The 72,089-nt window shown below is 34.4% G+C and overlaps 2 protein-coding genes and 1 non-coding gene across 5 annotated transcripts; 1 reads left to right on the top strand and 2 right to left on the bottom strand.

Moving 5' to 3' along the window:
- The first annotated feature begins 27,497 nt into the window (after nt 1–27,497).
- LOC114167065 (auxin transporter-like protein 4) lies at nt 27,498–32,998 on the top strand. Of its 3 annotated transcripts, none has more exons than XM_028051989.1 (9): nt 27,498–27,728; nt 28,336–28,548; nt 28,652–28,837; nt 28,937–29,049; nt 29,158–29,341; nt 29,460–29,557; nt 30,518–30,725; nt 31,585–31,842; nt 32,478–32,791. In XM_028051989.1, exons 2-9 carry the CDS (start codon nt 28,369–28,371, stop codon nt 32,706–32,708), a joined length of 1,458 nt encoding a protein of 485 aa, XP_027907790.1. In that variant the 5' UTR covers nt 27,498–27,728; nt 28,336–28,368; the 3' UTR covers nt 32,709–32,791. The 3 variants fall into 3 exon arrangements, with proteins under 3 accessions (XP_027907790.1, XP_027907789.1, XP_027907791.1); XM_028051988.1 differs by having other exon boundaries at nt 27,539–28,000; nt 32,478–32,998; XM_028051990.1 differs by lacking the exon at nt 27,498–27,728 and adding an exon at nt 28,220–28,238.
- A 13,890-nt stretch (nt 32,999–46,888) lies between these two features.
- On the bottom strand, nt 46,889–52,085 carry LOC114165364 (protein NRT1/ PTR FAMILY 5.7-like). Its single transcript, XM_028050009.1, has 3 exons — nt 51,980–52,085; nt 48,912–49,132; nt 46,889–48,376 (listed from the first exon to the last, which is right to left on the bottom strand). The coding sequence occupies exons 1-3, from the start codon at nt 52,083–52,085 to the stop codon at nt 46,889–46,891; spliced, it is 1,815 nt and encodes a 604-aa protein (XP_027905810.1).
- A 6,117-nt stretch (nt 52,086–58,202) lies between these two features.
- On the bottom strand, nt 58,203–58,309 carry LOC114167983. The gene has a single exon (XR_003600582.1). It is a non-coding gene; the product is annotated as a small nucleolar RNA R71 (small nucleolar RNA).
- Between the last annotated feature and the right edge of the window lie 13,780 nt (nt 58,310–72,089).

Raw genomic sequence — 72,089 nt, 5'->3', positions numbered from 1 at the left:
GGTTCACCAAACCCATACCAAACTAGTTATCAAATCAATGCATAATAAATCAACCAATTCATGTTTCGTTATTATTAATATAATTTTATGATTATATCATCACTCAACAGGATCAAGCATATTGTTTAAAAATAATAATAAATTAAATAACACACAATAGGCACACCTAGGACTTGAACCCAAGTCCTCTCACACAATAATACCTTTCCACGGGCTAATACCTTTCCACGTCACATCAATCAATATTAAATGCCATAAAGGCTCCCACTACCCATATTTATTAATTAATTAATTAATTTTCACGGGTCTTACAATCCCCCCACCTTAAAAGTTTTCCTCCTCGAAAATAGAACTTACTAGGGAATAGGTATGGGTATGACTTCTTCATGATATCCTCCATTTCCCATGTCATTTCCTGAGTGGCCTCGTCCCAGAGGACCTTTACAATCCGGATCTCCTTCCCTATAAGTTGCTTGACTTGAGAATCCGGGATTCTCACTGGTCCAACTCCGATCATCAAGTCTTCACGCACCTAGACATCATCCTCCTCCAACACATGAGTAGGATCCGCAATGTACTTCCTCATCTGTGATACATGGAAGACATTGTGTAGGTTTGCCAGGTGAGGTGGCAAAGCAATCTCATACGCCGCTGGTCCAATCCTCCTAGTGATCTGGTACGACCCAATGAATCTAGGAGTCAGCTTCCTTGACTTGAGAGCTCTCTCAATACCTGTCGTCGGGGTAACTCTGAGGAATACATGATCACCAACTTCAAACTCAAGTGGCCTTCTCCTCTTATCTGCATTAGACTTTTGCCGACTCTAAGTTGCACGCATCCGATCCTATATCACCTTCACTTTCTCAGTGGTCTACTGCAAGAACTCTGGCCCAAGCACCATTGATTCTCCATCCTGCTGCCAACACAATGGTGTCCAGCATCTCCTACCATACAACGCCTCGTATGGTGCCATCCCGATGCTAGAATGGTAACTATTATTATACGTGAACTCCACCAATGGCAACATATCACTTCACGTACCCAGGTGGTCTAACACACAAATCCTCAGCAAATCTTCCAACGATTGTATTGTCCTCTTAGTTTGCCCACCTGTCTGAGGGTGATAGGCTAAGCTCATTCTCAACTCAGTGCCCAGGGCTTTCTGTAGTGATTGTCAGAACCTCGATGTGAATCTCGAATCTCTATCTCATATAATACTCGCAGGCACCCCATGTAGTATGACCACTTCTCTGACATACAACTCTGCCAATTTGTCCATAGACATCTTCTGATTAATTGGCACGAAGTGAGCACACTTCGTCAATTTGTCTACTATTACCCAGATCGAGTCATGCCCCCTCACTGACCTCGGTAGATGTGTAACAAAGTCCATGGAAATGTTGTCCCATTTCCACTAAGGAATGTCAAAAGGCTTCAACGTGCCACCCAACCTCTGGTGTTCAATCTTCGCCTTCTGACATATTAGGCATGATGCCACAAAATCTGCTACATCAGTCTTCATACTTGTCCACCAGAAGGTTGCTTTCAAATCTTTATACATCTTAGTCATACCTGGATGTATGCTAAGACAACTCTTATGTGTTTCCTCTAGGGGTGGCAAACGGGCCAGCCCGGCCCGTTTTGGCCCGGCCCGTATGTGGCCCGTCAAAAAACGGGCCGGGACGGGCCAGCCCGTCAAATAGAAACGGGCCAATAATCACAACCCGTCCCGTATAGGACGGGCTAACAGGCCGGGCCGGGCTGGCCCGTCTAGTTTTTTTTTTTTTTAATTTTTTTAATTAGTTTTCAAATTTTTTAATTTGTTTTATTTTTTAAATTTGTTTATATATACATATAAATTATTATTAAAGTCATATTTAATCAAATAAAATATTATTTTAAATTTTAATTGATTAGTTAATGTTTTTAATTAGATAAGTGAAAATAATTATTAAATTTACATATTAAATTATTCAATTATAACTAATAATTCAAACTTAATTTGTAGGTGTTGATGATTTAAATTACAATACTATTATATATTTCTACATTTAAAATATATAATCTAAAAAGTTAATCTTTTTAATTATTTTTATTTTATTTTATTTTTTTAAAACGGGCCAACGGGCCAGGACGGGCCAGCCCGTACTTTGGCCCGTCAAGTTGACGGGCTGGACGGGACGGGCCAGAACGGGCTGACGGGTTGAAATCTTCAACCCAGCCCGTTCCTTTTAGCACGGGCTGACGGGCTGGCCCGTTGGGCCCAGCCCGTTTTGCCACCCCTAGTTTCCTCCAAGAGCATCTTTCTCAATACCGAACTCCTAGGTACACAAACCCTCTCTCTCAAACACAGGATGTCGTCTTTACCCATCCTAAAATCTTTTCTCTTCTCAATGCCCAACTCACCAATGATCCACTGCAACTCCTGATCATTACCCTGTTCCACCCAAACCTCGTCTATGAACTCATTGGTGATTCTGAACATATTGCACCGTATATGATTTGTGTCTGCGTGTAAACCCAAGTTCATTTCCCGTATCTTTTCAATAAGCTCTAGTTCTTTTATCATCATAGCAGAAACATGCACTCTCTTTCAACTCAAAGCGTTTACAACGACATTAGCTTTACCAAGATGGTACAAAAGCTCAAAGTCGTAGTCCTTTAAATACTCCATCCACCTGTGCTGCCTCATGTTCAATTCCTTCTTATCAAACAAGAATTTTAAGCTCTTGTGATCACTGAACACATGAAACTACGACCCATATAGGTAATGCCTCCAACTCTTGAGGGCAAATACCACTACAGTTAACTCCAAGTCATGCGTCGGATAATTTCTCTCATACACTTTCAACTGTCTCGACGCATAGGCCACAGGTCGTTTATCTTGCATCAGCACACAACCCATAACTTGGTATGAAGCGTCATAACACACTTCAAATGTCTTAGTTGTGTCTGGAATACGCAGTACTGGTGCGGTTGTCAACCTCCTTTTCATGTCTTCAAAACAAGTCTCACACTCATCTGTCCACGAGAAAGGCTGGTCCTTTCTAGTGAGTTGTGTCAATGGACTCACCATCTTAGAGAACCCGTCGACGAATCGCCTGTAATATTCTGCTAAACCCAAAAAACTCTTCACCTCTGTAACTGTTTGTGGTCTCTCCCACTTCACCATTGTTTCAATCTTAGTCAGATCCACTACTATTCCTTGAGATGAGATTACATGGCCCAAGAATTGTACGTCATCCATCCAAAACTCACATTTTGACAGCTTCCCAAAAAACTGATGCTCTCTGAGAATTCTCAACACCACTCTCAAATGCTCCGCGTATTCTTCTTGGCTCTCAGAATATATCAGTATGTCGTCAATGAATACCACGACAAATCCAGATACGACCGGAAAATTTTGTTCATGTAGTCCATGAATATGGCAGGAGCATTTGTCACCCCAAAGGGCATCACAACATACTCATAGTGCCCAAAGCGTGACCGGAAAGTTTAACTAGGATCTAAGTGATATCCAGACCTCAAGTCAATTTTAGAAAATACAGTTGCTCCCCTTAGTTGATCCAACAAGTCATCGATTCTTGGCAGTGGGTACTTGTTCTTAATCGTCAACTTGTTCAACTGCCGATAATCAATACACAGTCTAGAGTTGTCGTCTTTCTTCTTCACTAAGAGATAAGCGTTCCCCAAGGTGAGGCACTCGGTCGAATGAACTTCTTCTCAAGTAGGTCCTCAATCTGCTTCTTTAGATCGGCTAACTCTGCTAGCGCCATCCTGTATGGTGCCATCAAAACTAGGCCAGCTCCAGGGATGATATTAATAGTGAAATCAACATCCCTACTTGGCAGCAATTCAGGAATCTCGTCTGGGAAGACATCCGCATACTCATCCACCACGGGTATGCTTCTAATCTGCTCGACTGTATTCTTCTTCTTCCTTTGAGCCACTATCATGAAGCAAGTAGCTCCATCTTCTACTTCCTTCATCGCTTGATTAGATTATATAAGCTCCAATCCTTCTCTATCTGAGAACACTACTTTGCGCCGTCCGCAATCGATGACAATATCGTTTATTGATAGTTAGTCCATTCCCATAATCACGTTCAAGCCCTCCATTGGCAAGCATATGAGATTCACCTTGAACATGTGGCCTGCCACAGAAACAGAGCTGGTGGATACTTCGCCAGATGTCGGCATATCGACTATTAACTCGCACCCTAGCTCTCGCATCACAAGTCTGAGCGTCCTCACACATTCATTGGATACGAATGAATGGGTAGCTCTTGAGTCATACAACACAACCACACTGTTACCAGAAAGCAAACAAGTATTCTACACCAAGTTACCCGACTGGGTTGCCTCGGTGGTCGTCAAGGCAAACACACGCCCTAGTTCTTTGGGCCGCTCTCCAACTGGTTTCTTAGTTGGCGCACCTCCAGCTGGTTTCTTGTTAGGGCAATGTCGTTCATAATGTCCAGTTTGATTACACACGTAACACTTGTCAGTGTTACTACTGCCACTCGAGTTGCCAGAGGGTTTTGGACAGTCCCTCCTAAGATGTTTCCCACGATAGTTAAAACACTGTAGTTTCTTGGACGAAGTCAGTAGTCTGTTATATGGTTTCTTCTGTAGTATGGAGTCTGAAGTAGTCTTTTTTGGTCGTGCCACCCTGTTGGGTCCTATTTCCAGCTACTCGACCACCTTGGCCTACTCTACTAAGATTGGAAGCTCCCTAATCTAGAGTGGTACTATAAATCGGCACAGCTCATGTTTCAGTTCGCCCTCGTATTTTTTGCACCTCCACTCCTCGGTGACAGCGGGTGAATAGACCCTTGTCAGGTATTCAAACCTGTTTGTGTATGCCTACACAGTTAGGTTCCCCAACTAGAACATGAGGAATTCGGCCTCCCTCTCATGCTTGGCACTATACGAGAAATATTTCTCCAGGAATCGTGTCCTGAAGGTAGCCTAGGTTATCGCCTCTACCCGGGTCTGCATCAGCTGCTACATTCCTACCCATCAGTACTCCGCATCCGCCACCAACAAGAAGGTGACGAAGGTCAGTCTCTGTGCATCAGTGCACTCTATCGCTCGATATATTTTCTCGCACTCCCTCAACCATGCATCTGCCTCGTCAGGAGTGGCCTTACTAGAGAATTTTGTTGGCTTGTGCCTCATGAAGTCCTCCATGGTCATAGGGCAAATGCGTGCCACCATGACTCTAGGTTGTGTTGCGATAGGCTGCATCGCATCGACCATTCTATGTATAGCATGAGCAATATCATCAGCTCCAGCAGTATTCCTCCTCCTTTGTTAGCCATTGCCTGAGCACGCCAGTTCTTCAGTTGTTCACACCAAACAACTTAAGTCATGACTATACAAGCCAAAAATTAACATAAAACGCATCAAACAGTCATGCAAACGTAACACGATAAGCTCAATCCCCAAAGATCGCAAAAATCATTTCGAAAACTTTTGCTCTGATACCAAATTTAACATCCCGACTGGATATTACAGATTTAAATAACAAAAATAAAATCTCATTAATTATAAATCGATTTCCCAAAAACGCGGGAAATTTAAAATTTATTACATCATTAAAAGCAACCTCAAATGTATAAGTATAACTCCATTACAAGGTCAACGTTTAGTAACGAAACGGTTTACAATTTATTCCATGATATAATAAAAATCTGATAAAAACTCTTCCCAAGTCTATCCATGCTCTGTTGGTAAGCCTCACCGGATCCACCTGCAACATCCTCTGCTCACATATACCGCGTATACGATCATCGCCACACAGAAGCAGATAGGGTGAGCTAACAAATTAAACATATATACAAAATATTTACATATATAACACAATCACACCAAAGGAAATTCCATCCTTTGATTTAATAACACATGGCCACAACCATGTTAACCGTGTTCTACTTCTTTTAGTGAGTACCTCCAAATGTCTTGCTATCATACCTATCGGCCACAACCAATAGAGCACGTTTGAGAAACCATGCTACGGATCACATACCGTAACGTCAGGTGGAGTTCCGAAATACGAACATAGTTCATAATGTCCCAAGATTACAAAACTTGTCAGCTAATTACTGAGGAGGGCAATCTATCTAGACCCATCCATACTGGCCACAACCAGCACACTCACACCGGCAACACTCGCCAACTTGAGCTCAACTCTAGGGTTCCTCGTTTTCATCCGCCATATCGAGCTCATCTCGAGGTATACGTTCCAAGCCACAACTCAAAGAACACCAACAAATTGACCTTTGAAGCATCACTAAAGCCTTGTAGATCACGCACACAACGCCAGCAACCCAATATTGTTGCAACAAGAATCGCTTGGCGCAGGTCACGTGGCGACAAGAGCTTCCAGTTTCAGACCGCCTAGCGGGGGATGCGTACTGCTAGACGCCACACGCCTAAAGACTCACCGGCCTGCAGACTCCGCCTGGCGGAACCATCCTCACCACCATGCGTCATTTCTACCCAGAGCCCACTATTTGTCCGTTGTCGCCTGGCGTGTCAATCACCACCGCAAGGTGCCGCACCAGTACTTGCGTAGTCCTAGTTTTTGGTCAGTTTCAGGCACACTTCGCACAAATTTAGATCCTCAATCCAGGCATTAACACTTACGATGTTTTTCACCAATTTAGTTGAATCGCTTTTCTAGTGACTAACTTAATATCAAGTTTCCTATTTCCATTTAAGTTCAACCACCCAAGTCTACAAAATTGGCTTTCTTAAAGTTAACCTTATTCACCGCTACCATACTACAATGCACTGATATTGCTTATTCCTTAACCTTGGTTCTAGTCATTACAGCCATTCTCAACTCATCCCAAGTCCACGCCTCCTAGATAGATCACAATTCTCTTTCATTCCAAATATTATCTTTGGTTTTAATTTCCATTCCCTACTATCTAGATGTTTACCAACACTTCACTCATAAATCAAACCCAATCCCAAATAGGTCAAGTTTCTAGACCCCCTTTTTGCTTGACTTGTCCAAATCCACAATTTATATACGCAAGTCTTAGAATAGCTAATACCATTGCATTCTAAGTTAAATCGTCCTCTTTAATTTAGCGAACAAGTCAAAAATAAGCACAATTGATTAGTTGCCTAGCAGTAGTTCATCGTCTGCTAGGCGGTTTCTGGGAATTTTCCAGAAACCCAAAATTTGCGATTTAATTCAGAGGAAAGCATGTAAATTTACAATATACATCATGCTATTAAAAAAATGCTTAAAGTTTTGCGTTCATATCCTCTAACCTGTTTTCCTTACCTTATTTGGAATTGTTGTGAGTTCCCCCTTGATCACCAATGATCTTCCTTTGACTCTTTCAATGCAGCTTCTTTCCTCACTTTATCCTCACAAAACTCTAAATCTTCATACTCTATTTTCTAAGCACAATGACAACCTAGCAAAACCCTTATTCTAACCTAAAATTGGCCTTTTAATGGTGCCTTAATGCTAGGTAATGACCAAAAACCGAAAATTGATTTTAATGGGCTGATAATTGACATTCAGTGCCTTAATGTTTCATGATGATTGATATAATTTTATGATTGTACCATCACTCAACATGATCAAGCATATTGTTTAAAAATAATAATAAATTAAATAACACACAATAGGCATACCTAGGACTACAACCCAAGTCCTTCACACAATAAAGTACTCTCAACCATTTGAGCTAGTACCTTTCCACGTCACATCAATCAATATTAAATGCCATAAAGGTTCCCACTACCCATATTTATTAATTATTTATTTATTTAATTAGTTAATTTTCTCGGGTCTTACATAATGACCTGGCTTGTGACAAATGTAACACTTCTTCTCATACGGCTTTGCTCCCGAAAGTTCCGGACAAACTTGCCAAAAATGATCTCCCCCACACTCGGAACACTTCATTGTCCCTCGTCCTTCACGTTGAGGTCTGGGGTAGGGTTTCTCTTGTCATTTCTCGTTGATGCTACTGTTGTTAGGATGTGCCCTCATGACCTGACTTGGGTCCCTCTCCATTCGTTCCACCATCTTTGCATGTTCCACCAATACAGGGAACTCTGGGATCCTTAGAAGTACGAGGAATCGACGGAGACCGCCCTTAAATTTTATGCAATGCCATTCTTCGGTGACAGCTTGCGAGTAGAACCTCGCCAAGTACTCGAACTTGTCAGTATATGCTTGTACCCTCATAGTCCCCTGTTGCAAAGTAAGGAATTTCGCCTCCCTTTCATATTTGGCATCCTTTGGTTTCATCACACACATTAAAGGAACTTCATCCTTTGGTCTCATCACACATGGCCACCACCATGTAATCCATGTTCTACATCTTTGGTTGATAATCTCAAGCTATCATTGTTGTCCAACCTAGAAGCCACATTTGTAGAACACATGCGATAACACTCGCCATTCTGAGAACCAACTCAAAGAATGCTCGTGTTACCCTTCATCCTGAGCCACAACTCCAGGAATACTCTAGCATATAACCTTTGTGATATCGCCCAAAACCTAGTAGATCCAACGCCCTTTCAAATCACAACCGAGAGTTTGCCCACTATATTATCGTTTGGCGTTGCTCCTGAGCCGCCAGGCGAAATGCAGCTCCAGACCGCCTATCGGAGACCGCAACCCGCCAGGCGCCACGTGAATTACATCTCTCTACCAGCACTCACCGCCTGTCAGAGCCTCCCATGCCTCCAGGCGTCACACGGTTCCAATGACCACTACCACTATTTTCTGCCCCTATTGCCTGGTGACTCGTTAAGCGTCACCAGGCTCCACACCAGTAGCGCAATGCTACTAGTTTTTGACACTTTTGCACAAGTCCTAATGAACCTCAATCACACCCAGTAATACAACACACAATACTTAACCCCTTTACGAACATTTAGTCCTAATACTTTGATTAAATTATCATGCAACACAATTAAGTATCTTCCTAATTAATGTTATACTCCTATTCACGCCTCATGCAATCCAGTGTATCCTCATTCACACAATAAATGGAACATGCCTCAAACCACTTAACACCACAATTGATGCATAAAACTGTTCGAACAAGCAAGTATCAACACCAGCGTTGGACAATAAACCAACATTTCTTTACATGCATGTTATATCAATTATGGTCTAATCACACATAACATTAATTGTCCTCATGTAAAATTTCCTTCCCACCTTTTATGTTCAATTACTTAAAACCCTACACGAAATTTCCAGATAATCACACCCAAACACAACACGAGCAAACCCACCTAGTTGCCAATGCCTGAAACGTCGCCTAGCGATAGTGCTGGAGCCACCAGGTGGTGCATATAAATTTTTGGGGAAAACCCATATTTTCTAGCACACGCGCACACCTTCTTCTCTGCAATCCGCGTCATTCCTTTAATTATACACCCAAGATGTCGTGGTCAGGTACTTAGGTTCACAATTATAGAATTAACCCATAATTTGATCCCATAAGTTGTAGTTCACTAAGCATTTATTATAAAAATCCTGAAACTCCCAATTTCACAACCCTAACATTCCTATTTAACCAATTTCATTTGATTCCCTCGTACTACCATGAATTTTCACAATTATTCACTCCAATTACTTAATTAATGGTTTTAACATCCTTCCCACGGATCAAGAATAGCCTAGAAACCCCAAAACATCACAAACGAGTGAAACATGTTTGTGTCGCCTGGCGGGTGTTCATCACCGCCAAGCAGTTCATGCCAAAACCCAAAAATTGGGTTAGTCAAAAAGCGTCACCTGGCGGACAAGCTCGTGCCGCCAGGTAGATCCATCTTTGGAACCAAAATAACACAAAACAACACAAGCCGCCTAACAGCTTTCAATGCCCGTCAGGCAGTTTCTAGAAAATTTCCAGAAACCCAGAATTTCAATGTGACACGCACTGATTCATACATATACAGGTTACTCACAAAGCAATTAAACTTAACACACAAAAGTAGCAAGTTCTAGCTCCCCTAACCTGTATTCCTTTCCTTAGTTTTGGAATGTTTTTCAAGCTCTTGTGCACCACAAAACAATCCAACCCTTGTCTCCTTCCGAGCTTGCTTCCAATCCTTACTATCCACTCCAAAATCCAGAATAGTCTCTCCTTACAACCCTTTCCTTTGGCAGCTCCAAAAACCCTCCCTTTCGCCCTCAATTGATCACTTAATTAGGTGTTAATGAAGGTTAATGTTCCTAAAACGAATTTTGGCATTTAAATTAGATTAATGGTCATTCAATGGTTGTCTTATGATGGTTTTCCAGCCCCCCCTTGGCTGCTAGGTTTTATGACTTTTCATATTCATGCCAAAACTAATTTTAGCAAAAATAAAGTTTAATGTGAAGCTTCCAAGGTTTGAACCCATAACAATGCCAATGTCCAATCGATGCACAAACATTTAACCAATTCATATTTTCTGATAACTCTTATAATTCTAAGGTTTTATTATCACTCAACATGATCATGCATAACAATTAAATAACACTTAAATGGCATACTTAGGACTCGAACCAAAGTCCTTTCACATAAGCAAGTACTCTCAACCACTTGAGCTAGTACTTTTCCACATCATAACAATCTCCATTAAAGGCCATGAAGGCTCTCTAACCCGTATTTATTAAATAATTATTTATTTAATTATTTAAATTTCACGGGTTTTACAGTGGCAACAAGGAATGCAGGTGCTTCTGGTGACGCAAGGAACTCACATTTTATAGTTCAATGGTGCGGATGGGTGAACTCGCGATTTGGCTTCACGTCTAACGTGGGTTTGGGTCGCGATGGAGAATGTTGTGGGTGGCTTCACATTTCTGGATTCACACACGTGGATGAAGGTTCATAATGAAGGTGCGATAATGGTGTTGCATTGCGAAGATATGCGGGTGTTGAACAAACTGGTACGTTGTGGTTGAACGACGACGTGCATATCCATTGTGTGTTTGGTTTGGGATTGGTGATTATGGCGTTGACACGAACTATTCTTCGTCATTGGTGAGATTGGTTGACAAAGTGGTTTGATGGTGGCCAGTTTTGCTGCCTAGGGTTTTGGCTAGTGAGAGGTTCAAGATTAGGCCACATGTCAATATGTAGTTGGACGGATTTGAAAGTGTTAGATTGTCATATGGCATGATCTAGTTAAGATGATTTAGTGAGTCGTAGGATGGGTGAAAATAGATATTTTAAGTGGTGCGTAATATGTTTTTGGGTGGCTCATCTAAAAAAGGAGAGTGTATAAGTAATGTAAAGGGTGCAAAAATGATTTTTCCATAACTTGTTGATTTTAACATTATTTTGAGGTGTTTTGTAACTCAAACCAATGTATTTTTACACCTTTAATGAACTTAACTTAACTTCATCTGTATGAACAAACTATAGTCTTGAGGTCTTTCCTCCTCTTTCATTCTCCTAATCGTAGTCATGGTTAAAGGTCTAATATGAGTATTTCCATCAAAGTTTCAAATATAAAGATTAAATACCTAAAAAATATATTCATGGATAAAAAAAAATCAGTAATAACATCTAATTTTGAATTTAGTGATCCCTAATTATTAATTTTAACTAAACTATTATAGAGAGTTTCTCTAATTAGTAAAGATCTTTAGATATAAACAAGTCCAATTATCAATATAAATATGGTTATTTTTGAAATGGTGATTTAAGCCAAGAAGGTGGAGGTTTGAATTGGCTATTTAAAACTTTTTTGAAAGCATAACTCTTTTCAATTGAACCAAATAGACTAGAAAGTTAGGGTGTAAAAGTTGCAGACCATCACACTTTCAATCGATCAAAAAATAAAACAGCAGACTAATTTGTTCTTGAGCTATGAAACAGTCGATTAAAATGACAAATGAGTCGGCTAAAATACTAGGAATTTATGCAAAATACAGAATTCGCAGATTTAACTCAAACATCAATCTTTTACATACAAGACTTGTTCCAATTAATATTTTTAACTATTATACAGTCTCAGATTACACAAGAAAGCATTAAAACACAACAAATAGTGGATTACTTGATTTTCTTAAGATTTTAAAGTGATTCAAAGTGAGTGAGATAAGGGAGAGAGAATTGCACAATTATTTTTATACTGGTTCACTCAATCATAAAACTACATCCAGTTTACCAAGACAACCTGAGCCTGATTTCCACTATATTCAAAAGTTTTACAAATCAAACACCAAGATTAGACTTTTGAACAAAGAACCACACAAGATTTTTGACTCACACAAAAATCTAGACAACTACCTTGCGAGAATCACACTTACAGACCTGAAATCACATCAGGCAAACAACTAGAGGCACAAGAACATCCAAACCCAATGGTGGCTCTCCCTAGCCAACCATACATGTGTTCTTCAAGCTACTCACAAGTCAAAATGCCTCTAAGATCAACCAAGATCTTCAAACTTCACGTTGCAGTTGTGTAGTGCAGATAGAGAGTTTTCTAAAGAAGAATAACAAGATTTCACGCTCAAAAACCTCAGAAACTTAACTCTGCTCTAAAAAACACAGCATATATAGTTTGGTTTAAGTGAAATCAGTCGATTGAATTTTTTGTGCAATCAGCTAATTTCACTTGACTTAAGTGAAATCAGTCGATTGAAAAATAATTCAACTAACTGAATGCACTCATACTAGAAACTATATACTGCAAGCCTTTTAACTTGTTAAAACTCATTTTAACAGATTAAAAGAGACACACCAAGACTAACAAGACATCTTACCTATGTCATATAGCCTACCAACATGATATAACACCAAAACACTACATTTAACATATTATTTCCAGATTTAACACACTAAAAACTTAATCTTCAAGTGGATCTTCATCAATCTTCATCAACCACATGTGATCTTCATCAAACTTAATCTTCCAGATTTAATTTATCTTAATTTATATAAATTATTTTATTATTTTAATTTTTAAAAGAAAGTGAATATACTTATGTACACATATCTATATGTATAACTATTAATAAGAAAGATTGCTTTTGCTAACTACTAGGTAACCGTTTTCTGGTACACAAATTTTAGTGTCCATTTTATCGTTATCAATATACATTACATTAGTAATCAAATTAGCCTTTAGATTTTATAACTACTTCTTATATATATATATATATATATATATATATATATATATATATATATATATATATATATATATATATATATTATAATTTTAATAAAATTTTTAATGTTAATAATAATTAGAACATTAGATTTTTATTTAATATCATAAAGTAAAAGTGGACACACGTGCTCGCAGAGCAATGCAGGGAACTAGAAAATAGTTTAAAGTAGTAGTGATTTCAAAAATACACTCGATTATTATATTCATAAAAAGTTTGGCTATAAATAGATTTTATGTTAATTGAGTTTCATTATATAAAAATCATTGTCTCTAGAAACCTTCTCTAAAGTTATTTTTGCCTTCTCTTTAATTTTTTAAACTCGTCTTTTATTTATATGATGATTAGAGGCCACTAATAGATTCATGACAGAGAGATCTACACTTCTGACTGATAAGAATCTAAAACATAGTAAGTTTATTTTTTACTATATTTTTGAGTTAGTTTAACATTTTGTGGCACGTGTGCTTCTAGGATTTATGCATGTGACTCAAAATAGCTCAAAGTGAACCTTTATTTACTCATGATCTATGATATGCTTAGCTTTGTGATCAAATGTCTATATAGGTAGTTAGATCATCCTCTAAGAACTTGAGCTTTAAGAGTAGCCTTGAGATAGGGGTTTTTCTACACTAGGTAACAGAAGCTAGAGATATTATCCTTTTGTTATGCTTGGCTTTGATATGAATGTTTATCTACGATAAATTTGTATGATGATTCAATTTGATGTATTTTGATTGAAGTTAAATTTTGAAGAACATTGGCTAGTGAACTTTGGACTACGATCTTAGGATAAAATATATTAGATTGATTGTTGATTTGTCTAATAATTGAGAATGGTCATATTGGTTTGAACAATTTCCTTCTAATGGTTATTTTGAATCGATGGGTATCAACTAGGATTTATAAAAGAGATAAAAGACCAATTAGTTGGTCTCTTTCTCCAAGCTAGGTGACGCCAAGTATGAATAAGACCACCATTGGGTGGGTTCAAAAGCTACATAGGTGATAGGTTATAAGAGCACATATGGTTAAGGTAGTGTGCTATTTGGGTGCTCTCAAAAAAATTTGGGTCAACTCAAGAGAAAGAGTCGCTAGAAGAACCCCAGAGGAGTCACTAACCTTAGGTGACTTAAGAGACATGTGACAAAAATTGCTGCATAACATTACTAATCTCAAAAGTGCCATTTTATAATGGTGGAGCACTATTATTTAGCTAAAGAAACCCTACAATTGTCTCCATAAAGTATAAGAAAAGCCTAATTTGGTCTAGCTTGGGGACCAAGGGAGACACATGTGTCAATGGTGTCTTAGATGGTGGCTGTAAGACCCGAGAAAAATTAGACTAAAGGAAAACACATGAAAAAAATTAATGGCTTGATTAATATATTGTTGATTTATTTAATTTAATTAGGTTATTAAATTATGAAATAATTATTATTTGAGTGATTTAAGTTGATTTTGTATTTATAATAATTATTTAAGTGATGTAAGTTATTGTTTTATTTATTTTTAAATTTTAATATTATACTTAATGTGGACATATGTGTTTATAAACCTCTGGTGCATGTTATATTATAAGAAGGTGTGTAGCCTGATGGTTGTTGGTAACCATTAACGTGTTCTGGGGTTTGGATTTGAATCTTGATTGTTGCATGTGTGTTTTCTTAATGTTTTTCTTTTCTCTTCCTTCTTTAATGGTGGGGCCCACGAAAGTTATTACATAAAGTTTCGTTTTTAATTTTTTTCGTTTTTTCTTTTAGAAACTTGAAAACCAGGAGATTTTTGTTTGTTTTTATTTTTAGTTTTTTAAAATCTTATTTGAAAAGATTTAATTTTAAAATATTAATAGAAAAGATTATTGATGTTAATTATAGATGAAAAAGATAAGATTTTGAGAAAAGGAGATAAAACACTTTAGGGTTTCTAAAAGGTGGGAGAGGAGGTGGATGAGAGGAGAAAACGAGAGTTTAATAGTAAAAAGAGAGGAACCGTGGAAGAGACTACGGGAGAAAGGATTTGAGGTTGCTAACAAGGTAAGGGAAGCTGAGTTTGTTTTTTTGTGTTGTTTGAAGCTTTACCTTATTTCTTCTCTTTGTTTTGTTGATTGGTGCATGAGGTTTTAATGAATATACTTTATATATCCTTCTTCTTTTCCATGGCCTGCATATGTGATTGTTTTCTCTTCATTCACGCTGCTGGAGCAAGTTTTTTGCATGAGATTAACTCTTCTACCTCTCCTTTTTTATTTACGTGAATGTGGTGCAAAGTTATTAGCTTTCCTCTTTCTTCTGTTTGATATCATCCATATTGATGTGGGTATAGTACATGATTTTATATTTCAATAAGGCCAAGGATTGATTGAACACTTTCTTATACGAGAGCTATTTATTTTGGTGCAGCCACCTTTCCTTTTCTTTATCTCATTTTGAGGCGCTACCCATTTTTCTACACTGCACACTTTTTGTAAAATGAAGGTTCCTACTTCGTTAATCATTGGATCGAGCTGAAATTTTAACAACTGATCCTTAACATATAGTTATTGACTTTGACCAGTCGGATCTTAAATCAGAGCTCTATAATGAGAGCAATTTGTATCGCAAGGTCCTTGTAGTTTGGTTGTTGACAACATTGACCTTTATTGTTTGTTTGGTGCATAACTTTCTCTATAGTTAATCAATTAAGTTGGTTATTGTTGCATTTGATTCTTGATTCAATCATCTTTAATTTGAATATAAATACATAATTTTTGGAGTTTTACACAAGCTGCAGTTTTATTTCTAAAATCCCAAATCGTTTGCATAATGTGTTGTTAAGTTGGATTGGATAAAAATTATAAGAATTAGTTATTTTCAAAAAATTAGTATGATTGTTTGGATTTGGGGTTTGTGTGTTCACACCAAGAATGGATTGTGATCATAAAGTTTTCGTGTTACTTGAATGCGACATTGAGTATTATTGAACAAGTTTTATTTATGAATTTATTTTATGAATATCATTGTTTATGGTTAGCTTACCCCTATTGGTTTGTTTGTGTGTTTATTGTATGTGCGATGATCGTATAACGTGTGTGTTATACGGGAGCAGATGATATTGCAGATAATCTTGGCATGGAGTAGATTGACGAGAGGCTGGGTGGACTCGGGAGTTTTTATAATATATTTAGTTGTGTTTTAAATCAGATACTAGAAATTATGTAATTTTCTTTTGGTCACAAATGTTATTGGAAGTTTTTGAGAAAGTGATGTAAGATCCGCGGAATTTAATTAATTAAATAAATAATTAATTAATAAATGCGGGTAGGTAGCTTATTTATGACATTAAATTCTAATGGGTATGACATGGAAAAGTACTAGCTCAAATGGTTGAGAGTACTTTAATTGTGTGAAAGGACTTGAGTTCGAGTCCTATGAGTATTATTGGTGTGTTGGTTGACTTATTTTATTTTAAAACTATACATGGTCGTGTTGGGTGAAAACATGATGGTAAATGTGTGTGAATTGACATGAAACATTAATTGGCTTGGTGGTTTAGCTTTGATTTGGCTTTACTAAGGTTAAGGTCATGGGTTCGAACCTTGGTGAGTCAGATTTAACTCTGTTTGCTTAAAAATTTGTTGTGGGTTGAATATGAAAGGGTGGAGGAAACCTAGCAGAAAGGGGCTGAAAAGGAAAACTTTGAGTTGTGGCTCAGGTTGGTGAGTGTTGCTGGTGCTGGTTGTGGCCAGTACGGATGGGTCCAGATGGATTGCCCTCCTTAGTGATATGCTGACGAGTTTGGTAGTCCTAGGACGTTACGGACTATGTTCGTAATTGGGAACTCAGTGATCTGTAGCATGGTTTCCGCACATGCTCTATCGGTTGTGGCCAATAGGTGTGGCAGCAAGGCGCCTTGAGAAAATCATTAGGAGATGTATAACATTGCTGGCATGGTTGTGGCCATGTGGAAGGAAGGTAACGAGGCTTCCTTAAGGTGTGTTAATGTTTCATGGTTGTGGCCATGTGATTAAAGAAGGAGGGGGTTCCTTACGCATGGTGGTGGCCATGCGGATCAAAATATGAGACTTGTTTTTAATGTATATAATGTATATATGTTTGGTGCAAAATTATTTCTTATTATTTTAGCTCACCCTATCTACTTGTGTTTGGAGATGATCGTGTACGCGGTACATGTGAGCCAGTTTTATGATTTACGAACCTTGAGAATATTTGGAATTAATAAGAATGTTTTAAATTTCCCGTGTTTTTGGGAAATGAGGTATTATTAAATGCATTGAAATTAATTACTTTATTTTATTTTATTATATTCGTAATATCCTGACGGGATATTACAAGTGACGGTGTGAACTATGTAATTTAAATTAAATTAAAAGTTTTTATTAGTACATTTTAAATGTTAATTCTTTTTCTGCTGAATGCAAAAATTTTCTAACATTCTGTGATGTCCCAAAAATTGGGGTGTTACAATGGCAAGAGCATTTGTCTCACAAAAGAGAAGAAATAAAATCTTTGAGACCACTCTTCCTATGTGGCCCACAAACTTCGAGAAAGATTTGGCATACTCAAGATCTCTTTCTCTCCACAATTGGTGCACAAAGCTGAAGCTTGGGAGCATCCTTGGGCACTAAGCTAGGGTAAAAACTCTAAACTCATGTGTCTCCTTAGGCCCTGTCTTCTATTGGCCCAAAACCCTACATTACAAGCCCAAGGTCCAAAGAAAACCCTAGACTACTTCACTCACTATATAAGGCCCAAAAGAAAACTTTATACTACCTGACCCATAATACAAGATCCAAAAGAAACCTATTGTACTACGAGCAAAGATAGGCCCAAAAGATGGGGGCTTAGGCCAACCATCCACAGATGAAACCTATCCTTATGTGTGCACTTAGCCATGGCTAAGCGATTTGCCATCATACCGTCCCTCTTGAAAAGGATTTGTCCTTAAATCTTCATGTTCCTTTATGAAAAAAATCCTTCTTTCTCTTAGATATTTTGGCCTTCTCCCTCCTAGATTAAATACCTTCTACAAAAAACACAAGAGAAGGTAAGTATTTTGAAAATACTCATCCAAAACATGTAGCTCTCAAGGGTCATACACCTTTTAAGAGCATTTTTTTAATTAACTTTTAGCCTTGTGTTGAATCCATTTACTTTTGAAGTAACTTCCCTTTTCAACATAGGGTTTTATTTGGTCTTGGTTTTCTTCTCTTTATAGGAGGAATGAAAGATGACCTTCTTAGGCTCTCTACATAAGCCTTTGACCCTTAGTATGAGAACTCTTTCTTTAAGGCACTCATTTGACTTGTGGTTTTTACTTTGACACTTTCAACATTTGATTTCACTTATGTACGTAGAAGTGTCTTTAGTTTTATTTTTATCTTTTTCTTCCACACTTTTATTTTGCTATTCTTGTACCTCTCCCACTTGAGAAGTTGTAATATCAGATATTGATATTATCAACCAACTATATTTGTCAAATAATTTTAAGACTGATTATATCTCTCCAAATATTTTTAATATTCATAATCACTATAAAGATAAATAATATTTATCTTTATCTTTATTTTAAAAGATATTTGAGAAATTTTAACAACAGAAAAGCTTGATCCAAGTCCTATATAAAGGGACCGAGGGGAAGTAGAAAAAGGAGAAGCTCAAAACTTCAAAGTTTAGGAACCCTTAGGGGAGCCTAATTTCTTTCTCTCTTTCCATCCCCTCTTCTTTTATTGTATTTTGATTTATTGGAGTATTAAGCTTTAAGGGTTGGTTCCACTGTAATCTCATTATGGATTCTAAGGTTAGAATGAATAAATTTGTTTCTTCTTTTGATTTTTGTTGTGATTTATTTTCATTTATGTCTTTTGACCTTTTAATCAAGTAAAAGTAATGATTTTTACATTGTAACAAGTTAACACAGTCTTAAATATACGTAACATATCAATCATATGAGTTCAAGGATTTTTAATTTTAATTGAGAATGTACTTCGATTAAATTTAAAAACTTTCATGTGATTGAATGAGTTTTTGCCAATGATTGAGAATGTACTTTGATTACAGGTGAAAACTTTAAGTAGAATTAATCAAGAATATACTTTGGTTAATTAGTTTTTTGCTTGATTTTAGAGGTAAAAGAATGGACATGATTAAGCATAGTAATATTTAATTGAGAATATACTTTGGTTAAATTTAGTATGATTAATCTACAAAGTTCTTGCTTTTGATTGAGAATTTATATTGGTTACTATTGAGAATGCCAACAAATTAATTGAAAATTTACATTAATTAATATGCAAATCTACAACAGTAATTAATTGAGGATTAATCTTTAGATAACCGATGATGAATCCTATTTTGAAAAAGTAATGGAATCAATCTATTTTCTTTATCATTGTTTTATATCTTTTTTCTTTCAACTTTATTTCTTATTTTATATGATTAACCATTTTGTATAGTTTTTATAAAAACTAATTTGTTAGAAATCAATTTCGTCTTTGTTGGAAGACGACTTTGGGTTAGTTTACCCTTTCTATTTTGTTGGTTACTTTCTTAACAATATTGATGTTGTTATATATAAGTAGTATTAATTTGATTGCGTCAACGATAATGTTATTACACCGCTACACTCATAGCAATTCACGTCACTCGAAGTAGAGTGTTGAGGTCTATTATACAGCTTCTTCTGCTTCTTGCTTCCAAAAACGTTGGCCTTCTAAGTGTTGATAACACAATTAAGGTCCACCTCAAATGGTTCTATTGTCTTAGCCTGTTCCATCAGAATTGGAAACTCCCTAATCCTTATTGATACACCTTTTCCAGTTCATGCCTTACTCATCTTTCAAAGTTGTGGCACCTCTACTTCTTGATTATATTCTGAGACTAGAATTGGGCTAGATACAAAAAGTTTCGCATAGGCTTGCATAGTCATTTTTCCTTGCTGAAGCGTCAAGAATTCAACCTCCCAATCAAACTTAGCATTGTCAAAGAAGAATTTCTCTAGAAACCTCGCCCTGAAAAGGCCCAATTAACCTCTTCACCATAGCCTTCCAACTACACCTAAAATCCAAAATAAACAGTACACATTGGAACCATATTCATTCCATAAATCTTTACCCAAAACCCAATTTAAACTCGCCATGCTAACTGTAAACACAAAACCATTCTTCAAGCCAAAACCCAATTTCCCTCAGCATCACAAAATCGTAATTTATCATGACCAGAAAACAATTCAATATGCTCACCAAACCAAAAAAAAAAAATCATACCACTAACAACATGACCACAACACCAAAGATAAAAACAAATATATTCCATTTAGACTTTTCACCTCTTTTTCTTTTAACGATAAATTCAAGCCAACAAAAATCTAAAATTATTTCCAACCACTTACCTCGAAATGACATGCACTTCTCAAAACACCATAGGTACATCCATAAAATAAAATCGTTATCAAATTATACTCATCCTCCAACGCTAATAACCACCTCAAATGACCAATTCCAACCATTTTCTAAACCACAACATCACATAGCAACAAGAAGAAGATTAGTTTCCCCCATACACCAAACTTATCTCAAAAGAGCGTCTCACAATTTCCACCATGAATTCATCCAAAATAAATAAATAAAGAATACACAATTCATCCCCAAGATGAGAACGCATATATCAAACTCCAAAATTTTCTCCACACATAAACACAATAATAAGTACATGTTCAGCTACCCTTACTTGGAATTCCTAGAACAAGATCACCTTGTTTTTGCTCCAAGCTTTCTTACTTTTCATGTCCTAACCAAAACTTTTGCTCTCACTCACTCACCAAACTCATGTTGCCTCACCTTTCTTCACAGACCCGATTTTTAACTTAGTAAAATAGTCCCTTTTTTTCCCCTTAATACAATGAAAAAAATAATAATAAGTGGTTGCCCTAAAAAACTTCTGACTAACCTTTTAGTGTGAATGGCCATCAATTAAAGGTCTTTCTAGATGAACAATGTGCTGGAGAAGAGATAGTTGGAGTAAATTTCGTTGATCCTATCATTGCAAATAACAATTGAAAATTAAGAAATGTTGAGCTCCCTTACCACAAAGGATAAAGTGTATTTTAATTTTCATGTTTCTGGTTGTTGTTAAATTCTTTTTTAGTTCCAATTTTAACTAACTTTTAATTACTCAATTGGTTTCAAGATTCTTCTATTTTTGGAGGTATTAGTAATGGATATTGAGAAGTACTTTAGTTTGAAGAAGTTCTGCATTCTGGTTCTTAATTTTATTTCAATTTTTAAATCTTGTTGTAGATCACTAGTACAAATTCTCAAATTACATGGAAATTTTCTTGCAAATTTGTTAAAAAAATTTGCAAGAAAAGGTTTTTTCCTGCTATTTTTTCTAAGAATTTTAATTGGTAGGTAATTCCTTCGTAGGTAATTATTTTCTACAAAATTATAAAATTCGCAAGTATTTCTTACAAAATTTGTTGCGAAAAGTGTTTTATACAAAATATTTTGCAAAAAAATTGGCAGCAATTTCCTGCGAATTTTTTTTTCATAACAAAATTTATAAATATTTCCTACAAAAAAAATTTCAAAACAAAATTGGCAGGAAATATGAGTTTTTTTAGTAGTGATAGAATTAGTTAGTTTTAATTGTACTTTGTTAATTCTTCTTCATAAATAGGTATCTTAGTTTAATTGTACTTTTATCTTGTTTTAAGCTTAGTCTACATAGTTGTTATGTTTTCCTGCCATATAATAGGGTTTTAGATGTTTAAAAGTTAGAATTTGCATAGTTTTAGTTTTAGTAGTCTTTTATTATTTTTTAGAACTTAATTAGAAAGTGAATATTAAGTATAGACAGTTGATGAGTTCATATTTATGCCCTCATTTAATATTTAATTATGAATTTTTAATTTAATTTTGTTCTTAAGAGATTTATTTAATTGGGATTTCATATAGTTGGATTTATTTAGTATGAGATACAAAAATATGTTAAAAATAGCTTTTTAGTTGCATAAATGTTCTATGGATATTTTGAGGTGTGTTAGTACAACTACAACTAAGTTAAGCTCATAGAGGTGTGGAAATAAATTGATTAAAGCTTCATGACACCTTAAAGGTAAATCCAAGAATATAAAATTATCAAAATCACAAAAATCCAAGCCAAGCATTGCATGAAGAAGGTAAGAAAAGCTTGAAAAAGTGAAGAAGTTTGGCTAAGCCAAGAAGAGGAAACTGACAAAAATTGGACTAATGCAGATGGAGAATCTGTTGTTTCAGCTACTACAATAATGTATTCCATTGCTCTGACCACCCTCCACCATCTTCAGTGCATCGTCCTTTAGGCTTATCTGTACACCTTTGCGCATGATGATGAAAGGACTTTCTAACTTGTCTAAGTCGGTAGCTTTGCTTTAGGAACTTCCAGTTTCGGCACCAAACTCAACCCTTAATCTCTTTTTGTCCTTACCAATAACATGCCCCTTTGTAGGTACGATCTTCTTCACCGCACTTTGAGGCCGATGAGTATCAGCCATAAGGCCTGTAAGGTTAGGCACTTGGACCATTAAAATTCTTTGATTAGGCTACCACCCGGGGGCTTGGTTTCACTAAGTATGGGATTCGCTACCCAATTAGTCTCCTTACACTATTCTATTAGGCACATTTTGTCTAGGCTTTGCCCCAAAAGTCCACTTTGGATTGAGAACGTCCCATTGTGGATTCATAGATTGAACTTGACAGGTTCCATTACGGAAAACCCTCGAAACACAAGTTGTGTCACTATATTCCTTCAGCCACATCAAGAAGCCTTTTCCTCTTAGTGTTAGTGTTAGCCAAGTTAGCATCAACTTCGTCAAAGCCATCATTTTAAGTTGATGACATTTATGAGTGATCCAACCATCTTGAGTGGTAGTTCTCAAAGGAGAAGGGATCTAAGGTACTAAGTAGTTATGGAATGAAGGGGAACTCAAATGTGTAAACTAGGTTGACTCACTTTGATACCTCTAGTTGAAGGAGAAATGCATATTTAAATTATTCTCGACCTCAACTCATAAATAATGGGGCTATTAGATGTAAAAAAACAAATATGGTAGTATATAACTTTTTCTCTAAAATATGAAATTTATATCAAAATCACATCGTTTTATAAAAATAAAGAAATAAATATCAATTTAATTTTTTAAAAGTTTTTTCATGATATATTGAAACATTTTAAATATATAACAACAACTAGATTTTACATTTAAAATATAAATGTTATGAAAGAAATTACTTAGATATGTTTTTAAATTTAAAATATCAGTTATATAAGATCATAAGTACAAATTGCAATAGGACGGGACATGGACGAATTTCATTATTCCATACTCATCTCTAAAATAATCTCAATCTTATCCCCATCCACATACCCAACGAATATAATATTTTCTCTCATCCCTATCCTTATCAAGTAACTGGTATACATATGTATGCTCATACATGTTTTCTTAGTGTTTCAATATCAATTAATTATTTTTTATAAAAAAAGTAAAAATCGTATAAAAGGAAACCTAATATTATCAAATATTCAATTTTAACAATGTATATTCTTATATCTTCAATGCCAAATATTTAGAAAGAAATTATAATAGTATATATTATGTTGCTCAATAAACTATGAGTACTTTAATAATTTAAAGGAAGATGGATATATAATGGCACGAGTATGTACATCACGTACCCATATCTAATTAAAAAAATTGGATATTATACATACTCATACCCCGTATCAAGTTCATGAGAATTTCTGTCAAAACGAGACAAGTTTAGACACAATATCTAGAGGGACAAATTCATTTGTCATCTTTGATCATAAATATTAAATTTTTAATATATTAATAAGATAAAATTCTTTATTGTCAAATTTTAAATTTAAATACATTATTATTGAACAAATTTTATAATATTTAACCTTTTATAAGAAGATTATTTTAAAATTAAAACTTATGTAACATAACAACATCTATTAATAAAATAAGATCATAAATTACTATAAGATCTTCTATGCTATCAATAAATATTTGCACATTGATTTATAAAATGCATTAAAGTTATAATATCATAATAAAATGAAAAAATATATAAATAATAATGGAGTAAACATATAATTAATTATTTGTAATACTTGAAAACAAAAGGATTAATACAAAGGTTGTCATTATGTACAAAGATTAATATGATTTGATATGATAAGAGGAAAAAAAAAGTAAAATTGTACTAAAAGAGATAGTATAGCATCAGTTGATGGGACGGTTTGGGGTCATCAGCTGACTACAAGCGTGATCGCATTCCTTTCGCTGATAAATTATGGCACATCAATTATTTTCCACTGCGAGTGTGAGCCACGCGCCTCATGCGGACAATGGAGTGCGTCACTGTCTTGCAATCGATGAGGGAACACACACAACTTCATCATTAAACCACCCTCAATTAAACAACTACACTTCATTCTCATTATATTACATCTTACCGTGCTTCCAAAATTTTCATACTCAAAATATTACATATCACCTTAAGTCAAACACTTCTGTATTAACAACACCTAATAAATGTAACAAATCTAAAGTAATAATGATTAGCTTAATTACATAATTATTAAATTAAGCACTATAAATCATTAAGGTATAGTAGTTATAGATCAGATTAAAACTTTAAACCATCTGCATTGGTCTAAGAACAAATTCTATATTGTTATAATTATATAATTATATATATACTCTAATTTATTGAGATGTGATAAAATTGTAACGGATTGATTAAACTTAAAAATAAACTACTTTTAATGTAATTAATATTTGTCCAAACTAGTATTAATTAAATACAGGCACATAATTTTATGGATCTTGGAGAAATTTGCTTCCGATAAAAAGGAAATTATTAATTGGGATGTTCAACTCGGCAAATAATTAAATTATTGACTCAGATTTGGATCTGAGTATGGGCTCGGAAGGACAACTAAGCAACATGTTCTTCTCAATGTTGACTATGGTTAAAATTGGAAGCTAAATAAGTCTAAGTTGAATTGAAGCTTTTATTTTGTGTGCTTTCTTATGGGATGAAATGAAAGAGAAAGAGAAAATAAAAAACTAAAAATAATTAAAGTAAATATTGAATTTCTCTTTTAATAACTCGGAAGAGATTAAAAACTAGTAGAAAATAAAATAATTTATTTATTGTAATTTATTTGTTATTATTTAATATTATAATTAAACAAAAGAAAAACTCTTATAATGGACTCTAGTGGTCCGTAATAAATTATGAGTGTAAACATATAGAAAACAATTTTTTAACAACATAATTCACTATTTCTCGTCTTTGTTTCTTTTTAAAGAAGAAGAAAGAGGTTTATATAATGATCCACTCAAACTTCCGTTTACAAATAAGAGACACATAAAACTCTTGTTTGTGAAAGAAAAATTGCATTAATTTTATTGAAACTACTTTTTTTTTTTAAATGAGTTAAAATTAAAGTTTGAGATAAGTTATTTGAAAATGTAAAATTTATTCATTTTTAATTAAAGCATTCCAGCATATTATTTATAGATAAAAGGTAATATCTTACATTCTTAGAGATGTTGAGTATACACGATGCATGTATTCAACAATATTTTGTCAATGATTTTATCATTTCTTCAAAAATAATTTTATTAATAAATTAATAATAATAATATTAACAATAACAACATCGACGACAACAAATAATAATAATAATAATAATAATAATAATAATAATAATAATAATAAATAATGAGTAAAAGGGCACGGTGTTAAATCATTTGCAAATTACTTGGTGTGTTCTTGCAGTTATTGTATACAAAATTGATTTTTAAAACTAATTTTGATGTGATGTGGTTTATGTTAAAATATTTTTTTAGTATAATTTTTCATTCAATATAAAACCGCTTAAACATATTTTATTTTAAATGCATATAATTCATCTCTCAACAAGAAATCACATATAAATATTTACTAATTTCAACTTTTATTCAAAATAAAATAACTCCGACTACCTATATAGTTGATAAATAAATGAAATCAATCCAAAAGTAATCAAAGAAAGAAAAATTAATTAGCTTAATTTGGGCTGCATTTGTTTCAATAGTGATTCAAGTATCATGCCTTTAAAATTATGGATTTATTTGGATAAATTATCAATAAAGACGACTATTTAAAGAAAGAAATAAGAAGATAAAAATATAATTAGAGCATACAAAAGAACTTTTTATTCAGCTTATGTAGATAATTTTAATTTAATAAGATAGTTATGTGTAGAGAAAAGTATATAAACAATCCTAATTGTTTTCATCAAAATTAAAGTACACCCAATAAAATATGATCTCTCTTCAAATGGTGCACATGACATAGCAACCATCGATTAATAGACTTAAGTTTCTTATTTCTAAAGATAGATATATAACGTCAAGTTTAATTCGCCTGTTAAATTGGTATAATTAGCAGTCGTTACTCTTATGTTAGAAGCTTAGGTTTTCCTTTTCAAACACCTATTTTGACCATAAAAGACTACTTTATTCTATCTAGGTAAATTAATATTATACATACATACACATATAGCAAGATGAAAAGTTAGTTAATCATATGTTCGAATAACCTTTTTTAAATATCACGGTCAGTTCTCAGAACAAGAAAATAAACTTCTACAAAAGTTCGAAATAAATCTTTTAAAAAATTTCCTGATTTTTTTTTTATATAATGCTTGTCGAGAATTTGTGACTTTACATGTGTTCTTTCTCTTCTTTCTCAATTTATATCGAAGAACTGTAAGTACACGAAAAGAGTCCAGAATATATAAAAATAAAACAAAACAAGAAATGAGATCTAAACAAGATGATCAAGTGGGCTAAAATAATTTTTAATTACTAATTTAAATAAAAATTTATTATCTTAGCCGTTGAAACTGCTTTTTTGAGGGTGTTTATGGCATTACATCTTCAGTCACTGCAATTCTCACTGATCAGAACAATGTCTCAGTCCCTTTGATTTTCGAAATACTATGTCATCACCACCAAGAATCGAATCAGAATTTGGAACAATCAGTGAATTGAGTTTTCATCCCTCTAATCTCTAACTTTCTCCGTTGAGTATAGAAAGAGAAAAAAAGACAGCCTCAAAAAGCAACACGAGCATTATTACACAGTACTTGCTTGGTTGCTTCACACTTTCACAGTCTGCTTTTTCTTTTGGCTAGATATTATAAAAACAAAAACACCCTCTTCACCATATATATACATACATACTTATATTTATTTATTTATTTATTTATATATATTATATATTATATATCTGATTGAATAGTTACGAAAAGGATCTTTTATATAGTTCATTCTGAGTCTCTGAAGCAAAAACAAAAACCACCAACTTTGTAACTCTGCCGAGTTTTCTCTTCTCTCCCTTCTGCTTTGGCAGACTCTGGGGATTTTGCTTTGCATTTTTTTGTGTGTCAATTGGTGGCGGCTTTATAACGGTGGCTATTATTGTGCAGAGTTTTCAATTTTTTGGCAAGCTCCATAGGGTATGGTCAGATTCTGAAGTTCTAAATTTTCTTACATTTAAAGTTTGGTTTAAAGTTTTCTCTGCCACAACCTATGAACAAGAGATTCATAGTCATCATCACTACCCATCGCTGGCAGCGAACTAAGCACAATTGAGAACTAAGAAAAAAAGTGGGAGCAAGAAAGAAAATAAATAAAAAGGTACTAGGAGCCAAGGCATTCAGAAGAAGGAGGATCTGTCATCTGAATTATCTTCCTTCAAGCTTTAGGAGAAAGAGACATCTCGACCAAGGTTACTAGAAAGCGATTAATATTATTGTTATTATTGGATTTTCTTCAGCTTTTGCTCTCTTATTAGTGAGTAAAACGTATGTAAACAGTTTGTGCCCACTTGGTTTTTCTTTTTTTGTTTCCTTTTTCTCTCTTCCCCGCATCTCTTTTGTTTTTGGATTTGTGTGGGGGGGAGAAACCTGAAGTTGTTCTATTTTTGTTATTATTTTTTATTTGGAATTCTGCAAAGGAATTTTGAGTTATGTGGATCTGGGGTCTTTCTTGGCTTTCGTTTTCTGGGGCTGCGTTTTATATCATGATTTTTGTCTCATTTAGTGTCCTTTTTATGTATTTCAGATCTAGACAGTGGTTTTGTGGATAAGGGAGACAATGTTGTCTCAGAAGCAAGCAGAGGAAGCAATAGTCACAAACCTCAACGAGACAGAACATGAAGTGGGAAGCACAAGGGAAGAAGAGAGGGAGCAAGAGCACTCCATGTTCAGTCTGAAGAGCATCCTTTGGCATGGTGGTTCTGTTTGGGATGCATGGTTCAGCTGTGCCTCAAATCAAGTAAATCACAACTTCCATTTGAGCCAAGAAAAAAGAACCTCATAAAGTAACTCTCTTGGTCCCTTTCAGTCCATGTTTAACACACAAATTTTCCATTTTATAGGTGGCTCAAGTGCTCTTGACACTCCCATACTCCTTCTCTCAACTTGGCATGCTATCAGGCATCTTGTTTCAGGTGTTCTATGGAATTATCGGAAGCTGGACTGCATATCTAATCAGTGTCCTCTACGTTGAGTACCGCACCAGAAAGGAAAAGGAAAACGTCAACTTCAAGAACCATGTCATTCAGGTTCGTCTCTTGTGTTTTTCTTTCCATCTTCCCTGGTTCTTAATCTGTATAAAGAGAAACAACAGTGACTAAATGGAATTGCACTGTTCTGAATTGCAGTGGTTCGAAGTCCTTGATGGGTTACTTGGTCCATATTGGAAAGCAGTGGGGCTAGCCTTCAACTGTACTTTCCTACTCTTTGGATCTGTGATACAGCTTATAGCATGTGCAAGGTAACACCTTTGCTTCGATTTTTAAGGCAACTAGAACTAATATAAAGTGGGTCTAAACTTTTCCTCTATTTACAACATTGTTTTCTTTTTCTTTTCTCATACAAACAGTAACATCTATTACATAAATGACAAATTGGATAAACGGACTTGGACTTATATTTTTGGAGCTTGCTGTGCCACCACTGTGTTCATACCTTCCTTCCACAATTACCGAATCTGGTCATTTTTGGGTCTTGGAATGACCACTTACACGGCTTGGTACCTTGCTGTTGCAGCTATCCTTCATGGCCAGGTGATAATTCACCAAATCAGTTCTCATCACAAACACTTTCGTTCCATTGAAACCATTGGTCAATTTGTATGTGACATGGTATATATACTCAAAACCTCTTGCAAATCATGTTTTGTAGGTGGAAAATGTCACACACTCGGGTCCATCAAAGCTAGTGCTATACTTCACTGGAGCCACTAACATACTCTACACGTTTGGAGGACATGCGGTGACTGTGTAAGTTCACCTTTTTCTCATCACCATCATCACGATCTACCTTCTGTCCTCTTTCACCCGTTTATCTCTGTTTTTTTCACACTGCTTCTCTTTGCAGCTTTTGCCGGTTATCTTGGTTTTCGAGATCTCTGGCCAAAAACAAAAAATCATGCAAAATCTGCTTTCTTTTCTCTTAGTTTTTTTTTTTTTTTTCGCTTCAAAAGTGTTACAACCTCTGTCTCTCCTTATCTCTAGGAAGATTCCACAAATTGAATGGCCATTATTTCCAAAATCTGATTGAATGAATGTATCCACTTTCTAAATTAATTAAACTTTGAACAATGAAAAATTACAGTTTTACTGGGTCGTTTTGGTCGGTTCCTACTTCACAAAGTTCTAGTTGTAGTTAAGTTCTTGGCAAAAAAGGTACAATAAAGTGAAGAAAAAAAAACATACGAACGATCACATTTAACAAAAGAAAGTGTGTATTTTTAATTCTTATTTATTCTATTAATTTTGATTTTGACCCTCGATGTCTAAATCAATTAATTAAATCTCCTAATTTTTTAATATATTATATATATATAATAAAAATGATTTATTGTCACAAAATTAGGAGAAGAAAAAAACTAATCTTTATAAATTTAGAGTTTAAAGACAAATTTATCGATTTAAAAAATGCAGACTAAAATCAACATTAACATTTAGCGAAAAATATATTTTTCAATATTTAATTTTAAAAATACGCCTTTAACAACTTTGAATGTCATCTCATGATTATTATATTATGGAAGATTTGATGATGTAATTTTTATTTAACAGTTTAAAAAACTATTAATAAGATTATATGAAACCAGTTTATATTATTTAATGAGAGTCTCCATTTTGAGAAATTTGATTGTGGAATTTCATTGTGATTATATATAAATATTCATGGTAGATCTTCTGTTGATAAAGTGATAATGGTGACAAATGTTGCAGAGAGATTATGCATGCCATGTGGAAGCCCCAAAAGTTCAAGTACATCTACCTGCTGGCCACTTTGTACGTTTACACACTAACGATTCCCTCCGCCGTCGCCGTCTATTGGGCTTTTGGTGATATGCTTCTTAACCACGCCAACGCCTTCTCTCTCCTCCCCAAGTCTGGCTTCCGTGACGCTGCCGTCATCCTCATGCTCATTCACCAGGTAACTCACTTCTTAAAACATTTTTTTTAGAAAATAATAATAATAAATAACAAGAAAAACAAAAAAAAAAAAACCAGTTTCGGAACAAACAAGTGACCCTAACATCAACTTTTGGATTGCGTTTAGCATGTTAAAATGACTCTATTTTGACTTTATAAAGAGAAAACTTTAAATAATTATTTATTTAAGAAATTGATAGGATGGATTTATTAATAGATTAGACAAACACATACAAAGTATACATTTATTTATTTTATTAAATGAATATTTTCTTACACACAAGCAAGCTTCTTCACTATTATTACAATCATTTTCGTATTCTAATAACTTATTATTTTGCAACAAATTCATATCCTTCCCTTTATTAATATTTTCATTTTGATGTACACCAAAGTCAAATATTTTCATTTTGTTGTACTTTGATCGTTAGAGGGCATGTGCGTAATTTTATAACTATTTTTACGGGCAATTTTCGTAATTTATTCTCTACCACTTTTTTATCATTTTTTTTGAGTTTTTTTTTTCTATCCCTATCTCTCTTAATTGCAAAAAAAAAAATAATATAAAAATATCCCTAAAATATGTTTTTCTGTTGTCACGAACAAGACTTTTTGTTCATGTTATTTTGATTAAATTTGTGTATAAACATTATTTTAGTAGTGTTCCAATATCAAGTGAAATGAGATGGTCCTCTGAAATATTGTACCCTTGAAAAGAGTGGAATTTTGTAAAATTATTTAAACTTTTTTAGTTTTAATTTATAAATGATGTGAAATGATTGAATATTAAGTTTTGATATTGTTTGTTGATGTTATTTTGCAAAAAGGAATTAATTTAATTTTGTTTGACATGAATGCAGTTCATCACATTTGGGTTTGCGTGCACTCCATTGTATTTTGTGTGGGAGAAGGTGATTGGGATGCATGACACAAAGAGCATCTGTTTGAGGGCACTTGCACGATTGCCGGTGGTGATACCGATATGGTTTTTGGCCATAATCTTCCCTTTCTTTGGTCCCATAAATTCAGCTGTTGGATCTCTGCTCGTTAGTTTCACTGTCTACATCATCCCTTCCTTAGCCCATATGCTCACTTACACAAAAGCTTCTGCCAGACAGGTAAATCTTCATACGTCTTAACTATCTCTTTGCCTGCCCCCCCAATCTAATTAATGTCAAATATTCATGCTTTCTTCTTCTTATTATATCAAAACTATAAGATTAAAACATCTAGAAAGAGAGTGGGGTGGGGGAGTGGTACTACCAACAAATGTACAAACGCATTTAAGGCTTGGATTTGGAAATTATACGACAAGTATAGAAGCTGGTGGTGGGTCATTTTCGTACAGTTGTTTACAATACTTTCATTATGCACTGTCCTACACCACACCTTCCTATGGAATTCACTCATCCCTATTCCTAATACCTCACATTATAAGAACTAAATTATTCATGCCAAAATTACCCATTCATATTTAATAACAATTTTATATATATACTTAATGTTTTTTAATTGAAGAATGAATATGAAAATGAGGAAAGTGACAAAAATCCCAATGGGTTTGGGCATGGCAATTGGGGGGGGCCTCCCTAAGATATCTTAGTTTATCTTCGTACTATATTTGAAAATCTTGATAAATCTCCTCGTTTGCATTATTGTTGGCCCCTTTTTGGGATTTTTGTGAGTGTTACAACAATGGTAGTGTGGGGGCACCATAACAAATATCTAAGTTTTTTTCACCCTAATTTTACAGAATGCTGCAGAGAAGCCTCCTTTCTTCATGCCAAGTTGGACTGCAATGTATGTGTTGAATGCATTCATTGTTGTATGGGTTTTTGTTGTTGGATTTGGGCTTGGAGGATGGGCCAGCATGACAAACTTCGTAAGGCAAATTGACACATTTGGGCTTTTTGCTAAGTGCTACCAGTGTCCTCCACCAGCACCACATCTTGTGGCAGCACCACCCCCTCATGTTCATCATTAGAGTAAAAACTTACTCATTCACCTCAAGAGTTCAGCAACAATCACATTTCCCTCAATACTTTGTATTATACATGCGGGAAAATGGTGAACATATACTTCCCCTTTTTTATAATGTGTGTTGGCTGGGTTTCGCATTGTTTTTGTCCTTTTTCTTTGTTATATAGTATTTTGTCCCTCCCTTCTTGTAAGATTATTAGTTGATTACAAATAGTGTGTCAAATGTTATGATTCCTTTGCTATGAAATGCACAGGCTAATTAAATTAAATTAAACACTATGCTTTGGTATCTTTCTTTTACATTTTATCCCCTTAGGATGTTGAAGCCCTATAAGACTTTGTTTTCCATTTCCTTTTATGTTCATAGTTTGCAAACTCATTATTAAATTTCATGTGTCTGGAATATTTCCATCGGAATAAGAGTAACTATCTGCAATATTTATTATCTAAAAAAGGTAACATTGCTTGACTTCAGAAAGGTGACTTGTTCAATGTTTCTATTATGGAAAATGATATTTTAACCCACTTTTTTTGACTCACTTTTAACTCATTATACTATAATGTTACATCTGGTATAGTGTAAAGAAATATAAAAAACAAATTGAATGAAAAAGAAAGAAAAAAAAGGAAATAATTAGAAAAGGTTATTACCTGATTAAAAAAGTAATTAAAAGAAAACGTTTTTACTTATTATTAGTTTTATTTATTGATATCAACATTATTGATTATTTGGGGAAATGGAAGTCATTGAATTAGACATGTCCTTTTCCGTAACCAGAATTATATTTTGATGGGATGTGACTACCAACTAATGTAGTCAAACTAAAATAAAGTTAATATATAGATATTTATAACATGGCTTAAATAATGGTTTCGTCTTAGTTTTTGTTTGGTCTTTTTAATATAGTCTTTGTTTTCCTTTTTAATTTAGTCATAATATTCATCAATTTTATTTAATTTGGTCCTTTTTATTAACACCGTTAAAATAATTAACAAATGTGAATAATAACCGTCACGTGTCATTTTGTGATTTTTAAAAAAAAATTTAAATTTTTTTTAAATTTTTTTATTTAAAGAAAATGTACATATGTCAAGCTCGTATCATACCTCGTGTCATTTTGTGATTTTTAATTTTTTTTTAATTTTTTAAAATTTAATCTTTTTTCTTAATTTAAAAAAATTCACGTGTCAAGCTAATATCATGCCACATGTCAGAATCAATTTTTATATTCAATTTGATCCTAATATTCGTTATTTATTTTCAATTTGGTCCTAATTTTTTTAAAATTTAGCATTTTTGTTCCTCTCCAAAGACAAAATATAATTTGTATATAAATGTTATATGCATATTCTTATTAAAATGCATATTTTTATTAAATATTTTTAATTTAGAATTAGAGTTGATTTAAAATTAAATATTTTTAACCTCTTAAAATTTTAAATTAATGGTGTTATTATTTTTTCGTTTTAATTTTAAACTAATTCTAATTCTAAATTAAAATTATTTAATAAAAAAATGCATTTTAATAAGAATATTCATATAACATTTATATACAAATTAAATTTTGTCTCAATTTAGAGAGGAACAAAAATGCTAAATTTAAAAAAAAAAATAGGACCAAATTGAAAACAAATAATGAATATTGGAAACAAATTGAATATAAAAAACTAACTCTCACACGTGGTATGATATTTGCTCGACACGTGACTTTTTTTTTAATTAAAAAAAATTTTAAAAAAAATTAAATCACAAAATGACGCGTGTCATGATATGAGCTTGACACGTGTACATTTTTTTTAAAATAATTTTTTAAAAAAGAATTTAAAAAAAATAACAAAATAACACATCCGTTAGCGAAAAGGACCAAATTGAATAAAATTGACGAATATTAGAACCAAATTGAAAAAGAAAACAAAAGTAAGACCACATTGAAAAAACCAAACGAAAACTAGGACCAAACCATTATTTAAGCCTTATAATATTGATACTGTATACATACTCAAAATGGGGATAAAGGGTGTATCTCACAGTTCATTTGATGTTTTCAAGACATTATCAAAGGGTGTCTTGGACTATGTAGGTTGGCTAATAATCACATGTGCAGTATGCAACTAATGCAGCTAAATGAACTGAGAATGGATGTATAACATGCTTGATCCTTCAAGGAGATTTAGAGAAGAGTTCATTATTGGTGTCCATGAATTTTTTTCAACCGCAATGAACCAAGCGTGTTATACTTTAGATGGAGGGATAAAGTGTCCTTGCGTACGGTGTATTTGTGAGAAAACTCTTAAACCATCACATGTTAGGGCTCATTTGCTACAATATGGATTTAAACCCAACTACAAGGTATGGACTGATCATGGAAAAGAAAGACAAAATGAGGACAACTTCGGTTATGCATCTACTAACCATGGGAATATGAATGTTGTTGACATGTGAAGCCAAGGTGGTTTGCTTTTTGAAGATTTGATGAAGACTTAATGAAGCTTTTGAACTATCTTGAAGCCATTACCATTGGAATGATGCCTACATTGATGAAGGAAAAGTGATTTGATGATAACCATGTTGATCAAGGCTGGAATGTGTGCTCTCCATGTAGTTACATCATTTAGAAAGTGTATTTTAAGTTTGTAATTCATGTTGTAGACCTTATAGCATTAATTAGATGTTTTTGGTCTTAGGTGTGTCTTTTCATCTGTTGAATGGTTTTTCAACAGGTTAAAATGTCTCTTTTAGTCTGTTGAATGGTTTTTCAACAGGTTAAAAGGTTGGCTGCAGTAGTCTTAAACTGCAACAAATTCAATCAGTTGATTTAGTTTTTAATCGACTGATTTCACTTAAGTCAAGTGAAATCAACCGATTGATTTAAAAATCAACCTATTTGACTTTCGTAACAGTTTGACTATAAAAGCTGTGATTTTCTCACTAAAATAGGCTATGGGGTGTCCCTCTTGGAGAAGCACGACCCCAATACCTACATTGGATGCATCACACTCAATCTCAAAAGTTTTGGAGAAGTTAGGAAGGGCTAAGAGTGGTGCATTGATAAATTTTTGTTTTAATGTTTCAAAAGTCTTCTCTTGATCTTTGCCCCACTTATAGACCACACCTTTCTTGACCAATTCATTTAGAGGGGCGGCTATGGTGCTAAAATTTGGCATAAATCTCCTATAAAAACTAGCCAACCCATGGAAGGACCTAAGCTCACTCACATTCTTTGGGGGAGGCCAATCCTTGATGGCCATCACCTTTTCTTGGTCCACATGGACCCCATGTTGATTTATCTTGAAGCCTAGGAAGATCACATGATCCATTCCAAACACACATTTTTCCATGTTGGCATATAAGGATGTCTTCCTTAATGTCTCTAACACACTCCTCAAATGATGCAAGTGGTCATCTTGAGACAAACTGTAAATGAGAATGTCATCAAAGTACACCACAACAAACTTCCCTAAGAACTCTCTAAGAACATGATGCATGAGTCTCATGAATGTACTAGGTGCATTGGTCAAGCCAAAAGGCATGACTAACTACTCATATAATCCAAACTTAGTCTTGAAAGAGGTTTTCCATTCATCACCTTCTTTAATTCTAATTTGATTATACCCACTCTTCAAGTCTATTTTGGAAAATATGGTTGCACCATGTAACTCATCAATTAAGTCATCTAACCTAGGAATGGGATGGCTATACTTGATGGTGATGTTGTTGATAACCCTACAATCTATGCACATTCTCCATGTTCCATCTTTTTTGGGGACAAGAATCATGGGCATTGCACAAGGACTCATGTTATGTTGCACTCACCCTTTTTCTAACAACCCATTCACCTGTTTTTTGGATTTCCTTAGCCTCCTCGGGACTAGTCCTATAGGCAGGCCTATTAGGCAAAGATGAGCCTTGTATAAAATCAATTTGGTGTTCTATACCTCTTAGGGGTGGGAGGCCCTTTGGAGGTTCTTGAAAAACATCTTGGAACTCATCTAAGACTAATGATAAGTCTTGGGGACATCTAGAGTGAGGACTTTGGAAAGAGGGGGAAGGTTCACTAGAATAGGCTAAGAAAATAGGTTTTTGGGCAAGCATTACCTTTTTCACCCCTTTGAGGGAGATCATGCTCTTCTTGGCCTCTTTGCCATGCCCTTGCACCTTCTTTTGCGCCTTCTCTTCCTTTATTTTCTTTAACATTTGAATTTGGTCCTCATTAACTTCTCTTGGTGAGAGAGGTAATAATGTAATCTTTTTGCCTTTGAAGTTAAAGGAAAACTTGTTGGAATGGCCATCATGAAAAGCTTTTTTATCAAATTTCCATGGCCTTCCTAGTAAACTATGAGTTGCTTCCATGGACACTAAGTCACATAATACCTCATCTTTGTAATTTCCAATGGAGAATTTGATAAGAACTTGTTTGTCAACTTTGATCTCACCTTCCTCACTAAGCCAAGATAGCTTATAGGGCTTGGCATGAGGGATGGTTTTCAAGCCAAGCTTGTCCACAACCCTTGTGATAACCACATTGACACAACTTCCACTATCAATTATGAGGGAGCAAGTTTTGTTGTTGATTTGGCACCTTAAGTGAAAAATATTTTCTCTTTGGTTTTCAAATTCTTTGGGCACTTGGCCTAACATGCGCCTAACCACCAACAAACCTCCTTCATTAGGTTTGATTTCATCCTCACTTGAAGATTGGGAAGAAGTGTGGGAGGAAGAACTTTTAGGGGAGGGGGAGAAGAATGCTCACTTTCAACTTCTCCCTTTGGGTTCAAGATCATGTTCCTTTTTGTTGGACAATTTGAAGCAATAGGACCATATCCCAAACATTTAAAACATTTGATGGAACTAGTTCTTGAACCTTGGGAAGAGTTTGAATTCTCATGGGGAACTCTAGGCGCACTTGACCTAGGTGGGTGGTCCTTGGAAGATGGTTTCTCATCCTTTTTTTCTTTTCCTTTCCAAGTCCTAGAGTAGTAGTCATTGTAAGGAGTACTCTTATTGGCATCTTGTTTCTTTTTCAATTGACTTTCAACTTTTAGGGCCAAGTGTAAAATTTTATCAAGAGTAGAGTACTCTTACAATTCAACTACATCTTGAACTTCTCTTCTAAGACCATTCACAAATCTAGCTACCTTTTTCTCTTCAATTTCAAATTGGAGTCCTACTTTGAGAAGCATGGACTCCATCATTTTGTAATATTCATCCACACACATGGACCCTTGTTGAAGCCTTTGGAGCTTCAATAGAGTCTCCCTCCTATAGTAGGAAGGAACAAATCTAGCGCGCATTAAATTGTTAATGTCCATCCAAGAGGCCGCAAGTGGCTCTTGGTTAATATTGTTCATACAAAATTGATGCCACCATGTCATGGCATAATCCTTAAATTCTAAGACTACTAAATCTACTTGCTCTTGATCACTAACTAAATGAATGTTAAAAATTTGGTCCACTTTTTGCTCCCATTCAATGTAGATGTTTGGATCATTCTCTCCCTTGAACTTTGGAATTTTGATTTGTGGAGGTGGCCTTTGTGGAAGTTGATTGCGCCTTTCCCCACCATCATGGTCGTGCCTTCTTCTTCTTCCACTATGGCTTGAATCCTCGAAAAAAGATCTCCTTCTTCTCCTTTCATCTTCTCTAAGTTCAAGCCTTTGAATGTGTTCTTGAAGGAAAATCTCACTTTGTCTCCTATCCACCCTTAATTAGTCAAAAGTTTCCCTCCTACTAACTTCCATTTCACGTAGGATGTTGGCAAGGGTGATTTGTTCGCTTTCTTGGGCCATAGGAGTCACCATGGAAGGAGAATAAGGTGAAGCTGATTCCTCCTCCTCTTCTACCTCCAAGATTGGATCCATATTCATGTTCCTACACCAAAACTCACAAAAACCGAGACAAGAAAGAGGTTAGTGAAGAAAAACAAGCTAAACCTGAGACCAAGTGTGGTCTTCAAAAGCACCAAAGTGTTTTTGGTCACACTCGCAAAGCACACAAGCAAGGCTAACACTCAAATCCTTCCAAACAAGTGAAAAACTCCTTAAAATTGATGAAAACCTTTCAAAAGCAAGACAAGTGGCTCGACCACAACACTCTAGGAAAGCAAGAAAATGGAAATAACTAAGACAAAACAAAGATTACCTAAGATAAGCAAGTAAAGCTTAAAACACACGAAAGTTTAACTTCTAAAGAAATTTATTTTAAACATAAAACTTGAACACGACTAAAGCAAGGAAAAGCACTTTTAAAGACTCCATGGAAAACATTTGAACAAGCTAAGATTATACCTCGAATCATGCATACACCAAGAAATATCACAACTCATGTCAAGAGGTGGAACTAATTTGCCAATATCACTCAAAATCCAAGCATAAAATTTGGTAGCATAACACCTAGTAAATATTGCCAAATGGAATCACCAAACAACACAAAAGCTCTCGGCCAAATAGGTTTTTGCCATGGAAACACTTTTTATTTTCAAAACTAGGTGCTTAAGATGACGAGAAAGATACTTTAGGGTGTCTTGAACACTTAGTTCCTTAAAAATTAGGTCAAAATCAATTTCAAGGAGCATACAACAACACAAGGCATAGATCTCATGCAATAGCTCAAATACTTAGAAATAAGAAAAAGAAAACTCAAATAAGTATATGACAAGAGACTCAAAAGTAGCTAGGAACATTTTAAGAAGACTTTCAACATGTGATGAAAATTTTTTAGAATGGTAACAACTAGCAAGCTCTCGGTTTTCAAGTAAGGAAAATCATACACTTCATATTCTCACTTCAAACAAGAACATACATCAAGAGATGGGTTTTTGGATACATAACCTCTTGTAGAGTGGGAAGAAAATGTGCACACCACTTGAACAAGCCAAAACTGAGAGGTCTCCAAGCCAAGAAAGCCACCAAAACAAAAGTTAACACAAGAAAAATACAATATTCAAGATAACCTAGGCTCTAGATACCAAATGACGAAGGATTATGTTGTTTTCTTTTAGATTTACGTAAGTTGTTTAAGAAAGCTTTTTGAAAATTCTCACTGGACATTAAGATAGCAAGTTTTCTAGATGTGAAGGTTCATTTCTCAAGCTCATGAAAGGAAGAAGAGAGTTGGATTCAAGTTCAAGTAGTCACGGTTTTTAACACAATTTAGAGAACAAAAATGAAAGAAGAAACAAATAAAATGGAAAGCATGGAAGATGGTGCAATGGAGGAAGCACGCCACTCATAGGGGGGATCTAAGTCAATCAAACCCTAGAGATGAGTGATGGTGCCACCACTTGCAAGCAAAATAAGGAAAAGGTGAGTTTCACTTCAAGGAAAGAGAGCTCACAAAATTTGAATGGTTGAAACACAAGGTTTATAACATCAAATAATCAATCCTTTTACAAGACAAGGAGCCCCCTTTAAATAGAAGTCCATAGGGGTCCTTTAGCAAAAACATAAACATCAAATGGATCAACTAAAAAACCCTTAACTCCTATGCTAGAATGCCACACGGCCAAAATGAGAGGTCTTGGTTGGTGGATGCATTTCCATGAGGATTCTAGGCCAAAAGAGGAAGGAGACCAAGTAGCCTTCAAAGGAATCAACCAAAAAGGCAAAAGGAGACAAGGTACATGTCTACTTTTGCTTTTACTTTATGCTTTTTGCTTTTCCCTCTCTCCTGCACATCATTCACATGCTCCAATCACCATGCACCACCTAGCATGCTCTACTTTCTTTAATTACCTACAAAAACAAGACAAACAATGATTAACATATTGGTTTAAGTTAAGCTAATCTTGGTCAATGGTCAACTTTGGTAAAAGTCAACAAGTCAACCAAAATAAGTTAACTAGAAACCAACTTAGGAAATTTTAAACTAAAGTAATGGAAAACAAAGATAAAGGTGATGGCATAGAAGGCTCCCCTCTAGACATGCTTCTAGTGATCCTTCTATAGAGGTCTCATAGTTGGTCACACCTTCATCAGAACCCAAATCCATCCATAATGACTAACAAATGTACAACCAATAAGCCAAATTGTGTTTCTTGTTATTTTGAGCACCTACACACTTATCAATATACTTCGCACGTTCATGCGTAAATGGAAAATAATTAATTATTAATTAAATTATCATATTAATGGCATAGGACTTGAACTCAAGTCCTCTCATCACAACTAAGTACTCTCAACCACATGAGCTAGTATTATTTATTGTTTTCTCTCTCCACATTAATTAACTTAGAGGTTCTCACCCTCGCATTAATTAAATAACATATATTTATTTATTTAATTTTTCCAGGTCTTACAATGTGGGACTTTAAATTTCTTTGTATTCCCTTTAGACAAATATATGCTATTTGGTGCTATTTATTTAGCATATTGTAATATGGACAGTAACATGTTCCTAATTTTCAAGAATGAGAAAAGGGTGACTATTAGACAAAAAAAAAAAGAACTAAAGAAAAATTTAATAATAAAGATTAAGAATGGTTAAAAGCTTTACCAACAACATAGAGGAAAAAATGCAAGTCATGGCTTTCATGAGCCAATACCATAATCCAGAAAGTATTATAGTAACATAATTTGAGTATTCATCAATTATATGTTTTTCACTAAATGTATTTTTTAATTATTCTAGCACATTCAATAAATAATATATAGTGTTGTTTCTCATTGCATATGTATGTATAAAATTTTAACTACAACTTTAGTATATTTGGAGATGAATGTATAAAATTCTTAGATAGGAATAAAGAGAGAAGAAAAATGTTTTATTTTTAATGCTTTTAGTTATAGAAAGATGAAAGAAACAGTGAGGAAGTTACTCACTTCCTTTTTTTTTTTTGTGTATGTGAATAAAATTCAACTATTTAAATCAACTAACTTTTAGACGCAGCGTTCATCTATATCACCTACATTTATTTTTATTTAAAAAATTTATGATTTAGTGACAGTTACATCTGTCACTAAATAATTTTTTTTTAAATATGATTTTATTGGCAGTTATAACCGTTGCTAAATGTTAAAAATATTTTTTTAAATTATAATTTTACTAACCGTCACATCAATCGTTAATCATTGAGTGATAATTTTTTAAAATTAATTTAGTGGCAGTTAAAAATGACTCTAATAATTTTATCGACAGTTATTGTGTTGTATAAAATCAACGTTGTTATACCTTTATGACACCAAATTCTATGTCGACTGGATAATTGACGGGAATAGGAATAGTAGCAGTTACAACCGCCATTAAGCGATATATATATATATATATATAACCGACATTAAAAATTGAAATTTTAGTTGTGTTTGTGTCAAACTTTTAACGAGGACTACAACAACGATTCAAAAATTATTGTCAGATGATTGTATTAACCCTCGTAGAAATTTCTACAGTAGTGTGAACATTCTAATAAAGTAATTATAAAATATAATTGATTATATTATATTAAAACTCATAATTAATTATGTCTATTTAAATAATGTGATAATACTAGAATAATATAATATTTTATCAAGTTTTGTTTGTGTTGGCTTTTAGGATTTTAATTTTTTAAATCAATGTCTACTATGTTTTAATAGAGGTTAAAATTTGACATAATATTTTGATTTATTTTTCTGAAATATATGTATTTTTTTTCTATTATTAAGTCCTTATATTGATTTTGTTTCATTTTAATTTAAAGTTTATTTTAAGTTTAACTTATATTTAAAAAAAATATGTTTTATGTTAAGTTCTTTTACAAAATTATAAACATTGGTCGATATTAAATAATTAATAATTATTTTATAACATTCTTTTCCTTATTCAGAATTACAAAAACAAATACAACAAAGAATTTTCATCCCGATTATTTAATTTTATCACCACCATTCACCTGCACAACCATTAAAGATCCATCCCATCAACCAAAAATCAAAGATTCAATCATCTACATTTATCAATCTTCACTTCTAAATAAACACAGAATAAACCAGAAAGAGATCATAAACTTTTACTCTGCACCAAATTGCAGTATTGCTTCTTCACCAAAGGCCTGTAATTGGAGATACTCGTTATCTCATTCACGAACTCAATCACCTTGCTCACGTTTTCGCCCTCCATTGTTGCGCGTCTCAGAGCCTTGTATATCCCACTCTACAACGTTATTTAGTTGAAAACCCTCGTTGATTGCCAAAGATCGAAGTCGCTGAGTTGAGGAGAACGAAACAACAACGTGGATGTTGTTCGTCGAAGAGAGAAACCAACTAGGGAGCAAATTCTCGAAGAGAGATGAAGGTGGCCAAGAATTTGTGGTCAATTTCTCTCAAAGAGATGGAGGATAATGAGTCCAAAGATGGAAGAAAGTGCTAAGGGATGATGGACTTTTTTTGGAGGAGTTTCTTCACCTTCCTTCTTTCACTTGGTTGTGTAAGAAGTGCAAAAGAGATGTATTTCCACTCTAATCAATTGGTGACTTGTGTTTCTCACACAAAGGGTCACACTAAAGTCATATAGCCCAAAATGGAGACGAGAATAAAATAAAAGGAAAATGATTTTTTGACTACTAAATTTTGACAATTTTCTCTTACAACCTTAGGTGGCATCTTCTAAATGGTTCTTCATTTATCCATTTTCTCATTTTCAATATTCCAAGACCACTTAGAAGATGACATGTCATGTTGTAAGAGAAAGTTGTCAAAATTTAGTAGTCAAAATATCATTATCCAAAATAAAATGTATTTATTTTGCTGCATTGAGAATTTCTTGACTCTCGCTACTCTAGTAATACGAGCTAACATTTGATTAAGCAAATGTTCTTCAAATTATGCTTGACAAGATGTTTTTTTCTTTTCTTCTTGTACTATTTGCATGGTTGTTGGTCATCCCTTCTATTGCCTCTTAGCGTAGAAAAATCTCAACCAACCCTAATCTAACTTTACTAATTACACCTCCAGATTTAAATAAAATCTAAAAATTACAAATTTATGATATACAAAATAAAATAGAAAGAATGATAATTTTGTTGAATAAAAACAGTTTTGTCTTGTTATATTTTTTGTGATTTTTTCTATTCTTACTTATTTTTTATCTTAGTCATTCATTCACTCATCATCATCCACTTCTCGAAAAGAATTCATCTACGGATTTGTATGACTTGTATTAAAAGGAGTGTAAAATCACCCAGATTAAAGATTGAACTCACATTGTAATTACCTGGTAAATCTAAAGGAAAATGATAGAATGACTATCCATTTTTACTACTTCCTTACTCCCTTACGTGGAAAATGGTTTTTAATTCTTTTTACTTTCAAAAGAGCCACTGGCACGTGAGTGAATGAAGGTTAAAAAAGTTAATCTAACCTACCATTAACTTTATCATTTGGCCGTCACAATAAAAAAAGAAGCGGTGCCATTAACTTACCATTTTGTTGTCACCGTGAAAAAAAATCTTCGCAGAACCTTGGATACCATTCACACGGCGCCAGAATACTTCTTTCTTCTCCACCGTGCCTGCGAAGTTCAACATGTCAATCGTCTCATATGCACACATTTTTATTCACCTAATCCACAGTCACTGATAAAACCTTACTGTATATGATATTTCTAGACAGAATATCTGGTGACCATAAAATTAATAACTGGTGACCTTCCTTGAATTTTTTACACAATTTTTTCACCCCTAATATGTTGTTAAGAAGTCCACAACTACAACCTTCTTAGTGTCCTAGAATACATCGATGACATTTATAAAATGTATATTTACTAATTGTTAGTTGTGGACATCCTTACAACATGGTAGGGGTGGAAAAGTTGTGCAAAAAGTTCAAGGAAGGTCAGCAATTATTAATTTCATGATCACCAGATATTTCATCTAGACTTAATTTATATGTGTGGTGGATTTTGTGGACCAATTATCTCGCAACAATATTTAGTAAGTTCAACATACCTTGCAAACATGCTTTTAGGGTCATGGGTGTGACTGTTAGTGGGGAAAAATTGAGTACCCAAACACCAGACCCTAATTGATATTTTTGTCCAAAAAGTTATGGGTAGGTCACCAGGTAATATATCATGGGTCACCAGTTAATACAGTCACTGTTATGATGTGTTTGATCAAGTGCTTGTGGGCTAATTATTCCTCACAAAAATCTTTAACCAGTAAATATACCTTTTATAAATGCCATCGATGCATTCTAGGACACTAAAAAGGTTTTAGTTGTGGACTTCCTAACAACATATCAGGGGTGAAAAATTTGTGTAAAAAGTTCAAGGAAGGTCACCAGTTATTAATTCTGTGGTCACCAGATATTCTGTGTAGAAATATTATATACAACGGTTTTATCAGTGATTGTGTATTAGGTGAATAAAAATGTGTGCATATGAGACGATTGACACGGTGAATTTCGCAAGCACGGTGGAGAAGAAAGAAGTATTCCGGCGTCGGTGTGAATGGTATGCAAGGTCCTGCGAGAATTTTTTTCACGGTGACGACAAAATGGTAAGTTAATGGCATCGCTTCTTTTTTCACTGTGACAACAAAATGATAAAGTTAATGATAGGTTAGGTTAACATTCTATAACCTTCATTCAATCACGTGCCAGTGGCTCTTTTGAAAGTAAAAAAAAAAAATTAAAAATCATTTTCCACGTAAGGAAGTAAGGAAGTAGTAAAAAGGGGTAGTCATTCTATGATTTTCCAAATCTAAATCTTATTGGTTATTCTTTATTTTGTTTAAGACTTGGAAAGGTCTGTTACTCCTTTGTTGATGTTTGGAGCTTCTTTGCGTGAAGATCTTTCGTTTCTCAAGTAACATCGAACTGAATCTCTAAAGTGAAGGATATCTTCCATTTTATTGATTTGCATGTTGGATTTTGAGGTTTTTTTCCCAAACTGGTGCAATTTAATTATGTATTTCCCGAAATGGTGCAATTTTTTTTTAAATTCCAGCGAAGGGTAAGTCGTGCCAAGGTGGTGCGATTTCAGTATGAAAAAGTCGTGCCAAAATGAGGCGATATTAATTAAAATGAGTTGAAGTCGTGCCAACATGGAGAGATTTATGTGTTATGAAGAAGTCGTGCCATATTCAGACGACTTTAATTAACATTTTAAGCAAAGTCATGCCAATATGGGAAGACTTCAGTATTAAATTGTTAATGAATAAGTCGTCCCATATTGGAGAGACTTCAGTGTTGTATTGATAATGAAGAAGTCGTACCATATTGGGACGACTTTAGTTCGAATAAAAATTAAATATTTTTTAGTCATATTAATTAGTTAAAGATAATGATGATGTTGTTGTCTTTGGTTTATATTTCGTTATATCAACCAAAGATAATGATGATGACGATCCAGTTCAGAGCCCTCAATTAAGACCTAGACGACACAGAAGAAGACCTCCTTGTGGCACAAGCTCTCATAGATAACTTTCATGCCTTATTATAACAAACCAAAACATCATGAAATTTTTAATTACTTATATGCATTATTATTTAACTAATTAATATGACTAAAAAATATTTAATTTTTATTCGAACTAAAGTCGTCCCAATATGGTACGACTTCTTCATTATCAACACAGCACTGAAGTCTCTCCAATATGGGACGACTTATTCATTAACAATTTAATATTGAAGTCTTTCCATATTGGCACGACTTTGCTTAAAATGTTAATTAAAGTCGTCTGAAGATGGCACGACTTCTTCATAACACAGAAGTCTCTCCATGTTGGCACGACTTCAACTCATTTTAATTAATATCGTCTCATTTTGGCACGACTTCTTCATACTGAAATCGCACCACCTTGGCACGACTTACCCTTCGCTGGAATTTAAAAAAAAAATTGCACCATTTCGGAAAATACATAATTAAATTGCACCAGTTTGGGAAAAAAACCGGATTTTGATCATCCTTCTTCTCAAATTCAACTTAGAGGCTAACATGTTTTACACTGTATGTAATATTGTTAGACATCAAAATTTAATAATATTATTTATTTTATCAAAATCATAGGTATAATCATAAAAATTAGTTTATGTATATGGTGAATATCATAAAACATGGAAGTACAAGAATAATTACAATACAACAAGTGTTGCTACTGTTGTCTAAAGAGATTGCAACTTTTATTTTGGTCAAATAGTAAAGATTATTATGGTAAAACTTCAGTTATGGGAGGAGTAGAACCGGGTGCTGCACTAGTAGTGGATAATTTTTTAGTCTGTGTCAGTACTATGGTCTTTGGACTCTATCTCAATGGTACTTTCGGAAACGAAATCCGCATTTGCCCCCGTGAATTCTTCAACTTCTTGATCATCTTGGGGACATACTTCTTTGTACGCATATCTGAAGGAGTAGTAAAAAAAAACCAGAAGAAACGCAGCGTTCAATATTCCCAACATCAGATAGAACTTATCCAAACGACTTGAGTTCAAAGTATCACTGAACCAACTAGGGATACTCAAGACCAGTGGTATGATCATGAGTTTTCCACTACCGATCACCAATTCCTTGTATGAATCATCAAAACTCCACATTGATTTCGCCACGTTCCCATGGAACAAACTCGTGATTCCACCTTCAACAAGCCCGTTTGTGACTCCCAACACTGAAAATTGCGGAATCAATGCCACTGTGGAGTTTCTACCATCCTCATACTCCATCTGCTTGCTTATCTTCAACCTACCAACCTCAACTTGCCATGCTATGAGGCTACAAATTACTGCACAAACCATGCCAAAACCAATCCTTGCAATGGCTGCTTTCTTGTTGCACACGTTGTCGATACAACTGAATTTTGTGAAGTGTCGAAAGGCACGACCAATGAGAAACCAGATGAATCGTGACACATCACTCGTGGCCTCCATGATCAAAACGAGAATAGAGATATCATTGCCATTGGTTGTAATATTTGAGGTCATGTTGCTTGCTTGTGCAACAAAGAAAGTGCTCTCCGTGGCCACGAGTAAACTGTAGCCAAAGAATGCAAAGCACAGGTAAAACATGGGAACAAGGCTTTTCACATCCCTCACTTCCTCTACTGTGCAAAGCTTCTCATTCTTTTCTTGCAACTCCAGACTCACTGTGGAAGCTTCTGCTTCAAGTATAGCTGCTTTGTCCAACCACCTGAACAGACGTGGAACTCGTGGAAGTAACCTTACTCCTTCACCGTATTTATAAAAATGATCTCGCTTACTATCTTTCCAATAATAGCGACCAGGCGAGGTTGGATATTTTGCATGTCGTTTCCCTAAAGCTGCTTTCAAGATTCTGTAAATCTTGTGCAGATTGCTTTCAATGGGCAATTGTTCGTGGCTGTACCACGCCGAACCAGCGAGGAACAGCATGTAAGTCCCACACATGATAAGTGCCGTGAATTGGAACCAGTGCTCGTACGTTGTATCGATGCTGATGAAGGCCAAACAAATTGTTATGATATATCCAACAACAAACGGAGCGCACAACCAGCTTTTAATTAGCACTTTATCCGTGAAATCTTCCTCCTTTTGGTTTTCTGTGGTTCCACTACGTACTGCTTCACTCTCATGTCTGGCTTTAATTTTCTCCTCCAATTGGTATTCAAGAAAATTTTCTATAAGCTTTTGACCACTGCTTCCTAGTGCTAGGAAGAATATGGCTGCATAGACCGCACGGAATGTGGAAGGTTTGGTTGATGATGCAGATGTCCATAGTAGCATTAAACCCTGCAATAGAATGGATATATTTGGTCATAGTAAATTTTATTCTTGACTCTCTAAAACAAAATTAATGATTCCCTTTCTTAAAAGTAATTTGTTTTTTAATAATAAGTAGTTATTAATAAACTGTGATTCATTAATTATCTTTGAGCTGCACAAAAGCTTGATTCAAATTCAATAGACAGTCATCAGTACTATAATGCATATAATGCATATAAGCATATAACACTTGTAAAATGTAGCGTGGATTACTGAAAAAATTAATTTATATAGATAAAAATGAATGATGTTTCAAAGCATATAAAAACTAAAACCCAATTTGAAAAGGCTGAAAACAATAGCTTTTTTATTTTTAAAAAATGAAATAGAATAAAAGTGTGAGAATTAAATAAGAATTTAACTCTCGTTTACATATATATATCTAATTCACTACAATCATCCTTCAGTTATCAATTTTTATTTCTTTAGTAGTGTGATACGATAATTTAAGGATAAAATAAGAATTGGATCAAAATATTATTATCTATATAAATAAATTTACCTCTATTGAAGCTGCAGTGCAAATCGTTATCATAGTGTAATAACCGGTATATGCTTCTGAGATTAGAGAAACAATAACTACGAATAGCGATGATAGACCATCTTGAAGATTTGTAACAATGGCTGCTAATCGTTGATTCTCCTCCTCCATTGAATCGTTGAAGTAATCCATCAATATAGACACCACTGCGATTTCTACATATTTGTAGGTTACAACCAAAGCTGAAAACACAAGCATAAGAAAGCTAAGTTATATTTAGTTCCCATAAATAACATAATTAGTTCCATTCTTAATGATTACCGCTAACGAAAGGTAAGGTATTAAAGTTGACGAATAGATAGCGGAGTGAAGCTATTGTGAAGTGCCAGAATTTCTTCCAAACACCACTTGAATTGGTTTTTTCTGAACTGTTATTTTCTTGCAGCGCCATGATGAAGTTTGAGCGCAACAGCACAATCAATGACTGTGGCTTCAAAGTTGAAACAAGTTTCTTAAAGAGGTAATGTTTGGTGGGTCCAGACAGCAAACAAAGAAAAAGAAAAGGGAATGTTTTCCAACATTGAAGATAAGAATAAAAAATCAACGTTAAAAGAAGAAAATAAAAAAAATATATTATTCTAATCATATTTATTTCTCTACTTTTTTCTGAAAAGCAAAGAGAAAAGGATATAAACGAAATCAAAGGAAGCCGAGAAATATAATTATGTAGATGAAACTTTATTATAATTATTTTATCTATATATAGTTGGTATGATAACTTTTCTAATAGCCTTTAGTTTAGTTTATTCGTATTGACCTTTCAAAATAATATCTGTAGATGACAATATAAACATAAATCTTTTAATCTTTCTTATTAAGAGAAAGAGTTTGATACAAACATTGATAAATTTTTGTGATTGAAAGTTAAAGGTTGTGATAAACGCAAATGAGTATCTGATGGATCTATTATATAACTAAGAAAATAATTTACTAGGGAATATGTCCAATTACCCCTATCATTAGAGTTGTCCTTAAACTCGGTTTTAGTCATTTTCGATTTTACTTTTTCGTTAATGAACATCTTCTTATTGCAACACTTGTCCGTTGTCTTAGTTTTTTTGGTTATTTTCAGTTTTGTTGTTTCTTTTGGAAATGTCATTCTTTATTGGTTTTTAGTCTTTGCGTAACCCTTTAGATCTTAGTATACGTTGTCTTTTATTATGGCGCGAACATTGTAGTTGAAACACGTGATGAAGGTTTATTGATTTCAAATGTTTACCCATTTCAGAGAATCATTTTCCAAGCTCTCTCCAACAAATCCTTTTTCTTTCTCTTATTGTCTCAAACCCTACGGAGCATAAATTGGGTTACAATTTGTAATGGTTGTCTTTCTTCGTTTAATTTCTACTGAGCTTTGATCAGGTAAGATTTTAGTCATAATGTTTGATTGGAGTGCTTGATTACTATGTTCTATCATTTTCTGTTTTAAATGTTGGATTGTCGTTGTTTTCTTAAAGTTGTCTCCAAGAAATATGTTTGCGTTCTCTGCTGGTGGAGCTCCAAAGACACATGTAGAAGTCCACAGTGCAGCGAAAATTGGATGAGTGAGTGGAGGCACTTGCAAGTTATGGTAGGTGAAGAAGGTGATAGGATTTCCTAGCCAATGCTAGCCTAAGGAAGGTGGCTAGAGATAGAGAGAGGAAATCTCTAGAAAGAGTATGACTCTCAAAGGAAATAGAGGGAGGAGTGATCTCAACTCAATTAACATCTATTGCATAAAATTCAAGAGTGAGTACAATGCTGAAAAATTAAGGCTTTTATACTCAAGCCATTACACATAAGGAATCTCGGCCCTTGGACGAGAAGGAGAAAGCATTTTGGCCTTTGATGCTAGCTTGGAGAAGAAAGCTTGATCTTGACCATTGGATGATGTCTTGGAAAAGGAGGAAGCATTCCTAATCCTTGGATACTTTGGTACTAATATTTGAGGTTTGTATTTTGATTAACTAGGGTACTATGATTAGAGGTTAATATTTTGGTTCACCTTTGATGATGTAAAGTTTTAGGATTAAGGTTTTTTGGAATGCTTCATATGTATGATATTTCATCACCATCTTACACCTTGGTTTGTTGTTCTATTGTGATGTTCCTATTTAATGCATATTTCTTAAAACGGTTTTTATGTACAGTTTGTGAACTTTGGTTATTAGTTTAATTATTATTACCATATTTTTATTCATTTTTAATGGAAGGTTTCATTTGTTAGTTCTAAAAATTGTACCAAATGGTAAAGAGAATAGATATGATTAATGATATTAACGGTAAGAGGGAGACCTCCAAGCTTGCAGTTAGAATAATTGTTCTATGTTTTTTCCCAAAATCGTGATTCTAATATGCATATGATTATTGGTGCAATCTGGCTTGAGAATGGCGTTTGAATAGAGTTGGTAGACATTTGGTAATCTTTTCGTCAACCATATTATAATATACACACAATTATAATGGAGAGTATGGTGGAGAAGAATGTACACGAGAAATTATATGGGTTCATCTTCACTTAAGGTTAAGTCCAAACTCTTAAGCCACTTTGTTAGCACTCCATTTTTCATGTTTCTTTCTTTCTAACAATTCTTTTTTAGTTTAAATAAATATTTTTTTATGTTTAATTATGTAGTTTTTGTTGTTTATCTAGGAAAATAGAGTTTTCTTAAAATTATGGTAAAAAGGTGGTTTTTAGTAGACTTTTGTTGCAAATAAATTTTGTTCTTTTTAGAACTTTTTTTTAATAAAGGAGCTTTGCATGGAAACCCTTTAATTGTGCTGAATTGGATTTCACCCCTTGATTTAACTTTCCTTTTTATATTGTAGAAAGACCCTTGCACCACAACGTTGAATCAAAGATGTTGGACTTGAATAAGTGGAATTGTGTTGTGGAAAGGGCCAGCACTAGATCAGTTGGGCCTGAAGATGTTGTGCGAGAGAGCAGCCATCGCTTCAGTAAGTGTTGACCAAGTCCTTCTCTGTAGCACACTGTTTAATTAAATAATGAATCCTTGCTACCAATGTTGAATCATGAGAGAGAAATGTACCAGGAAGAGAAGCTCCAGCCCTTGATGAAACAATCCCAGCAGCGCGAATGGTTGATCCAAAAACCTGATGCACGTGAACAATTTTGATCCAAGAGGGGGTGGCCATGAACCAAGAACTTTATGTGTAACACCTCAAATTTAGAATGTCACGAGAAGCTATTATTATTATTTTTATTTAAAAGTGAAATAATTATATCACAAAAAGGCATTTAAAAACACATTATAATTTAAATATAAATAGGCAGTCCAAAACTTCCATTGATAATAGTAATATTAAAAAAAACAAATTTCCCATTAAATAATAGAAAACAAAAGAAATTTTCATAATCTTCACTGTTTGATTGAAATCAACTAAAGAAATAATAAACCCCTGAGTCTATTCCATTCTCTCCGTAATCTACTTCATGTCAGAAACATCTGCATTACCATCTGCTCTCGTATAATACACACGTTATACGATCATCGCACATGCAACAAACACACAAACAAACAAATAGGGGCAAGCTAACATAAACAATGATGTTCATAAAAGACATTCGTAAATAAAACCTCTTCCATAATACTCAACGTCACATTTAAGTAACACTTAATCATTATGATCACAATCCATCCTTGGTTTGAACACACAAATCCCAAATCCAAACAATCATACTAAACCAAACATAGCATCACATTCATCTAGAATCTTCATTAAATTCCACCAAGAGCTTCCAAGCAAGGCAAAGCGCTCTCAACATGCAACACATGAAAATTTCATATTGCCAACAAAGTACTCACCATCACCTCATGAATGGTAAATAAAATTCCATAGCATAAACTCATCAACTTTTCAAATAATACATTCATACAACGAATCCAACGAGTGACATTCATTCAAACACAGTATAACATCACACACAAGTAATTATCCTCAAACCACCACTTAAACTACATAACCATGCAACCCATACAAACCAAGAAAAATCACCAATCACATAACCCATTTATTCACGACACTCTCCCACCGTGAATCACAACCTTGCACACCTTCATGCCTCAACATCCTCACTTACATCTCTCTCTCTTGGAAAATAACTAATTCTTATAATTTTTATCCAGTCCAACTTAACAACACATTTTGCAAACGATTTGGGATTTTAGAAATAAAACTCCAGCTTGTGTAAAACTCCAAAAATTATGTATTTATATTCAAATTAAAGATGATTGAATCAATAATCAAATGCAACAATAACCAACTTAATTGATTAACTATAGAGAAAGTTATGCACCAAACATGCAACAAAGGTCAATGTTGTCAACAACCAAACTACAAGAACCTTGCGATAGAAACTACTCTCACTACAGAGCTTCGATTCATGATCCGACGGGTCAAAGTCAAGAACTATGTGTTAAGGATAAACTGTTAAAATTTCAGCTCGATCGAACGGTTAAAGAAATAGGAACCTTCATTTTACGAAAAATGTGCAGTGTAGGAAAATGGGTAGCGCCACACCATATGCTTCTTTGTTGTGAGATTTTGACTTGTTTCACTGCACAATTTGGTATCTTACACTTTTATCTTCTCAAACTTATTTCAAAGTGGTTTATAGATGATACCAAACTGAACAATTGCAACAATTAATATCTCTCATTCCAATTGCATTTTAAACTACCTAAAATTCTCTAACCCATATATACCCAAACATGAAATTCATCCCCATTCAATGCAATCATCAATCAAACATGCTCAACACATTCCATAACGAAAATAAATACACTCTATTTATGAAAAAAAAGGAGTTCTAGCTTCCCTTACACATGCATGCTTTTCTCGTTTCATCTATCAAACAAATAACATGAAAAACAAGAGAAGAAAGTCAGGTTGGCTTCCCCTACTTGGATTACTTCTTTTCCCTCTCTAGTAGCCTTCAACTCTTAATTTCTCTACTCTTGTTTCTCTCCCTCTCCTCTTTCTAAAACCCTAACTTTTAACCTATATACCCCTCTCACTCCAAATCTTTTATGTTAATATCCTTTGCTTTAAATTTAATTTTTCTTGGCTATTATCATATTTTTTTAAAATCACAATTCCAAAAGATAAAAAGAAAAAAAATAAAATAAAAGATTGAAGTATGGTGCAGCGTGAAATAAGAACATTGCACCATTGCATCATTGTAAATGAGGAGAGAGAAACTTGATTGGAAAAGTTTCGCGGGTCCCCCACTTTAAATGAGTAAACAAAAAAATGATTTTAAACCAACATAACCAAAACTAGGCCAGCCAACATCGAACAAACATCCTTGCACACATACCAGATACCATAAGCATTAAGCTGTACCCTTATTTATGATTCCATGCGCGCTTATTATGTTATAAACACTCATTTTTAAGAAATCATAATTAGATTAAAATTTAAAATAAAAAATAATAACTTACCTCACTTAAATAATTATTATAAATACAACAATAACTTAAATCACTTAAATAATTATTATAATAATTATTTTATATTTCATAAATTAATAACCTAATTAAATTAAATAAATTAACAATCTTTATGAAGTCATTAATTTTTCCATGTGTTTTCCTTTAGTCTAATTTTTCCCGGGTCTTACATAATGCATGAGAGAATCCGATGGGTGGTGATTCGAGAGGGACGAACAAGGAAGATCAAGGGCATCGAAAAGGGGTTCGAGGATCGCGACTCTGGTTCGGGGCAAAAAGGAATCAGGTTAGGTTATTTTTTTCGCAGTTTCTGATTTTGTTTTCAGGGGATTTTTAAGAGAAAATTAGGTTTTGGTTGAGGGGGGGCCCTTATTGCGCGAAAGTGAAAAATGTTGTGAGAACTAGGGTTCTCGTGTTTCGGTTTTGGTGAGCGAGGGAGAAAGAGTGAATTGTAAGGGGTTCCACTTCTTGGATGAGCACAAAGTGGCCTTTAGAGATTGGGGTTTTCCCTAATGTGTTAGGTAACTCTACTTAGTTCACCCACTTAGAAATAGAAAGCAGGATTGGACCATGAGACCTTCCTTTCACCATTTGAGTTCCTAGCACTTACTTGAACTTGTTTAGTTTGTCTCTGATTTTCAATGAAATACAGTACTTTAGTTTTCATTCTGCTTTATTCAGTTTACGATTTTGCGCTCATTTAATTTTTCTTGCAACTCTATGTTTTCCAGCCTTTAATTTCTCATTGCTTTAAGTTTCCTTTATTGGCTTCTGTTATCATTCTGTTTGCCTTTAAGTTTTTGCACTAATTTACTTTTCCTATCTGTATTTTTAAGTTTTCTATAGTAGATAGTTTGGATTCTTGCTTAACATTTCATCTCCATGCATTTTAGAAAATTCATCCATGATTTAATTTTCTCCCTTTGTTTTCTTTTATTTTAATTTCAACGAGATTTAATTATGCAAGCGAGACTTGGCATGTACCATTTCCTTGGATTTGATACCCAGGGTTTCCCTATACTTCAATTGGGGGATTTTGGTTTTTGTTACTCTAAGCATGACTTAAAAAATTGAGTTAACAAAATGGTGTCATTGTTAAGGAAATAGTGATTTAAGTTTTAGCTTGGATAGTTTAGGCTTGCATTGGTATGTATAGTTGTTTGCTTTCTTCTATTTATTTTTCTATCTATTGAGTACCTTAAATGTTTTCACTTGGTTTCACTTCTTTTTTGCAATATCACATTTTTGTTGGATATAACCCCTCGTTTGAGAATTTGGTTAAGATAGTAGGGCTTTGCAATGGAAATATCAAGAAGATAGCTAGGTAACTATGACATGTGCTGCCAACTTCCTTGCATTCAAATGCAGCAATTTCATGGGACACCAAGCTTTGAGTTGAAGCCCAAATTAGTAAAGTTGCTCCTAAAGTACCATGGGCTGGCTCATGAAGATCCTTATAAGCACATCAAAGAGTTCAACTAGGTATGTTCCTCCATGAAGCTTGCTAGAGTTCCAAAGGAAGTAGTGATGATGAGGGCCTTCCCAATGTCCTTACAAGGTGGAGGAAGAGGCTGGTTTATCTAGTAGCAGTACCTATTTGGTGGTTGGCATGAAATGCAGCAAAGGTTCCTAAACAAGTTTTTCCCAGCCACAAAACAACCTCTATAAGGAAGGAAATTAGTGCATTAGACAATTGCAAGGAGAGACTTTAAGAGAGTATTGGATAGATTCAACACGTGCTCCTCATGCCTACATCATCAAATCAGTGAGCACCTTTTGATTCTTTATTTTTGTGATGGATTGAGCATGATGGACAAAATGAGGTTGGATGCAACTAGTTGTGGTTCTATTATGGACAAGACAATTTCTACAACAAGGTTAGTAATAGCTAAATTGAGTAGGTGATAAGTGCAAAAAATCAGTAATTTTCATATGAAATGTTGGCACTTTTGTTTGTAATTTGTGTTTATATCATATTGATTCTCCCTAAATCTAGGAAAAATGAGCTTCAATCACATGCTTCCAAGTTTTTACTTAAAGAAATCATTTTATCCCTATTTTGTGTATTTTTCAGGTAAATTAAAGTAGAGGAGGAAAGAACTTAAGAAGAACAAAAGAGAAATCAAGAAACAGAGAAGAAATGGAAGAATTTGTGCAACAAGTCGCTCAAATCAAAGGAGTCTTGCTCAAGCCAAAACATTCTCGCTCAAGCCAAAGTCAAATCGCCTAAGTAAGACACTTGTCGCCATTCTCGCTCAAGCAATCCTGCTCTTGCTTAAACGAGAGTTCGTGAAGAAGCCCAGGTATTTTGCAATTCTCGCCCAAGCGAGAATATGGTCGCACAAGCGAGACCCTTTCTTGAGCATGAAGTACTCTATCTCGCCCAAGCGAGATTTAGCTAGCCTAAGCGAGACCTCGTGCAATATATATAGTCTGGAAGTTCATAAAGGAAACCAGCAGGGAGAAAAACTGGAAAAACGGATCTGGAGAGTTGGACCACGAAGTAGAGCACATAGTTCCTCATTTTCTTCTTCTTCTTCTTTAGCTCTTCGAATTTTGATGGCTAATCTCTTTCCTTGGGATTGAATGTAATACACTCAAACTTTGATGTAATTTGGTGATATTTATATATAGCATTTATGTTTCTACTCAATATTGGTATTATTGTTCTGTTCTTAATGCTTGGTTCTCTCTAATCAATAGATGTCCTGATTTTGCTTTTTAGATTTGACTGGAAAGTATTTCTGGATATCTGATTTGAACAATGATACTTGATATATTGTGATGCTTAGAATAAATCTCAATATATCAATTGCTTATAACACTTGACCATAATGCTGGATAGTTTGCTGAATATGTGAGGAATCAATTTTATACGCGAGGGATCAGTATAAATGATTTTTGGGTGTTGCATCAATATTGGTATTTTCAAATGTTTTGTATTATATACTACCAGATTACAAACAAGGGGGATAGATGAAATTCAATCCCAGTTTCTTATACTGAATTTTTCTAAACTTTTACGCTTTTACTGTATTAATTTTATGCAATAGTCAATGATAAATCAAATTAAAATCTTTGTGTATATGCTGATTGAGATAATTATTTACACTTTTACTTAAAATCATTAAACTACTGCTAATTTTTGGTACTCTTGCTAGGAGATCAACAAGTATTTTTGGCGCCGTTGTCGGGGAACGATGTTCTTTTGAATTCTTAGTTATCTCATCCAGCTTTGTACTAATCCTGGCTTGAGCTATTTTAATTTATGTTCTTATGAGGTCAGGTTCCTAAAGATCAATTAGCATTTAAGCCGGATATAGAAAGATAACTAGAAGGAACAAAGGTAAAAGCAAAAAACAAAAGCAAGGAAAAACAAAGGAAGAATCTTCCAGTACTCTTACCACACATCAAGAAGCAAAAAATATGGAGAATCAAGGACCAGCTCCCCCTAGAAAGACACGTGGAGACTATGCTATGCAACAAGGGCCAAGATATTTTTCTAGCATAGCAATACATTGGAGATGAAGCCAGCTTTCCTCAGTTAATCATTTCTCATCAATTCACTAGAATGGATAATGAAGATCCATATACTCATCTCTCTACGTTCTATGAATTGATATTAACCATGGGTTTTCAAGAAGGAGATCTTAAGCATGTATACATGTGTTTGTTTCCTTTTTCATTAGCAGGCAAAGCAAAGGAATGGCTTAAGTCACATTCAAATCATAGTTTGAACAACTGGAAGGATGTAGAGGAGAAATTCTTGAACAGATTCTTTCCACCATCTCGCTACATCAAAGAAAAAGCTGATATTTCCACATTTAGGCAAGGACCAGATGAGACATTCTGTGAAGCTTGGGAGCAGTTCAATTCTTTATTGAGGAAATGCCCAAATCACGGATTTGAAGATATTACTCAACTGAATATATTCTGCAACGGTCTAAGGCCTAATACTAAAATGATATTAGATGCAGCAGCTAGTGGAACAATGATGAGTGTAGATGCAGAACAAGCAACAAGAATCATTGAGGCATTAGCATCCACAAATCATCGAGCTCAACATAAAAGGCAAAGTGTTCAGAGGAAAGGAGTGCTTGATCTTAGTACTATAGATGCAATCTTAGTTTAGAATAAAATTTTGACTAAACAGATTGAAGCACTGATGAAGCAAATGTCTAAATTACCTGAGCAGTTGCAATTTGTGCAATCTTCTCCCAATCAACAACCCATGAGGTGTGACTTTTGTGGGGTGATCATCCAAATGGTCATTGTTCTTATCAAAGTAACTCACAAGCAGAAGTTCAGTATGTGAGTAATCAAGGAAGACCAGGTAATTTCTCCAACAGTAATAAATTTTCACAAGGGTGGAGAAATAATCAAAATCAGAATTTTGGATGGAAATCAGATTCTGGTCCTTCAAACAGACAACCTCCTTATCAATAGCAACAATAACATTATCCTTCTATGCATGATAGAACAACCAAATTGGAGGATACTCTAGAAAAATTTATGCAAGCTTCTTTGACCAATCAAAAAAATATAGAAACTTCAATAAGAAATCTTGAAATACAGGTTGGACAGTTGGCTAAACAATTATCATATCAGCAAGCAGGTCAATTTTCAGCCAACACTTAGACTAATTCGAAGGAGCATTGTAATTCAATTACTACCAAGAGTGGTAAAATTTTGGGAAAAGGGATAAGAGACAACCTGGTTGTGGAGGAAGAAGTCTTGGAGGAGATAGAAAGTGAAAGAAAAAGAAATGAGTGTGAGGGAGAGGAAGAGTAATATAAAGACGAGTATGTAAATAAAATAGTGAATAAAAGAGAAGAAAAAGGAGAAAAAAATAAAAATAAGGAGAAAAAAAGGGAGAAGGGTGAGAAACAGGTACCACAGTTGAAGAACCTTCCATACCCTTAGAATCCTTCCAAAAAGAACAAGGAAAGGAAGTTTGCAAGGTTCATGGATATTATCAAGCAACTGCAAATTAATATTCCTTTTTTGGATGCTATGTAGCAGATGCCAACTTATGCAAAATTCATGAAAGAGCTCCTAACAAAGAAAAGAAAATTTTCTGAAGAAACAGTGGAGCTTGAAGCAGGGTGTAGTTCCATCATTCAAAAATCTTTACCTCAGAAGTCAAAGGACCCTGGGAGCTTCACTATTCTAGTCACAATTGGAATATTGCCAGTAGATAAAGCATTGCTCGACTTGGGTGCAAGTATAAATTTGATGCCTTTGTCTACACTATGAAGAATAACCGATCTGAGTTGCTGTGATGGTGGTCGTGGACGGTGGTAGAAGAATGCGTTGCAGGTGTAGGTATGATGGAGGTGTTGTTGCATTACAAGGTGTTTTCCGGTTGCATGGCTGACGGTGGAAGAGCGGTGGCTGCCGGCATGGGTGGTCATGGTGGCGCAGTGGCTGAAATTAGGGTTAGGGTTTCATGTGTGAGATGGAGGAGATGATGACGTGACAATGTATAATTGGTGCAGATGTGTTTGTAAGGATAATGACACGTGTCAACATATGGTTGGCCTAATTTGAAAGGTGGGGATTGCCACATGGCATAATCTGGTTGAGTGGAGTTTAAGTGGTAGGAGTGGTGCAACTTAGTAAAAACTAGGGGTGCAAAATAGGTTTTTGTGGACCACTTGCAGGAGGAGTGTGTAAAATAAAACTGGGGGTGCATTTAGCTCCTGAATTATTCTTTTCCAAAATTTCCTGATTTTGGACTTATTTTGTCCATTCTTCACCACAGGAGTTGCACCGCACATGACACCGGCCACCGCATGCAACTCCAGCAACCTGTTCAAGCATCAAACCTGCAATAGCAGCAAAAACGCAATTCAGCCCACTACCTGCACCTACGAGCTAGTAGTACCGTCAACCACCTACAACGTTGAATCCGAGCCACTACACCAGAACAGATTCGCGCAGCCATTGCAACGTCTCCAAGCACCTTGCAGAACCACAAATCAGCAGCAGAAACGCACCAGAACCTCGCGGCACCGTGAACGATGCAACATCAGTCTCCTTGCTGCTATAACAATTGCATCACACATCAGAAGCTGCACGCGTGAGGCGAGCCAGAACCATCTTTTGCATTGCCAGTCCACGTGAGTGCAACACGAGTCCCTCCAGCCACAACACCTACATCCAACACAGACCCATGGCAGCAGAAGCACCTGCACAAGTCACGACAGCCATTGAAGCAAGTAGCGTTGCCGAACCTTCAAGCAGCAGCCACCGCGAGTTGGATTTGGAGCAACCAGCGAAAACCCTAATTCTGGAGGGAGAAAGTGCACTTTGCCACGTGTCAGTTTTCTATTGCACAATCAAACTGGTCAACAAGTCAACTAGTCAAAGCACCAGTCAACACTAGTCAAAATCTGGTCAATATTGTAAAAATGGTTAAACAAGAGGGGCACAATTGGAAATTGGACAAAAATTAAGTTGCTAATTAATTAAATAAAGATAAAAGATTTTAGCAACTGAACAGATAAAGTCCAAGTCCAATTGAAGTATATATAAAGAGGCCTAAGGGAGCAGAAGAAGGACACTTAGCAACTCTCTGGTTTTTGTAGATACCGTCATCCACCACATCTCTCATTCTTCCTTTCCTTTTATTTTCTTTCCTTCATCATATTATCATATATTCCATCCAAGCCATGGAGGGCTAAGCTTTTAGGGTTAATTCCACTGTAATTTCTTAATTGAATTCTGAGGTTAGATGAATTAATTTATTTGTTCTTTTGATTATTGTTGTCGTTTTTGTTTATTTATGTCCTTTGCTTCTTAATTGAATAGAAAATAATGATTTTAAATATACACGCATGCTAATCATATGAGTTAAAAGGTTTTTAAATTCAATTGAGACTTTACTTTGAGTTTATTTAGAAACTTTCATTTGATTAAATAAGTTTTGCCAATAATTGAGATTGTACTTTGATTAAAGTTAATCACTTTAACTAAAATTAGTCAAAACTTTACTTTGATTAATTAAGTTTTCTATTTGGTGAGGAAACAAAGGAATAGACATGATTAGGCATAGTAAAATTTAATTGAGACTGTACTTTGGTTGAATTTACTATGGATAATCTAAAAATTCTCACTTTTAATTGAGACTATACTTTGATTAAAAGTGAGAATGCCAACAAATAAATTAAGACTTTACATTAATTGATTTGTAAATCAACAACAATAATTAATTTAAAAATAATCTCTAGATAACCGATGAAGAATCCTATTTTGAAAAAGCAGTGGAATTGACCTATTTACTATTACTGTGTTTACAATCTTTTATTTGTGTGACATTCATTCTTTGTATATCAAAACCCCGTATTTTTACTGTTACTAGTTTTAATTGGATTTTTATAAGAATCAAATATTTGAAATCAATTTCGTATTCATTGAGAGACGACTCAGGGTTATCTTAAGCCTAACTAGTTTGTTCACTACTAACCTAGCAGTACTGAAGTTGCTAAAGTTAAGCAATGGTAATTTGATCGCTTAACAATAACGTTATCAAGAAGAAATGGAAGAATTTGTGCAACAGATCGTTCAAATCAAAGGAGTCTCGCTCAAGCCAAAGTCATCTCGCCTAAGCGAGACACTTGCCGCCATTCTCGCTCAAGCGATCATGCTCTTGTCAAAGCGAGAGTTCATGAAGAAGCCCAAGTATTTTGCAATTCTCGCCCAAGCGAGAATATGGTCGCCCAAGCGAGACCCTTTCTTGAGCATGAAGTACTCTATCTCGCCCAAGCGAGATTCAACTAGCCTAAGCGAGACCTCGTGCAGTATATATAGTCTGGAAGTTCAGAAAGGAAACCAGCAGGGAGAAAAACTAGAAAAATGGATCTGGAGAGTTGGACCACGAAGTAGAGCATACAGTTCCTCATTTCTTTTTCTTCTTCTTCTTTAGCTCTTCGAATTTTAGTGGCTACCATGAGTGGCTAATCTTCTTCTTCTTCGTTTTCTTTAACATTTATGTTTCTACTCAATATTAGTATTATTGTTCTGTTCTTACTGCTTCATTCTCTCTAATCAATAGAGGTCCTGATTTTGATTTTTAGATCTAAATGGAAAGTATTTCTTAATAACTGATTTGAACAATGATACTTGATATACTGTGATGCTAGGAATAAATATCAATATATCATTTGCTTATAACACTCGACCATATGCTGGATAGTTTGTTGAATATGTGAGGAATCAATATTCAGGGAACTAATCTTATGAATTTTATACGCTAGGGATCGGTATAAATGATTTTTGGGTGTTGCATCAATATTGGTATTTTTAAATGTTATGTATTATATTCAACCAGATTACAAACAATGGAGATAAATGAAATTCAATCCCAGTTTCTTTTACTGAATTTTTCTAAACTTTTCTTCTTTTACTGTATTAATTTTATGCAATAGTCAATCATAAATGAAATTAAAATCTTTGTACATATGCTGATTGAGATAATTATCTATTTTCACTAAATCCGTTCCATGTGGGTTCGACACTCTTACTTAAAATCATTAAACTACTGTTGGTTTTTTATACGCTTGCCAGGAGATCAACAGTGAGTGTCCAAATGAAGCCATTAATTCTGCTTGGATCACTAGTTTTGACTTAGAACTAGTACAAGTTTTCTCTTAACTTAATATCTCTATTAACATCCCTGAGGTTCAATCAGATTTTAATGCTTTTGAGTTTGAAAAAATTTAACCCATAAATCATGCTATTGACACTGGTGTTGTGATGCCTAATCCTTCTCATATTCTTAATCCAGAAGTCTCTATTGAACATGTCCATACCCTTGCTGCATGTACTAATGATATCTGTCAAATTTTTGATGTACCCTTTATTGATAGAAATGCTTTCAATTACATAAGTGACATGTTTGCAATGTTTGATGATTCCAAGGTTGATGTCACTAATTTGAAGGCAGTTGGAGTTGCCAATCTTTACATTTATGCTGATTTCAAAGTTTATAAGGCAACCAATACTTATAACATGAATGATACCGCTAATGCATTTTTTGCTGACATGGAATTAGGAGTTTTTGATTTTGTTGTTGTTAGGCCTACAAAGGCACTCATTCCATCTTCACCCACCCAGTTGCAAGTGAATGAGGAGTTGCTACAACAAAAATTGTGGAAAATGAAAAGAGTAACAACTAGCTTTGGATGTAGAGCTGTTAGTGTTGTAGTACAGGGCTGAGAAGGAGAAATTCAATGTAGTCGTGAAAACACACCTTAGCTGAAGGAAAGGGATGCAAGCTGATAAGCCATTTCTTACCATTTCTTTTTAAAATTAGTTACATGTCTTTGATAATATCTAGCATAGTTTTGGGTAGTGTAGTGAATAATATGATAAAAAATAGGTTGTTTTCATAAAAATAAAGAAAATAAATTTTGATTTGTGGCCCATTTGGATAAAATCTTTTCTGTAAAATAAATTTTGTTGAAGCTCACTTTTTCTCTCTCACACATTGAAGACAATGTGCCTCTTAAGTTTGGGGGTAGGAGATTGAGTTAGGCAACACCCTGTGGCTTTGCTAGATGTTTTATTCCAAAAAAAAATGCTTTTTGTTTTCTTTTATTTTTCTGTTTTAGTTATGTTTCTGTGTTTATTTTTGTTGTTATCTTTCTACTTTTTTTATTGCTTTTCTATTTCTAATGTTTGTTGTTTCTATTTATCTTTTATGGTTTACTATTTTTTATTTCAATTATTTGTTCTATTTTCTATTTTTGGTTATTGTTTTGTCATTTGTCTTTAATTTCAACTCAGTTTCTGTTGTTGTTAAACATTTTCTATTTTTGTGCATGTTTCGGTTCTGTTTTCAGTTTTTGTTTTAGTCCTAAAATAAGTTTGAAAATGCACGAGTTAGTGTTCAATACTTGAGTTCTTAGTTGAGGTCTGGCAGTAGAAAGTAATTTGAGATGATTAGATTTAGTTTGTTGTTGCATAGTTCTTCCATTCATTTGCTGAATCAAATTTTTGTATTGCATTCCAGTTTTGACAAGCAATTCTTGAGTGAGTTTTGAGCATAATTCGTATTCTTATGTGATTCATGCATGTATGTTAGGGCTTCAAAACTTGTGTTGACTCTTTTTGAATTAATTGGTTGGATTTACACTCATAAAAGGACATAGGCCATTTACATGATTAACCCATAGCCAAATACACCTACCTTATACACATGATTCCAGCGAACCTTATTTTGAGCCTGATATATCCTTTTTCTAGATGATTTCATCTCAATATAAGCCATACACATGAAAAATAGTTAAGGTACCTAATTCCTGAAGTGTGAGGTGTCTTAGGACATGTTAAAATGAAGTAAAACTCAAGTGTGGGGGTGGTAAGGCTGTTTGGTGAATTGGCACATGATTTGGAAATATGGATGCAAAGTGGTATAGTCAATGTTGAAAATTTCTGTGTTGAGAAAAAAAGAAAAGAAAATAGAAAATCAAGAAGAGAAAAGGAAAAGAAAATGATGAGGGAAGGTGCAAAAAATAAATTGAGCTGCAGTATTGAACTTACACTTGAGTTTTTACTTCACACCTAATTTCACATCAATTTTCTTGAATCTAACCTAATGACCAGAACTTGCACATTTTTTTGTCATAATTCTAGTCTAGGAAGTGTTTTGTGTTTGGTTGCTTGGAGGTATTTTTCTCGTATTTTTTCTATTTTGTTTTGTTTCCCCCTGCCTAGGAGGGCAGTGTTCTAAGTGTGGGGGTGTGTTAGCACTCCATTTTTCATGTTTTTTTCTTTCTAAAAATTTCCTTTTAGTTTAAATAAATATATGTTTATGTTTAATTAAATAGTTTTTGTTGTTTATCTAAGAAAATAGAGTTTTCTTAAAATTGTGGTAAAAGGTGGTTTTTAGTAGACTTTTGTTGCAAATAAATTTTTGTTGGAACAAATAGCCTGGATGATTTGGTGCTTGAAGATTTGATGAAGGTTTGATGAAGGTACTTGAAGTCAATGCCTTGGAACATGTTGGAACCATGCTTACATTGCTGAAGATTTGATGTTCCACATGTTGATCAAGCCTTCTGTACGTGCTCTCTATCAAGATTAATTAAGGGGAAAAATAAGCTTGTAATTCATGTTGTGACCATTTTCCATTAATTAGATGTATAGGGTTTTTGTTGTGTCTTTTAATTTGTTTAAATGTTTTTCAATAGGTTAAATGGTGTCTTTTATTTTGTTTAGTGGATTTTTAACATAAGGTTAGTTGCAATAGTCTTACTAATATTTATTCAATTAGTTGATTTATTTTGTAATTACTGATTTCACTTAAGTTAAATGAAATCAACTTGTTGAATTTCTTAACAGTTTGACTATTAAAGCTTATTTTTCGAAAGAGAGGTGTGAAAACCATTTTTGAGCGCGAAATCTTTCTAGAATTAGTGGAACTCTTTCTCTTTCGTGATCATACAGTGTGCAACAGATGAGGATTGATTTTGGATCATTCTTGGAGCATTTGGCTTGGAGAAGGTGGTTGTGGTAGGCAAGGTTGTGCTAACATTGAGGTTTGGTCTTTCTCAAGCTTTTAGGTTGTGCTTGGTGGTTTTCCAGGTCTGCAAGAGGTGTCTCGCTGTGCTAATTTAATTCTTGTGTGATTCATGAGTCATTGTGTGGTGTTCTTGCATATTTTAAAAGTGTAATATTGTGAACTTTTTGAATCTTTTGAAATAGTGCAAAGTTAGGATCGGGTTGCCTTGACTAACAGGATGTAGCTCAGGTTTGAGTGAACCAGTATAAAAATCTTATGCATTGATCTTTTCTCTAACCCTTCTCTCTTATATTACACTTTAAAGTTTAAATAATTGTGATTTAAATCATCTTTTTGACATTCTTGTGTGATCTGGTGTTATCTGCAGCATTGCTCATGTTTGTATAACTCATTTGAACCTATCTTGACTGATCTTTCATATTGATCTTGCTTTAAATCACAAATTCGCATTTCTGCACTTTTCCCAGTTTTTTAGGCGATTATTTTTGTGATTTAACCTCTTGATTCTATCAGTATTAGTTCTGTTTGTATCTGTTTAAAGAAATCAATCGACTAACTCTATTTTTGATCGATTGAAAGTGTCTAGTCCATAAGTGTTTGAAAACAATTTTGTTCTTTCAGAACCTCTCTTTTAATAAAGAAGCTTTGCCAAGAAACCCTTTTAACTGTGCTGAATTGGATTTCACCCCTTGATTTAACTTTCTTTTTTTTTTATTGTAGGAACAACCTTGCACCACAATGTTGAATCAAAGATGATGGGCTTGAATCAGTGGAATTGGGTTGTGGAAAGGGCCAACACTGGATCAGTTGAGCCTAAAGGCATTGTGCGAGAGAACATCCATTGCTTAAGTAAATTGAAGTTTTGACCAAGTCCTTCTCTACAACACACTGTTTCATTAAAGAATGATCCTTTGCTATTGAATCATGAGAAATGTAGCACAAAGAGAGGCTCGAGCAATCCCAACAGTGGTAATGGTTGATGCAAACACCTGATGCAGGTGAACAAATGATGAACGATTATCTTGTTCCTTTTTAAGATTATTGAATATGGTGTGAGTTGATTAAGAAAGCTAAGTGAAATCCCCACTGGACATTAAGATAGCAAGCTATCTAGATGTGAAGGTTCCTTTCACAAAGCTCAAGAGAAGAAGATGATGGATTGATTCAAAATGAAAAGGAAATGGAAAGCACATAAATCATAGAAAACCAAGAACAATTAAAGGAAGAAGAAAACATAAAATGGAAAGGAAAGAAATGGTAAAAATGTGAGAAGCACGCAACTACAAGGCTAGGCTAGAAGCCATGGCAACCTTGAAGATGAGTGGATGTGTGTCGCCACTTGCTATGCAAGATAAGGCTTAAAAGTATTCACTCCCAAGCGAGGAAACTCTCACAAATGGTTGAGACACAAGAGTGTTTTTACTTCAAAATGTTCAACCCTTTTACATGTCTAGGAGCACCCCTTATATAGAAGAGTTTAGGGGCCTTTAAGCAAATAAAAGATACCTAAGGATGTCTCTACAAAAACCTTACCCTAGCTTCTAGAAACTAGGTCAAATAAGGTTACAAAAAAGGAGAGACAAAAGAGCTAACTATGGTGTGTGCAAGGCTAATTTCGTTCTAGCACAAAAGGAGACAAAGAATGTGTCTCATATGTCTCCAAAAGTGGCCAAAGTGTGCTAAAAACAAAGGAGACCAAAGGTACCTAGGTACACTTGCTTCATGCCTTTTACTTTATGCTTTATGCCTTTGCTTTACTCTCTCCTCCACATCATTTATGCTCCCCAATCACAATGCGCCACCTAGCATTGCTTTCTTACTCCTAATTAACCTACAAAGCAAATAAACATAGATTAGCATGTTGGCTTAAGTCAAGTCAACTATAGTCAACAAGTCAAACCTTGTCAAAGGTCAACAAGTCAACTAAAGTTGATTCAACTAAGTCAACTTAGGGAATCAAAAATAACAAACACAAATGAAAGGAATGAAGGATTAGTGAACTTCCTTTCTAATCATGCTTAGTCTTCTTAAGCATGTGCCTCCATCCTTGGTTGGGGTCAATCCTTCATCAACAATTTTGATCCATGGGGGTTACGAACCAAGAACCCAATGCACGAGAGAATTCGATGTATGGTGATTCAAGATGGACGAGCAAGGTAAGATTAAAGGCATCAAAAATAGTTAGAAGATGATGAATCTAGTTCAGGGCAAAAAGGAATTGGGTTAGGTTATTTTTTTCTTAGTTTTTGTTTTGTTTTTGGGGGCTTTTTAAGAGAAAATTAGGTTTTGGTTGAGGGAGAACCACAATTGCGCGAGAGTGAAAAATGTTGTGAGAGCTAGGGTTCTCGTGTTCTAGTGTTGGTGAGCGAGGGAGAGAGACTGAGTTATAATGGGTTCCTCTTCTTTGATGAGCACAAAGTGGCCTTCAAAGATTGGGGTTTTCCCTAGTGTGTTGGGTAGCTCTACTTAGTTCACCCACTTAGAAATAGAAATCGGGATTTTACCAAGAGACCTTCCTTTCACCATTTGAGTTCCTAGCACTTTCCTGAACTTGTGTAGTTTGTCTTTGATTTTCAATGAAATATACTGCTTTAGTTTTGATTCTGCTTTATTCAGTTTACTATTTTGTGCTTGTTTAATTTTTCTTGCAACTCTATGTTTTTCAAACTTTAATTTCTCATTGCTTTAAGTTTCCTTTATTGGTTTCTATTGTCATTCTTTTTGCCTTTAAGTTTCTGCACTAATTTACTTTTCCTATCTCTATTTTTAAGTTTCCAACAGTACATAGTTAGGATTCTTGCTTAACATTTTGTCTCCATGCATTTTAGAAAATTCATCATGTTAGCTTATTCTTTACCGTTGTCTTAATTTGAATTGTCCTGTTGTTGTTATACTGTGTTAATTCATTGTTGGCATATTCTATTCTACTGTCATGTGTTGTTCTCTATTGCCACAGGATTTGATGCACACTCTCATCTAGTCCCATTAGTTTTAATGGGTCTCATTGCATGTAATTGCATTATATTTGGAGAAACTTTAATTGGGTTGGTTGTTATAAATTGAATACCAAATATGCCTTTGCATTCAATTCTTTTTCTTGATACAATTTGAATTCTGGTATGATGTTGTAATGCTCTCATTCGCTGGTGTTATGTGTTGCTTTTAAGTGATTTATAATGCTGAATGCATGTGATGTGGAGACCTAAGCTCATTTTGTATTACATCTCAAGTTTCTGCAGTTGTTACAAGTTGGCCTAATTATTCTGCCACCTAGTTTCATGCACATTAAAATGATCTTGCTACTTATATGTGCTATTTCACTACTCTCACTGTCGAAATCTCTACTGCCATATGATTTCTTTATTAAAAATACATAATCTGAATTAGGCATTTGTTGTGATTCAATCTTTAACTTTGTTCAAGGAAGTGTGTGGTATTCATGACTCATGACAAGTGAAGATTGCTTAAGCATTCTGCATTTACATGTGTGCATTATTCTCATGTAGAAGACTGCATTCATTCATGTTAGAATTAACTATTGTCATATAAGTTAATTAATCACACATCATTCATTAGCTCTGTAGTAGTATTTCTTCATGATAAATTTCAGTCAATTTGTCATGTGCTCATGGCGATAGGAACATTTAGCATTGGTTACATACTTAAGTAGGTTTTGCATATGCATAGCAGTTTCGCAATTACATTGCAGTATGGCATATCTTCATTTAACTCACTCATGCATTTAGTCAAGTTTTAAGTGAATAATTGATGCACTTTTTTTTAGTTTCTTTTAATTGATTTAATTTTTCCCATTTCCTTTCTTTTATTTTAATTTTAGCGAGATTTAATTATGCAAGCGAGACTTGATACACACCATTTACTTGGATTTGATACCTAGGGTTTCCCTATATTTCATTACGGGGATTTTGGTTTTAATTACTCTAAGCGAGACTGAAAAAATTGAGTTAACACACATGCTTAAGAAATTCACTAATCGACACCTTTGACTAACAATGATTATCAACCTCTCCAGGTTCCAATGAGTCCATCCTCTTCAAGTTCATGAGTTTATCCTCTTCAAGAATACGAGTATTAACTTCTCTAGGTATCACATCTCAATCTCCTTTTAAAATCAAGAACTTGTAATTACAAAAATCAAATGATCTCTCATGTAGAGTTACAATCACAGTCATAGGATTCACTACACACAATGAAAGATTTACAATGGTTTTGCTCAACCCAATATCATTCTCTAACAAAATAAATATGATATCTTCAACAATATTTGGCTTTTCTTCAAATATGTCATCAACAATATCTTCAACTATTTTTTGCTTCTCTAATCAGAAATTTGAAATACGTTGAGCCTTGCTACTATATCTTGCTCATATGAAATTCTCTTAATTGACTTAATCACCCATTTCAACATTCAAATGCATTTGATCAATTTGCAATTGATTTTCATAACCTTATGATTCGATAGATTTTTTTCACGCCATTTTGAATATTATTTTTGTTTGATCAAGTTGATATTCGTTAGATCTTTGACTTTTTTTACTCATATAATCCACCTTTTGGAGTATTCTAATAAAAGCTCTTGTCTAATAGGTGTATTCAACATTCAGATCATTTCGTTAACTTTGACTCGTCAAACAAATTTGCTTGTACTCGACCGACATAGATACTCATCTAATACCTAAATTTACCTACAACTTAAAATATTACTTCTCAAAACCTCAAAAACTCTACTAAAAAGGTCAATATTTGCAATTATACTGAACTAGCCTAAGAAATTGACCTAGCAAGTTTAAAATGGTAAAGTGTAACTAAGAAAAAGCTAACATTACAAAAACTATCTAAAACTCAAAATATGAATACCTAAAAGCTAAAAGTAACAACTAGAATAGGCTAAAACTACAAAACATGAAAATTGAACCAATATAATATTTAGAATTGCTAAACCAACTATCTAGACATCATTTGAATGGTAAAAGAAAGATAAAAAGCAAAACACAATTCAAAAATAATAAAAAACTATAAAATTTGGCTATTGAGATGATGAATTCATATTTTTGCCCTTATATAATGTCTAATTCTGGGTATTTGATTGAATTTTTGTGCTTAAAGAGTGATTTAATTGATAGTTCTAATAATTAGGCTCTTTGAGCTTGTATGATAAAAGTGTCTTAAAAAGTGATTTTTAGTTGAATAAATTATTTTTTGGTATTCTAACGTTTGTTGATACAGCTGAATACAACTGAATTTAAGATTAAGTTCATTTAAGGTATGAAAATAAATTGATTAAAGTTACAAAACACCTTCAAATAAGGCTAAAATCACCAAGTTCCAGAAAAATCACTTTTGCACCCCCTATATTACTTATACCCTCCCCTATTTCCAAAAGGGTCACACAAAACCTACTTCTATACCCCTACCTTTGTTTATTTTCACTCCTCTTTTCACTCATAAACTAAGATGCACTCAGATCATGACATGTGGCAATCCTCCACTAATTAAACTGAGCAATCAAATCATGACACGTGGCAGCATCCAAGCACTCAAAATTCAACCAACCAAATGCTACCATGTCATCAACTTCTTATCTCCCCCACAAACCATAAACCCTAGCCCAAATCAACCACCCATCACGGCAGCCACCATGGAACCATCCCCCATGCCTGCACCTTGCCAAATCAACATTGCAATTGCGACAGCACCACCACGAGTTTTCAGAAACAACTCAATCACATTTGTACTGCGCCACCACCAACAATCTATAGAAATTGTGCAATGGATTCCTCCACGAAGTAGCAATGCAACACGCGAGATTACGAGTTCACACTTCCTATATGCAACTCACGAGGCCCTAGATCACGCAAACACAACCACGCGAACGCATGAACAAATCTGCAACTTTTCCATTCCAGCACCTTCTTTGACGTTGACCACCTACACCTTGGAGCCACCATGACGCTGTAGAAGAGAAGATCACCATTGTAGAACCTTCAGAATGAAGCCATTAGTAGCGTTGCGTACATCGTCAAGGGATGCGAGTAACCAAGACAATATGCATTTTCAAATCTCCAGAGCCAACTAGTCAGTGACGACGCAGATCTCCTCGTGAAACCTGTTGAAACTATTCGTAAAGAGTAAAAGTAG

This window comes from Vigna unguiculata, chromosome 10 (assembly GCF_004118075.2).
Source record: "Vigna unguiculata cultivar IT97K-499-35 chromosome 10, ASM411807v1, whole genome shotgun sequence".
Taxonomy (NCBI): Eukaryota; Viridiplantae; Streptophyta; class Magnoliopsida; order Fabales; family Fabaceae; genus Vigna; species Vigna unguiculata.
Note: the sequence above shows the minus strand (reverse complement) of the source record. Positions and strands in the feature narration are given on the sequence as shown.

Coding starts and splice junctions, on each gene's coding strand:
- LOC114167065 (XM_028051988.1), top strand. CDS start 28,369: ATGTTGTCTCAGAAGCAAGCAGAGGAAGCAATAGTCACAAACCTCAAC. Junction 29,558..30,517: donor GGAGGACATGCGGTGACTGT/GTAAGTTCACCT, acceptor CAAATGTTGCAG/AGAGATTATGCATGCCATGT. Junction 30,726..31,584: donor TCCTCATGCTCATTCACCAG/GTAACTCACTTC, acceptor ACATGAATGCAG/TTCATCACATTTGGGTTTGC.
- LOC114165364 (XM_028050009.1), bottom strand. CDS start 52,085: ATGGCCACCCCCTCTTGGATCAAAATTGTTCACGTGCATCAGGTTTTT. Junction 49,133..51,979: donor GGCTGGAGCTTCTCTTCCTG/GTACATTTCTCT, acceptor TTGTGTTTTCAG/CTTTGGTTGTAACCTACAAA. Junction 48,377..48,911: donor GCACTGCAGCTTCAATAGAG/GTAAATTTATTT, acceptor ATTCTATTGCAG/GGTTTAATGCTACTATGGAC.